This window comes from Setaria viridis, chromosome 8 (genome assembly GCF_005286985.2).
Source record: "Setaria viridis chromosome 8, Setaria_viridis_v4.0, whole genome shotgun sequence".
Classification (NCBI taxonomy): Eukaryota; Viridiplantae; Streptophyta; class Magnoliopsida; order Poales; family Poaceae; genus Setaria; species Setaria viridis.
The window spans coordinates 39,571,684-39,642,209 of record NC_048270.2 but is presented as its reverse complement, the minus strand read 5'-3'; the positions used below and the strand labels follow the sequence as shown (position 1 = coordinate 39,642,209).

The 70,526-nt window shown below is 46.4% G+C and overlaps 4 protein-coding genes, 2 long non-coding RNA genes and 2 pseudogenes across 6 annotated transcripts; 4 read left to right on the top strand and 4 right to left on the bottom strand.

The window, feature by feature from the left end:
- Positions 1-13,030: 13,030 nt before the first annotated feature.
- On the bottom strand, positions 13,031-15,590 carry LOC117833618 (putative disease resistance protein RGA1; annotated as a pseudogene).
- Positions 15,591-17,255: 1,665 nt separating this feature from the next.
- Positions 17,256-20,644, top strand: LOC117833909 (uncharacterized). The gene is made up of 2 exons (XR_004635592.2): positions 17,256-17,863; positions 19,482-20,644. It is a non-coding gene; the product is annotated as an uncharacterized lncRNA (long non-coding RNA).
- Positions 20,645-35,229: 14,585 nt separating this feature from the next.
- On the bottom strand, positions 35,230-35,973 carry LOC117834657 (uncharacterized). The gene has a single exon (XM_034714188.1). The coding sequence runs from the start codon at positions 35,971-35,973 to the stop codon at positions 35,230-35,232; it is 744 nt and encodes a 247-aa protein (XP_034570079.1).
- Positions 35,974-39,757: 3,784 nt separating this feature from the next.
- On the top strand, positions 39,758-51,622 carry LOC117834656 (mitogen-activated protein kinase kinase kinase NPK1-like). Its single transcript, XM_034714186.1, has 2 exons — positions 39,758-39,851; positions 51,357-51,622. The coding sequence occupies exons 1-2, from the start codon at positions 39,758-39,760 to the stop codon at positions 51,620-51,622; spliced, it is 360 nt and encodes a 119-aa protein (XP_034570077.1).
- A 2,580-nt stretch (positions 51,623-54,202) lies between these two features.
- LOC117866405 (Bowman-Birk type trypsin inhibitor) lies at positions 54,203-54,611 on the top strand. The gene is made up of 2 exons (XM_034750603.2): positions 54,203-54,275; positions 54,346-54,611. Exons 1-2 carry the CDS (start codon positions 54,203-54,205, stop codon positions 54,609-54,611), a joined length of 339 nt encoding a protein of 112 aa, XP_034606494.1.
- A 2,334-nt stretch (positions 54,612-56,945) lies between these two features.
- LOC117834073 (uncharacterized) lies at positions 56,946-58,073 on the bottom strand. Its single transcript, XR_004635684.2, has 3 exons — positions 57,759-58,073; positions 57,370-57,519; positions 56,946-57,274 (listed from the first exon to the last, which is right to left on the bottom strand). It is a non-coding gene; the product is annotated as an uncharacterized lncRNA (long non-coding RNA).
- A 1,939-nt stretch (positions 58,074-60,012) lies between these two features.
- On the bottom strand, positions 60,013-61,851 carry LOC117833933 (cytochrome P450 76M5). The gene is made up of 2 exons (XM_034713522.1): positions 60,907-61,851; positions 60,013-60,772 (listed from the first exon to the last, which is right to left on the bottom strand). Exons 1-2 carry the CDS (start codon positions 61,813-61,815, stop codon positions 60,158-60,160), a joined length of 1,524 nt encoding a protein of 507 aa, XP_034569413.1. The 5' UTR covers positions 61,816-61,851; the 3' UTR covers positions 60,013-60,157.
- Positions 61,852-64,733: 2,882 nt separating this feature from the next.
- On the top strand, positions 64,734-66,064 carry LOC117834655 (uncharacterized; annotated as a pseudogene).
- The last annotated feature ends 4,462 nt before the right edge of the window (positions 66,065-70,526 follow it).

Genomic DNA, 70,526 nt, shown 5'->3' with positions numbered 1-70,526 from the left:
TGCCTTGGGTAGAGGACCTGGATATGGCTACGTTTTGCGCATCTTCCTTGCGTGTGGGCCCTTCCCCTTGTGGTCGGCGGACCTGAGTGGCCTTGTGATATAGTAAAAGCCTGAGGCTTAAATGCAGCCCGCCAGTAGGCAGTTGCTTGTAGTCTTTGTGTAGTCCGAGTACTTGTACTCGTATGTAACCCGATGTATCCTTGTTTCAGTAAAGAAATATTGATACGGAGATTTTGTACCAGGGCAGTGATCCTTGTTGAGTTGGTAACTCTTGTCAAAGCTGAGGTATCTTGAAGTCGGTAGTCGGGAAGTTAGCCCGAGTAGTAATCATGAGTTATTGCCTTGGAGTAATTACTCGGATGCCACTATGGGTAATAGCAACAGAGATGTTCTATATTCCAGGAGTTTGGTACTTGTTCTCCAGAGAGCTCTTGGAGTCTGTAAGATCCCGGTCCCGTAACCTTTGATACGATGTAAGGACCTTCCCATGGTGAATTGAGTTTATGCAACCATGACGTGTCTTGGATACGCTTAAGGACCATATCGCCCGAGTTGAAAGATCTCTCCTTGACGTTGCGGTTGTGGTAACGCCTTAAACCGTCAAGGTATCTGGCAGATTGCACTAGCGCTGCGCATCTTGTTTCTTCTAGACTGTCTATATCTGTTCACCGTGTTTCTGTTGCCAGTTCTTCGTCGTATTGTTCAACGGATGGTGATTGCCACATGATGTCAGCGGGTAATATGGCTTCCAAGCCATATACCAGGAAATAAGGTGATAGCCCCGTAGTCTTGCACGGTTGGGTACGGAGACCCCACAAAGCATTTGGTAACTCTTTGAGCCATTTTCCACCTCTGGTGTTGCCAACGTCATGTAGTCTTTTCTTCAGGGCGTCGAGTATCATGCCATTAGCACGCTCGACTTGTTCGTTGGCTCGCGGGTGAGCAACCGAGACGTAGCGGACGTCGATGCTGCTGTTCTTGCAATATTCCCAAAAGTCGTGGTTATTGAAGTTTCACCCTAGGTCTGTGATAATCCTGTTGGGAAAACCGTAGCGGTGTATGATTTCATCCAAGAAGTCGAGGACCCGGTCTGCCTTGGGGCAAGTGACCGGTTTGACCTCGATCCATTTGGTGAATTTGTCGATTGCCACGAGTACTCTGTTGAATCCTCCTGGCGCAGTTGGTAACGGACCTATCATGTCGAGCCCTCAGCAGGCAAACGGCCATGTTGGAGGTATTGTGACTAGCTTGTAGGCCGGTACATGTTGCTATTTTATGAAGAATTAACAACCTTTGCATTTCTGAACTAGTTGTTTGGCGTCAGCCAGAGCCATTGGCTAGTAGAAGCCTGCTCTGAAAGCCTTGCCAACTAGTGTCCTAGAAGAGGCGTGGTTGCCATAGATTCCTCTGTGAATCTCTTCTAGGATTTCTTGGCCATCTTCTCTGGTGACGCACTTCATGAGTACTCCAGACGATGCACCTTTCCTTTAGAGCTTGTCTCCGACTAGAACGTAATTTTTTACTCGTCGGGAGGTTTGGTTAGCTTTATTTTTGTCGGATGGTGGCTGGTGATCTTTGATGTAGTCGATGAAGGGTGTCCTCCAGTCGACTTCTATCATCATGATTTCTCGAGAGACGTCAGCAGTCGGGATTGCTGGCGGTGTGACTTGGTCGGATATGGATGACTTGCGCAGTTCGTGTACAAAGATTCCTGCTGGAACCTCTGCGCGAGTAGAGCCTATTTTGGATAAGACGTCAGCGGCAACGTTGTTGTCGCGGACGATGTGATGAAATTCCAAGCCAGAGAACTTGGTTTCCAGTTTGCGGACTTCTTTGCAATAAGCGTCCATGTTTTCCTTGTTCCGGTCCCACTCGTCATTGACCTGGTTTATAACGACTAGAGAGTCGCCGTACACCAGTAGTCGTTTGATGCCGAGGGAGATTGCGAGGCGAAGGCCGTGTAGCAGTGCTTCGTACTCGGCTTCGTTATTAGATGCTTCCCAGTGTATTTGCAGCACGTACTTGAGCTGGTCTCCCCTGGGGGAGATGAGTAATACGCCTGCGCTGGCTCCTTCAAGTTTGAGGGATCCGTCGAAGTACATTATCCAATGTTCTGGTCGATCGACTGGTGTTGGAACTTGATTTTCAGTCCATTCAGCTATGAAGTTGACCAAAGCCTGGGACTTGATGGCTGTCCTTGGCTTGAAGTTCAACGTGAGAGCTCCGAGTTCAACTGCCCATTTGGAGATTCTACCCGTGGCATCTCTGTTGTGGAGAATTTCGCCGAGCGGGAAGTCGGAGATGACTGTGATGTTGTGCTCATGGAAGTAATGGCGCAGCTTCCGGGAGGTGAGCAAAATAGCGTATAAGAGCTTTTGTATCGGTGAATACCGAGTTTTAGAGTCCGAGAGTACTTCGCTGACGAAGTAGACAGGTCGTTGGACCTTGTAAGCGTGGCCCGGTTCAGACCATTCGACTACTATTGCCGTGCTGACGACATGAGTAGTTAGTAGCTGAGATGTATAGGAGCAAGTCTTCGTTCGGAGAAGGAGCGGTGAGTATAGGAGGCTTTGACAAAAAGTCTTTGAGTTGTGTTAGTGCCTCATCTGCCTCTTCCGTCCATTTGAACTTGTCCTGGCGTTTGAGAAGCTTGAAGAAGGGTAGTCCCCGTTCTCCAAGTCTCGAGATAAACCGGTTGAGGGCGGCCATGCAGCCTGTGAGTTTCTGCACATCCTTAATGCTGGCTGGTGCCTGCATGTTTGTGATGGCAGATATTTTTTCCGGGTTGGCCTCAATGCCGCGATGGCTAATGATGAACCCGAGTAGCTAACCGGAAGGTACTCCAAAGATGCACTTAGTAGGATTGAGTTTCCATCGAAAAGCGCGGAGACTAGAGAAAGTTTCCTCCAAGTCAGCAATGAGTTCCTCCCGGTTTCTTGTTTTGACGACAACGTCGTCGACATAAGCTTCGACATTGCGGTGAAGTTGCCTTTCGAAGCACATCTGTATGGCCCTTTGATAAGTTGCTCCTGCATTTTTTAGTCCGAAGGACATTGTTTTGTAGCAGAAAGCTCCGAAGGGCGTGATGAACGCTGTTTTGGCTTGATCTTCCTCTTTGAGGCTTATCTGGTGATAGTCGGAGTAGCAGTCGAGAAAGCATAGCAAAGCGCACCCAGCGGTGGAGTCAACCACATGATTGATCCTGGGTAGCCCGAAAGGGTCTTTTGATAAGTGTTTGTTGAGGTCGGTGTAGTCAACACACATTCTCCATTCATTGTTTTTCTTACGAACAAGCACAGGATTGGCGAGCCAGTCAGGATGAAAGACTTCTTTGATGAACCCTGCCGCGAGTAGCTTGGCTAACTCTTTTTTGATTGCTTCTCGTCTGTCCTGAGCGAACCGACGTAGTCGTTGCCATTTTGAAGTAGCTTTGGGATCGACATTGAGAGAATGCTCAATCAGTTCCTTGGGCACACCTGGCATGTCAGCCGGTTTCCAAGCGAAGATATCGTGGTTAGCCCGAAGGAAGCTGACGAGCACGAATTCCTATTTAGGATCTAGCCCTGTTCCGATCAGGGCTGTCTTGGAAGAATCACCTGTCTGGAGGTCAACTAATTTGAAGTCTTGCTCAGTGGCGGGTTTCACCTTTGTGGACCCCGACTTGTTTTCCGAGATCTCTAGTTCGGTTGGATTGAGCTTCTTTGAAGCTGTGAAGACTTGTTGTATGGGACTGGGTGCTTGAGTAGTCGCAGCAATTTCCACAGCTTCAGTGTCACATTCGTAGGATCACCGTAGATCTCCTCGTAGCGTGAGCTCCCCCTTGGGGCCTGGCATTTTGAGTACCAGGTAGACATAATGTGGTATGGCCATGAACTTGGCGAGTGCTGGCCGTCCGAGTATAGCATGGTAAGATGTCTCGAAGTCTGCGACTTCGAATCTGATGTACTCGGTACGGTAATGTTCTTTAGTGCCGAAGGTGACTGGAAGGACAACTTGTCCTAGTGGTATAGCCGCGTTTCCAGGCACGATGCCGTAGAAAGGTAAATCCGTTGGGGTAAGCATTTCAGTAACGTCGAGGCACATCTTCCTTAATGTCTTGGCGAAGATAATGTTGAGGCCGCTTCCGCCGTCAATGAGTACTTTGGTTAACTTTGATCCTGCCACAACTGGATCCAGGACTAGTGGGAAACGGCCTGGTTCTGAAAATTTTGTCCATTGATCTTTTCTGCTGAAAGAAATTGGAACTTCTGACCATTTTAACGGTGTAGGGTCTGTTGGTTCGATGGCCATGATCTCCCTGAGTACGAGTTTGTTGGCTCGCTTGGATGCAGTGCCTGGGATACCGCTGAAAATGACGTTGACAGTTTTTGAAGCTGTCTGGAAGTCGCCTTCCTCATCTTCGTCGTTGCGAGCTTTATTCTTACCCTTATCTCTATTCTTGGTGTACTCTTCAGGGGGTGGTGGTGCGGGTAAGTCTTGCATGACTCGGCGCATGCTGTAGCAGTCTATCGCCGAGTGCTTGCTAGTCGGATGCCATGGGCACTGCTTTTTTAGTAGCTCAGTGAAGGTTGGCCCTTCATCATTTCTGCGGTGTCCCTTTTTCCCGGAGTTGGTCATGGCGGCAACAGTGTTGTTGGGCTTCCTTTTGCGATTGTGGTTACTCGAATAGGTGTTCCGGGCATCGTTATGCCGAGTTCTATCTGGGTCATTGTTGTGGTTGTTGTCGCGTCCGCGGTTACGGTGGGAGCCGAACCGTTCTCGCTCTTTGTCTTCTTCATCCGCCCACTGTTGCACCATGACTTTGAGTTCTTTGACATCAGCTGGTCGTCGGCGACCGAAGTCTTGGTATGCTCGTCGATCATAGAGTCCATTCTGGAAGCACTCAATGACGTCTGTTTTGGAGATGTCGACTATGGTAGCCTTCTTTTCGAAGAACCGTCGCAGATAGTCGCATAGGGTCTCGCCTTCTTTTTGCTTAATTTGACTTAAGTCGATCTTGTTGCCTGGTCTAGCCATGGAGCCGGCGAAGTTGTTGGTAAAAGCCTTTGTCAAGTCTGCCCAAGAGTCAATGGACTTGGGTTTGAGTGACTCAAGCCAGGTCAGTGGTGCGGGTTCCATGCATATGGGGAAATGGATAACTTTGGTGTCGTTATTGCCCCCGGCTGCTTGGACGGCTAGCGAGTAACATCGTAGCCATTGAATTGGGTCTTGCTTGCCATCATACTTGCTGATTCCGGTTGGCTTGAACTTGTCGGGTAATTTTGTTTTCATTACCCGGTTTGTGAGAGCAGGAAAATGGTTGTAGCTGTCGACTTCCCATTCGCGCCGACTGTTGAGAATTTCTCGCAAATCACTGAAGTTGGACATTTCGTGTTTCTTCCGAGTAGGGCGGATGCTTTTAACCGAGTTGGTGCAGCTGACCTCACCAACATCCTTATGTTGAGCAGGGGCCTTATGCTTGCTTGGACCTTGGCTGTGTTGCCGAGGTTGGTTGATTGCGTTATCGTTTCGTGGGGCGGTGTTATTGTCTGCAGCTCCCCTGCTACCTTCTTGATGAGATGTGATACGAGGAACAGACGGGATTGGTGATTCTTTGTCGAGTATCTTGTAAGCTTGCTCCGCGAGTTGTGCGATCAGTCCGTTGCCACACTGCACGAGTTGAGCTGTGGCTGCGTTATCCTTATCCTGAGGCATCAATGTTGTTAAAAGGTCGATTGAGGCGATAGCCGCGAGTGGAGTATTGTGCTCCTGAGCCTGGACTGCGTTGAAAGCCCTTTCAAGATTTGTAATGGGAATATTTGTAGCCATCAACTGTCGTCGCTCGGCTCGAGTAGCATTGCGCGCCCTTCTTTGGTTGCGCTGCTCGGAGGTTTCATTGTGAGGGGCGTCAGCTGTAGACTCATCTTCGGAGATGTTGTCGATTTGTGCTAATCGCCTGGGGGTTCTATTCTGGCTAGTACTCGGGTTGTTATTCTGAGTAATAACAAGTATCTCCCTGTCTGGGTAGTAGCTTCCGGAGCTTGATGTTGCAATCTCTGTGGAACTTTCCTTGCAGTTGGAAGTGAGTGGAACGCCTTCTTGATATGGGAGGTTGTCTATATGGGCGACAAGGCGTGAGTTGTAGTCGCGGTCAAGAAGAGATGGTCGCAATCCCGGCCAGTGGACGAATCTGCCTTGTGATGTCGAAGTTATTACCAATCCTTGGGCTGGACCAGATAATGGTATTTCTGGTGAATAGGACGAGTCGGAGTCGACGTCTTCGTCATGCCCGAGTTCGAATCGGGTTCGAGTAAGAAAACCTTGGTGGACTTTGGTTGCGTTGCGGAGTCCGTGCGGGAACCGCTTTGAGGTCGAAACCGACTTGGACACTGGCTGGGACCGAGTAGTCCAAGGTGAGTCCGACCCTGAGTTCTGGGGTCGGCTGAGGCCGACCCTTTGGGGGAGTAGCTCCGCTTCGCCCGACCCCAAGGGGTGAAACTCCGCCTCGCCCGACCCTGAGTCCTTGGGTCAGGTGCGCCCGACCCCTGAGCAGAGGGTCGGAGTAGTCCGAGGCGAAGTCAAATCCGACGCGTAGTCGAACTCGAACTCGTTGATTTCGAAATCTTGGTTTTTTCCGATCAGATCTTCTGGTTTCTTCTCCTGGTCGTCGACGATCTGGCGTCAGAACGAATCCGAGCCGTCGGCGATGCAAAGCTAGGATCCGAAAATGAAGGTGGCGCCGGCTTCGATGAGGAAAACGGGCCTGATGATGACCTTTGCCATTGAGTTCGCGCTGAGAAACTCGACGAGGTCCCCTACCTAGCGCGCCAGCTGTCGGTGTTTTGAACCAGCAACCCGCCTATGGGGTACCCTAGGTGGTCTTTTATGCGGTAAGGGTCGTCGAGAATCAAGGAATCAATGGTGACGTAAGAAACACGATTTAGACAGGTTCGGGCCGCTAGATCGCGTAATACCCTACATCCTGTGTGTTGGTTTGTATTTGATGAACTGGAGTTGTCCTCGTGTGTTGAGGTCTATCCCGGTTGGGTGTTGAGAGGGGTCCCTGCCCGTCCTTATATACACGGGAGGGCAGGGTTACAAGTCTGAGTCCTAGTCGGGTACTATTATAGAGTTCTACTCGGTAATGGCCCGAGTAGTTTTCCATAAACATACTTGACTAGTCCGAGTAGGATACGCCCATCCTGTTCTGATCTTGTCCGAGTACGTCCCTTGGTGGGCCGTCCAAGGCCTACTCGTGGACCTGGGGTGTATGCCTGACAGTAGACACTTGGTTTCAACAAACTTTAAACATGACTTGTGATGCATATGTGGGTGTTTGCAATGATCTCTTGTTGAGAATGGATTTTCCTAGTATGAGGTCTTGATGGACTAGTCTATTCTTGCTTGGGTGATTCTTAACTAGGTGAATGCTCATGTGGTGATCTTTTTATACATTGCTAAAACTTGATACTTGCTTCACCTCCACTGTTGTAACTTGATATCATCTTGTTGGCGATGCTATTGTTTCTTATGATCTATCAAGCTTTATCTCCCTAGTAGCCTTTGAGAGTGCATTGTGATAGATTTGAGAAGCTTGTTAGGTTCTACATTTCCATGGCATGCACTTTGTGCTTTCATGCTTTTCTTGATGGTTGCATTGTCAACAAGGGGGAGAGAAATCTACACAAACTCTTTCATCTATCAAGGGGGAGACTTTGCATGTATGCATGATTTTAGGGGGAGTGTGTATGTTCAGGGGGAGTATTTATGAGTTGTTATACTCTTGTTATGCTCTTATGCTCTTGTACCGGTCGCGTTGAGCTGTTTACCTCTTCTTGAGGAGCCGGTTTTTGATTTGAGTTTGGATTTTCATGTGATTGGTGTTGAGCCTGTTTTCTGCCTCTTCTTGAGGGATCACATGATTTTGTCTCAGTTGTGTAGAGCCGTTGCTCTTATTTTAGGGGACTGAGATTTTTCTATTTTGAGTTTCTTGTCTTTCTGTTTCAATACTATGAATTTGTGTGGTGTTGTCAATGCACTCATCAAGGGGAAGATTGAGGACCAATGGTGGTCACCCTTGGATGATGAGTGATTGACAACGTTGTGTTGGTTTGATGTTGCTCTTGGCTTGTGATGTGCAGGTGTAGGATGCGACGTGGCGGTCGACAGCGTGCGGTGAAGGTCAAGCGAAAGGTTCATGCTGATGGACCAAAGGCGGTGAAGGATGAACGCGAGTAGGTTTGGACCGATGGACCCGAGGAGTCCGGGCGAAGTCACGGGCGGTCCACATGGTGCACGGAATGGCGAGAGGGCATGACAGGATGGAGACGGTGTCGGTCGAGTCAAGCGGGAGGCTTGGCGGAGGCCGGACACGCGTCGATATCGAGGAGGTTGCATGGCGGCCAAGCGAAGATGGACGGTTTGGGTGGTTTGGGCCTCAAAACCACCGCGCAGGCAGGTTTCCCGGTTTGGGCCTCAAAACCGGGGGCGAGCCCGGTGCGGCCGGGGCTTCGAGAAGGAGGGCACGTGGCGTCATCGCGAAGCTTGCGTCGAGGCGAAGCAAAGTCGTGAAGGCGGCGTGTCCGTCCGATGCGCGGATAAAAACTTGGATCAAAATACCCCTGCGTGGGTAGTTAACTTAGTTGTAGCTGTAGGGGTAGTATAGTCTTTCGTCCTGGACTATAAATAGGGTTGGGGGCTGGTTATTTCAGTACCTCTTTGCTTAGCAACTCATTATCTTTTGGCTTAGAGGCTAGTCATGTGCTTAAAGTGAGAGGAGAGAGGGAGATTAGAGAGTGATTACTCTTTTCTCTTGATTTCTTTATCTTTAGTGGGTGGATGAAGGGAGGAGGCTAGTTCCTCATCTGGTATAGAAGATGTTCTCATGATTTAGCTTTATTTGTTATCTCAAATTGTGCTAAATCTTTGATTCCTGAGTGTTTTTCTTTTTCCCTATTTTCGGAACTATTTTTGGGGAATTTTCGTTCATCACGTTTGAGCCCGAATATCGTGAGATTGGTTGAACGGAAATGTTGCTAAGACCTTGGAGAGCATATTTGATATGATCCCCTTTTAAATCTCTCACGGATCCGGCTTGGATTTCTAATTTCTTCCAAATCGTGTTCTTGAGTTAGGGTTTCGGTTTTCTCCAAGATTAGTGATGTATACTTGAGTTCTTTCAGGATTTGCTTTATAGATCTATTTGCCCTTGGGGTATTGCATCCTTATCTCAAGTTTCATCTCGATCTGTGAAGTATGGGAGGAGATCTTATGATTTGAAGTCTCGGCTGTTCTTCTTGTTCTTCTTGTGTTCTTGTTCTGTTCATCTCTGTTCATTCGCAGGAATGTTCCACCGGGAAGGGGCAGGCAGCAGGCGCTCACGTGCGTGGAGCGAGCAGCCTGGTCAGCGGTCCAGCTCGCGTGTGAAAGGTGGCCCAGCTGTGCTCAGGTGCTTGAGGCCCAGCGTATGCCAAGCAGGCCCGGGCGAGGTGGCAGCAGCACGCGGCCCAGTTCAAGCCTGCTTGCTGCTCAGGCCGGCCACCAGGCCAAGTGGGCCAGCGCAGGTCACCAGGAGCACCAGACCGCAAGAAAAAAATCCACTAGCAGACCATGCGAACGTCCAGCACAGTGAGCACCTCCTTTTGGGTCGTTAGTTGATTCATGCCATTGCTAATTAATCTTTGTTATTTTGTTTAGCGTTTTAATCTCTAGTGTCTCTTGCTAATCAGTGCTATTTGCGTTATTTTTTTTATCACTCTTTGCTAGTCATGCCTAGCACTTAAATTAATCTTTGATTATGCATGCTTAGTTAGATAATTAGCTAGTAGTAATCTTGGTTAACCGGGTGTTGAGAAAACTTGTTGGAGTCAATTCATATCTTGCTTCCGCTATGTTTTGTGCATCTCTTATCGTTCCTAGGGTGAGCTTGTCACGAGTTGACTTGCGTCATCTTGACGATTAAACACACGGTGTGCTTTGGGGTTGCGTTTGGGACATAGGCCTTGTTCTCGTTGAGAATTTTTATAGGCTCCCATTCACCCCCCTTTGGTCGCTCTTTCGGTCCTTCAATCTCGCACAACAGATTGGAGGAATCGGAGAAAGGGAGCATCGCACAACAGAAAGGGAGCGACGCCACCTCATCAACCTCACCTAAAACCCTCGCCTCCCTCCACCGGTTCCCCTCCTCGCCTCCACCGGTACCCCGTCCTGGAGATTAACATTGTAATATAAGGGAATCTCTACTATATCCTTCCTATTAAATTTTCGCACTCTATAATTGTTTATGCGCGACTGTTAATACTAAACTTGACATGTCTAAATTATTACCCTACTTCCTCTGATGGTTTTATTTATATCTAATCATAGTTTTTTCCATGCAGCTAATTGTAGGCTGCAGGCTATTAATGTAATTTCTAAGTGCTTCGTGCCTTCTTACTCAAAGTCCTATACACTTATAGGTTGAATTTTGTACGTGACAGCTACTGATCCAGGAACTATCGCAAGGTTACACGGAGTCGGATTCTTAGAAATAAAAATCTGATTTGTTTCAGTCTTGCATTGCGCTGCTCCTCCATGCCTTCAATCACGTTCTCCACCATGAAGATGAACGGCCCGAGATCACTAAGTCGGTCATGGTTTGCTCCACCACCAGCAGGAATTAACACGACCAACAGATGTCCTGCAGCAGATTAAGCAGCTAATTTAGTCTCACCACAATGCACGAACTCTCAGCTGAAAGTTTGAGGAAACAGTAAATGAACGAACCAGTACTATTCAGTGCTGCAGGTAATTAGTGACTTTTTACCTCCATCCAAATTTGGTGACCAAATTCTTCAGTCTGGACTGGGCTGTTGTTTTGATGATCCGAATTGAATTCCTTCTCGAGTGGGAAAAAAAAAAGGAAACGAAAAGACGCCTTCTATGCGCAACGAGCAGAAACAAATTCGGCAGCCTAAATTACTTCATCAGGCCATACTGGATGCATGCCTTTGCCGTTAGAGATCGTCATGATTGGTGCACGAGGTTGCAGTGGGTCCCGGCGGCTATATCATCCATCATCATCATCTGTTTCTGCTTCATCGGCTCACGTGGCAAACTGAAGGACTCAGATTTTTTTTTAAACAAAGCATGAGCACTGCTACTTCATTTAACGAGATAGAAGCTTAAAGTTACGTATAGATCGATATTACATAAATTAAGTAGGTCTCTAAGATAACTCATAACCAAAATAAAGATACACTACCTCAAATCTGGGGTACCACACCATGATGCATCATCACCTCCTCTTGAAGCAAATCAAAAAATTGAATTGCCCTTAGGGATTTTCCTTCAAAAACTCGACGATTGTGTTCCTTCCATATGCTCCACGTTGTCATGATCATGTATGTAGCCATTGATCTTCTTTGCTTTTTGCTGAAAGCTTGTAAGGATCGAGTCCACCACGCTTCCATTTCATCCTCATCAGTTGCAGGCATGCAGATAGCTCCTACGTCCAATTGCTTACTAGGACCCAAATTTCTTTGGCATAACAGCAGTTCAGGCAAAGGTGGATAGCTGTTTCATTTTCCTGATCACATAGGGGCAGATCATGTGAGAGTCCCAGTTTATGGCCATCATCTTGTCAGTTGTCATGATCTTGCTCTAAATTAACAGCCATGCAAAGAACTTGTACTGCTTAGCTTCAGTGTAGGCCCTCCAAATGTCGCTTGGTTCAAAGGTGGTAAAGGATCCTCTGAATTGTGCCTCATATACTGATTTTGAAGTGTAAGATCCACATGCGGTCCACATCCTGCACCAAATCCCAAAGGATTATGAATTCTGCCATTTTCTCCATAGTTTGCATTCTCTATAGACCTCTAGTCCAATTATGATCAACCATGTCCTCCCTGATAGTTCTGTGCTTTCTCCATGCATGCCAGTTTATATAATGTTGGTGCTATATCTCGAGGAGCCTTTCCAGAGTGATGTCATATTCTCCACGGCTTTGAGGAGGAGGAGGAAGAGGTCCAGAGGCCTCGAGGGAAGGCTAGAGGGAAGGGTAAAGCGGCGAGGCCCCCGAGCTCCGAGGATATTGATGGAGAAGTCGTGATGATGGTGGGAGGAGGCAAGAAGCATGGCCGGTATTGGATTGGCGATAGCGTAATCGACACGACCTCTACTCTCACTCTCTCCCAGATCCGAGCAAGGAGCATGGACTCGAGCCCAGCGATACGGCCATGACCAACCACTGCACAGTACCAGATGGAGGCTCTCCAGGTTCTTTCTATTCCATTCATCGTTAGTTGGTTGTTACGTACTTTAGCTTTGCATTGTAGCATTGCGATGAAATATTGTAGGCCGAGTTGGAAGCAACAAAGAAGCAACAACAGGAGATGACGGTGACGATGGAGCAGATGGTTCAGCAAAGGGTACAGGCCGAGACTAGGAGGGTGGAGAAAGAAAATCGGTTGAGGAACAAATGTTCCACTACATGCAGAATTTTGCTTCAAGTATGGGTCAACCATTGCCACCGCCACCGATGCTATTCCCTCCACCTCAGCCACCCACAACTACTCCTGTGAGTCACTTGACACATTATGCTTAACATTGAATAGTTTAACTTAGACAACTTTAGATGTTAGCTCAAAATGTCTTATCCTGCGTGCAGAATCATTCGGCAGCTTCGAATACTCAAGGTCAAGACCCGGATTTGTCGCAGTTCTCCCCACGGCCTCCATGGTTTTAGGCTTTGCATTTGTGGCTTAATTATTAGAAACTTAGTTGTGACTTGAACTTGGACTTATGGCTTGTTTGATGCTTACAATGGATTATGACTAAGACGTTTATGAATAATGTCTGTATTGGAGGTTGTGAATTATGTCTGTGATGTAAGATATATGCCTGTGATATCTGTTGAGAGGGGTCTTTTATACATCACAAAACAATAAAAATAGGGGTGATTTGGTTAGTTTGTCGAGTGTAACACTCGGCAAAGAGGGGCTTCGCCGAGTGTTTTGGCATTAACACTCGGCAAAGAGGCCATTTCCTGTGATTCTAGCATTTATTTGCCGGGTGTAGATGGTTTGCCGAGAACTTGGCCAACATCTACGTATTCACCGAGTGTTTTGGCTACAACACTAGGCGAAGTCCACGTATTCACCGAGTGTTTCTGCTATAACACTCAGCAAACAAGCAAGCTGCTGGCCGGTGGCGCCTCTTCGCCGAGTGTGGCACTTGGCGAACTTAGAGTTAGTTGCCGAGTGTCCGAGCCTTGGCACTCGACAACATATATGGAGGTTGCCGAGTGTCGGCCGTTTGACACTCGGCAACTTCGCCGTTACCATGGCTGCCATTACCCTCGTTTTCGCCGAGGGTTCAAAGTCACCAAGTGTTTTTTGCCTCTCGGCAAAGGCCTTCGCGAATGTTTTTAGGCCTTCGTCGAGTGCCTGTGGCACTCGGCAAATCTACTGTTTCCCGTAGTGCCTCCTCGAGTACAGGAAAGGTTAATTCATCTTCTTTTCCTTCTGTTGCGACCCCATCTCTCCAAGCTCTCCAAATCATGTAACCAGAGTTGCTTCAGTGCTGGAAATGGCGTAGACACCATATGGCTGCATAGGCTTCGCAATTTGTCCAACTTTTTCAAATACAGAACTTCAAGGGCTTTGGAACGGCAGAATTGAGGGAATTCCTCACACAGCGTACAACCAAGCAGATGGAGCCCAGTCAAGTGCTGCAACAGACTAAGATCTGTTATCCATGACGGTAAATTGGTGCCTTTGTAGGACTTTATTCTTAGCATCTCCAGCTGATGATGAGGTTTAAGGGCATCTAACACCCCATTATGAGAATCTGGTTTCTCACAGGCATCATCATTCCACTCGAGAGATAAGTGTGTGAGTTTCTCTTTATTTTCAAGACTGGCTGCTTTTGCAAGCACTTCTGTTACATTTTGCAGACCACTTAACTCTAACTCTCCAGCAATGTTTAAGTTTTGAAGTTCTCCGATAGTACTACTTCCCAATCCATCACCAATAACAAAATATGTTAAAGTCTGCAGAGAAGTGATCTGTCCAAGTCCTGGAGGCATGCACGTCAATGATTTGCATCCATTGGTATAGAGGCATGCACGTTTGTAGATTATACATAATGCTTATACCTTCAGGAAGTTTCTCGAAATCATGTGACGACAGATTAAGATACCTTAGGTGTTGTATGTGTCTTGTAAGCTGTTCCTGTCCGAAACAATATGTACGTGCTGGAAGGTGTAATGCTCGCAGTGAAGTATACTTTGATATATCAAGGGGAACACCAAAATAATCTGTAAAAAACAACGTATGGAGCATTGCAGTTTGTTTCTTCAATAGATGATCCAGTAGACTTGTAACCTGTTCTTTCCAGAAAACAGGACTAACACCATATATTGACGCTCGGCTTACCAACTATAGTGACACATTCTTTCCCCAGAACAGATAGAGCAATGTCATGCATGAGATGATGTATCTTGCATATGGTTGACTTACGAAGACTTCTAAAATAGCCAATTGGAAGTGTTTGCCTGGCAGATGTTGCTTGCAATGGTACTAACATCGAAATCATCTGACACGTAGCACCACCTCTGAAGCTCAAAGTGCTTCTCGATTGCAGGATCATTGTAAATGAGTTGCACAAAGGTGGTCTTGCCCATCCCACCCATCCCAACAATTGGAAGAACCATGAGATCCATGTTGCTAGCTTGATCAAGGAGCATCCCCATGATTTTCTTCTTTTCCCAATCTCTAGATCTGCTAACAATATCTCTGTCGAAGTCAATGATTACGGAATCTGTCTGTCGCCACTGCCTTGATGGCTGTGCTTGCTACATGTTTCTGAAACCAAATGTATTCATCTCGGTGACCAGAGCCTCGATGGTCTGCACAATCCTGCGTAGCTTCTTGCCCATCCTGTAACGGAATACAATGGGATTACCAGCGGGGACTAGGAGTTTTGCTACCTCCGCTCCAAGCTTGCTGTGGTGGCCCTTCTTCTTGGCTTCGGCGTCCAAGCTTGCTGTGGTGGCCCTTCTTCTTGGCTTCTCGCCGAAGCGCCTCGTACTTAAACTAATCAAAGACATCGTTGGCCTCATAGGCCGCTGCCTTGAGGTCTTTGAGCCAAACTGCTACTTCAGGTCGGGAGGCTCCTTTCTCCTCTGCATCCTGGATGATGTGCAGGATTGCTGGCAGCCTGCGCTCCAGGGTCTTGCGCTGCTCCTCCATTCCTTCCATCACCTTGTATTGGTCCAGCAGGTAGCTGGATGCCTTCTCCTTCACCATGGAGATCAGTGGCCCGATCACTAACTCGGCCATGGTTGCTTCTCCGCCGGCAGGAACACAAGTATACAACCAACAGGAACCCAGCTGATATGTCCTCATCCGATACGGCTGTGCGCCCGCAGCTCGATCTCCTGCATGCAACCAGCATAATCTTACTATTATTAATTGGAGGCTCCTTTTGAAGCCTCGAGGTGAAGCCACCTAGGATTCCTAGGTGGACACTCTAGAAAAAGAGAGAAATTTTAGAATTCTCACAAAAAAACAAAACATCCGACCATCAATCGATAGATTCAAATCATCATAGCCATTAGATCTATTATGTTTTCTAAAAAAGTACCCATGCCATTATGAAAATAGCCTAAAGTAACCCCCTAAATCTATATATAAGTTACCCTCTAATCTTTATCAAAATTACCCACTTATACCATTAGAAACAATATTTAAAATAACCCCCTAATTTGCAACTGAATTGTACACCACTATTACTTAAAGAATTTAAAGTAACTCCTTAAATTTGCATCTATATTACTCACACATGCTATTATTAAAAATAACATGACGTAACCCTACGTTTGAATCAAATAACTTTAATTAAAAATATACAGCAATATATGATTCTATATCCTCTGTATCTTGCACTGTTGGTATATGATATAATAATTAAGATCTATACGCATGATGTGTGTCACCATTTATAAAGATATAAAGTGATGTGAATATAGATTTCTATGTTAAAATTGTGTCTCAAACTTAGGGTTCATTAAACAAATTCAAGCGCATATCTGCGATGCAAAGTGAAAAGTTAAATATTATAAATGTGGATAAAAATATTATAGAGTAATTACTAACTAAAATCTATCACAATTGGATGAAGATATTAAGTATATATCTATATAAGTATTGTGTTCGAATATTTAACAAACGAGAGGTAGCTTATGGTGATAATTTTGTAGCAATATAGTATCATTTTTTTCCATTGGAGGCTCCGCATTAGTTCCCATGAGACAAACTAGAAAAAAGAGACAATTCTCATAAAAAATAAAAACATCAAACACCAATCCTGTCGACTCTAATAATCATAGCCATTGATTTATTATATTTTCTAAAAAGTTACCCACCGCTATCATTGTGAAAATATTAAAAAATGAGCTCTAAACCTATATTTAAATTACTGAGCTCAGCTATTATAAAAAATAATCTAAAGTAACCCAATAATATTCATAAAATTTACTAATTCATATCATTATAAAGTATAACTTAAAATATCATTCTAAAATTTTATCTATGTTACCCACGTCGCTATTAAAAATAACCTAAAGCGAACACCTAAATCTTAATCTAATTATCTTCATGTGCATCATACGTCAAAAAGTAAATTAATATATGAATCTAAATTACCTATTTATCTCATTATTAATATAAAAATACTAAGTTAAAGTATATACACATGATGAGTCCCACCATTTAGACCATTTATACATGTATGTGAGGAATCGATGAAAAATATTGATTTGTATGATAAACATAATGTCTAGAGAATTGTAGCTGCGATACAAAATTAAAAAAGTATGAATATGGATGAAAAAGTGCATAGAGTAATTATTAATTAAAAATCAATCACAACTAGACAAAGATAGGTACATATCTATATAAGTATTATGTTGAAGTATTGAAAAAATAAGAGAGTAGTAGGTAAACAATTTTGATTATTAGCTAGGAGTTTAATTTCTAAATAATTTTTAAATACAATATCTTTTAATAACATTAGCATGTGCAGGAGCACGAGTTGGTGGACTAGTAAGCAGCTAATTTAGTCTCACCACAAGGCACAAACTCTAAGCAGAAATTAAGTTTGAACAAAGAAATAAGTGAACGAACCAGTACTATTCGTTTCTACAAATTGCTTCAGGTAATTAACTTCTGCACCAGCTGCGTTCCAACGGTTATGATAGAGGGACGGATCATAACATCACTCACGAACCCATCAACGGTGACTAGCTTCCAATCTGTCTCTTGATCAATTCGATTGATCTTTCTTCTGATTGCAACAAGTAGTTCGGTGAAGGGAGGATGAGCAGCAGCAGGGAGAGGAAGGATAAACGATGCCTTTGAGATGCGAAATCACATGGCTCCCATAACCAATTGTCGGGCTGTCAGGTCACAGTCATTAGGTGCAGCATTGATGCATAACGGGGGACGCCCTCCTGCACATGGTGGTGGTCCTACTTCCACATGGCCAAATTGAAGTCGAGATGGGGATCGCCCTCCTGCACCTGTACGTCTCCATTACGCTTGTGTCTGCTGTAAGGAGAGAAGGAGAGAAGAAGGGGCTCAATGCGAGGAAGGATGGATGTGGTGCTATGCAGTTAACTATCCATGCTAGCTGGAAGTTAACTTATTTAGATATCCACAAATCTGAGCGTGTCCTGGTCCTTATTAGCAATCCTTTAATTTTTTTAGATCTTTTGGCAGAAGGAAGGTGTAGAGTCAGTAGTTCGGGATGCAGTTGTTAGTCAGGTGCTTCAAAACAACACCAAAAATCGTTTGGGTTCTGAACTGTACACTGCATCGCTGCGTTCACTTGGAAACTATGTGTGGTCAGTCATTTCTCCTCTTTTTTTCTCCTCTTTCTCTTATGTTTTTCTCCCTCATGCCTAAAAAATATACACTGAAAACTACATAGGCACCGATAAAATGCTCATGTGCTATAGAAAGAGAAAGAGTATTGCTGTAATTTGTTCGTCCTGTGCTTATTAATTTGTTTCTGGCATCGTCTCTAACTTCTTTATGCGCACTGGTCTAAAAACAAAGTCCTTTATGCGCACCCATTATCCACAACGGAAAAAAAATCATCTGTAACACCCTAAAATTGAGGTTTCAAATTTAATAAAAATTTAAATTAAATTAAGGGCAGGTTTGAATTTGTAGGCATTTTAAAAGCGTATTTTCAAAATTAATCAAACCGTAGGAGGTTTTTGTGCATTCATGCCGGAGCATAAAGTTTTGTATTGTTTGAGTGCATTTGAATTTAAATTTCAAAATATAAACTCTTTCTAAAATCTCAAACCCCATCCCCTTTTCTTCCTCTCTCCGGGCCGAAAACTCTCTCTCCCTCAATTTCGGCCCAGCCTCCTCAGCTTGCTGCACCCGGCCCGCTCCACCTTTTCCCCCGGCCCGCGAAGCGTTCATCGGCCCAGCTAGCCGCGACGGCCCGTTCCCCGCCCGCGGACGCTGGCAGGTGGGGCCCACATCGTCTTCCTCCTCTGGCCGAGTCCGGTCGGACTCCGCTCCGCCGCCGCAACGGATTCCGCCTCCTCCGCTTCGTTTCTTCCGGGCGAAATCTTATCCCCGCCTCGATTCAAACCCGTGCCCCTCTATCTATTCACGCGTTCCTCTCCGCCCTATAAATATGTCGCGCCGTCCGGGGTCGCCACGAACCCTAGCCGAGCGTTGCACCGCCGCCATCTCCAAGCTTTCCGCGCCGCCGCCTGCCAAACTCGCCGCCGTCGCCGTCTTTCGCCGCTGGAGTTCCGCCGGAGGTGAGCACGCCGCCGCAGCTCTTCGCCCGCGCAACGTCGCCCGCTCCTACCTCCCCCGCGCAGGCCAGCTCCGCCTTCCCCCTCCTCGTTGCGGCGCTGCGCCGCCGGTCAGCACGAGAAACCAGCACGCTGCCCTGTCCGCCCTCACCGACGGCCACCGGCCTCCGATCTCAGACCGACGGCCGCATCGATAGCCGCTGTTGGATCTAATCTCGGCCGTCCATCTTTGATTGAACGGCTGGAGATCGTCGCCCTAGGTTAGTGCGCCCGCACCCGAGCCTTTTTTCAAAAGGGCCCCTAATTTTCTCACAAATCAACCCACGGTCCTAGTCAAGTCAAAAATATTTACAAAATCGCCCTCACATTTTTCTCGCAGGCCCCTCTATTTTCTCAAAATCTCACCCGCAGTCCGTAACGTAGTTTTTGCACGTTAGACCCCCTGTTTTTGCACGTTAGACTCCTAGAAGTTTAGTTTTCTCGCAGATATGCCCCTGTATTTTATTTTTAGCATATCTTTTGCATCCTAGCTCCGTTTTTAGCGTTCTTTATGTCCACGCGATCATTGTAATGGGTAGATTTCTTTTAAAAACATATTTTCTCTGTTTATTATGTTTTGGTGTACTATTTCTTATTTATTGCTTGTGTCTGCTTGTATGTGCTCGTGTGACACGTATAGAAGGTTTGCAGTTCGAGGAAGTTGAAGATTAAGCCTACGAGGAGTACGAGCAGCACGAGCAAGGCCAGGAAGGAAAGTCGTATCCTTGATCACTACTTTCAGTCCTATACACCTTTACTTTCTCGTACTCAACAATTATGCTATGCACATGTTATGATTAATTTGATGGGTCCCAATTAAGGATGACTAGTTTTCATTTACCTTTGCCTTGATCAACTGGGTTTATATTCTTGTCGGATAGCTTATGCTTGTCGCTTTACGTGGGAATTGCTGGTTTAATTGGCATAAATGTTTAATATTGCTTTATTTTCGCTATACCTTTCTTTTAATACAAGGACATCATGTTTAATTGGAACATGGAGCGACCACCCAGGAAAATAGTACAACCACAAGAACTAGTTAGCTTTGGTCTCAGCAAATTAATTAGAAACTCTAGTCTGGGATAATATTACTCGTTAAGAGGTAAGAGGGACGACGGTAGATAGGGTGTGATGGCTTACTACTAATCTGAAAACCTTAGCGGGTTACTACTTACTAGCGAATATTTGTAAAGGTCTCGTAGCATCCCTACGCGTTCACACGTCGGAAGTGTGGTATGATGCCTAGCTAGCATCACATGGTTGGATCTAAAGTTCTTTGAACGTTTATGCGACTTGTGGATAAAGATGTGCGACCTCTACAGTGTGTAAAGCCGATCGATCAGCCGTGCTCACGGTCAAGAGCGGCTTGAACCCTCACATGATACCTTCATCAAAATATGGACTTAAATTGTTGTTATTTTATTCATGTTATTGCTTTATTCTTATTCATGCTTAATTTTGGGTGGTATAAACTTATATTTAGTAATTGCTAATAAAATTTGATCAACTTAATTAAATGTTGATGTTGTTAGCCTTAGTCACTCCTTTGATTGGCCTTACACTATTCCCCATGACTTGTTGAGTACCAACCATAAGTGTACTCACCATTGCAATACCCGTTGTTCAGACCAAGACAATCTGGTGGAGTACCTAGATGACTTTAAGGAGTTCTAGGCGTTCGTTCTTCAGTCGACTGCTCTTGGTGTCGTCGTCGTCGTCTTCAGTTTCCGTTGCGTGTTTAATTAAGATTATGTTTATTTAAGACTATCGGTTGTGTAATAAATAGTTTAACACTCTCTATATTTGTTTTAACACTATCTTTGATATTCGCTATTGTCTGCATGTGTGTAACTTGATCTTAGCGCACATATATTTAATGCACTTGATTTTTGAACATCATCTTGCCAAACCTATGCGATGGGCTGATGGTGTATGTGTTTTTGTGTGTACTCCCGCTGCAGCTGCGTCCATCTTTTCGGCAATACAACAGGACAGAAATGGGCAGAGACGAGGGGTCCATGTCTGATACATAGTCCTACCCCTCCTCGAATGGATGCGACGACGTACAACGTCCTCTCTCTCCCGAACGCATTGCAATATTCTTCGAGTCATTTCCTGCCATTATAAAAAATGGTAAATTCGCACAAGTCATTAAAAAGATGACCTCCCACGAGTGCCATCGTGTTAAACTTTGTTTTCTCTGCAAGCCATTCCGTCCAAATGTAGCGCTAACAGAGCCTGACAGAGGGGGAAAAAGACTGGCGTGCCCTCAGTTCTTTTTGGCGCCAACATGGTGGAGCTTTGGCGCTAAAAATGCTCCCGGTGGCTCCTATAAACCCCTCCCCCACTGAGATCTCTCCACACTCTTCACTCAGCTCCCACCCAGTGCTCTCTCTTTTCTTGCTAGCATGTCTGAAGCTTCAGGCTCGTTTGTAAGGCGGGTCCTTTGCCCCAACTGCGGTGTGCTTGCCAATAGGTTCACATCGATGACCAGTAGCAACATGCGCCGTGTCTTCCACAATTGTCCTTACTTTTCAGTTTGTGTTGTTAACTTGCTCTTTATTTGGCTCTAGAATGTTTGTTTCGGCTACTTTGTCCATAATGTACTGTTGCTTTGGTTTTCAGGCTGGAGGTTGTCAGTACTATCAGTGGGAGGATGAAATGGGAGATAGTAGTGTGTAGACAGTGGCTCGTACAACACCTTTGTCTCCTATTCCTCTTCACGCAGTGCCAGAACCAGCTCCCACTTCAATGCTTCTCATCCAGGAAGGTGGTCAGGATGGAAGGGTAGTGCAAGACAGGGTTATGCAGCAACTGAAATGGATTGAGAAACTGGTCTTTGTTTCCATCTTCCTTGCCTTGTATGCAATAATGAAAAAGTAGGGTTCTATGTGTGTGTGTGTGTGTCACTGTGTTTGTATGCCAATGAATCAATGAATGAATGAGTCAATGATGGATGGATGATGAGAGTCCAGAAATATAAAATTGTTCACCAACATGGTTCAGATTCAGATTGTTCCCCAACATCTCCATTACATCATGAGTTGCTTCTTACTTCTGGTATTTCCTGCTGAACTGGAAGGGTTAGTTGCAGTGGCCGACCCTTCTTTTCTTGGTGTTAGCTTCTTCTTAATTGCAACTTTCCTCCTTGGTGTACGAATTGTAGCAGAGAAGCTTCATGTGGCTGAGGTTGAACTGCCACATCTTCATGCCAATGGGCAAGGTGCACAACTTGAAGCGGAATAGGCTCGTTGGATCCAGTTCCAGATCTTGTGGTAGATGAAACATGAAGTAATAAGGGACTGTAGGCATTGCCAAAAAGATAAAGAAATGTAGAAGTTGCAAACCTGGTAGATTTGGAGACAGAGGTTGAAGAAGAAGGAACATCCACGTGACATCTCTTTCTTTTCTTGTGTACAGCATTCTCCACTGCTTCATTGGGAGGGAACACCATCCTTGAGGCCACAACAATGCTTGTCTCTGTGTTAGCTTTAGCTACTTTTTTCTGCCTCTTCTTAGGTAGACCCCTGCATGCAAATAAATGTTACATTACAACAATGCAATTCATACCATATATGAATAAATGTAACTGAGAGAAGTGCACCTGTCAACCTCTATTGCAGCTATGTCTGCTGGACTCCCATTCTTGCAAGTGTACAAGTGGTGCCCTAACTCATGGCATATTGGACACTCATGTCTCTTTGATTTCTTCCTTCTACCTCCTTCAAGTGCCCCTTTGTACCTGTTCTTTCTTCTACCAGTTGTGGACTTAAGCAAGAGAGGATGCATGAAGAATCCATGTGTCGCATCAGGCCACATTGACTTGTTGGGAATGGATGGGATGGAACCTTCATATGCAGCTTTGAATTTGGCCACAGAATAGCATTCATCCACATGGTCTTCTAGCTTTTCACCAGGTATAGAAGTTATGTAAGCAATTGCATGCTTGCATGGTATTCCTAACTGTAACGCCCGTGGAATTTACCAAATTAAATCACTCGTTAAAAACTCATTTCAAAATTTTTTTCCCGACCGTCGAGCTCCCAAGAAATCATTTCCTTTCCGCCGGACCCACCGTCCCGGCACCCGACGTCGTCAACCCTCTTTTTCCGTTCCCCGCAAATTTCGCCGTGTGCCGGATGGAAGACCGTCGCGCGTGCCCGCGACCATTTCCGCAATCGCCGCCATCTATTTCTTTTTCCTTCTTTTTCCTTCTTTCCTTTTCTTTCATTTTCCTTCACTTTCTTTTCTTCCTTTTTTTTTCCTCGCACCAACAGCTCCTTGCTTTCTTTTCCTACGTACTGCATGCATGCATGCATGCACCGTTTCTTTTTTTATTTTCTCTTCCTCCTGGAACTTGGTGCTGGCCGCATGCACTGCTTCTGGCTCCGCACACATGCGCTTGGTCCTTTTTCTCTCTCCCCCCTGCTGCATGCTCCAGTACATGTCGCATGCTCCGGTGCATGTCCCCTAGTGCCTGGCTTTTCTTGGCGCGCGTGCACTTCCCTGGGCCCGTGCCTGGCCCCCAGCGCTGGCCCCCTGCACCTCTACTGTTCGCATAGCTGCTGCACGCCACCTCCTGCCGCCCCCGTCCCACCTGCACAACGCACGCACCCCAGCACACTGCTACCTAGCGCTCAGCTCCTCTCTCGCACGCGTCCATGCTTATCCATGCACGCACGCGCTGCGCCCGGCCACTCCCGCGCCGGAGCGCGCTCGCTCCTCCGCACCAGTCCGCCCGGCCGCGCCCACGAGCCCGCCTGCGCACCGCACGCCCGGCCTTTGGCACCTAGCGCCTGGCCGCACGCGCCGCGTCGCCGGCCACCGGTCGCCGCCGTCCCACCGCACGTCACGCCGGCCATCACCGGCCATCCACTCTGGCACGCCACCGGCCGGAAGTCCGGCCACCACCATCACTTCCGACCTCTGCCCGCCCCTCCCGTCGCCTATAAAAGGGGCCGAGGCTGGCCGCCCCTGCCACCACCTCGCCTCGCCTCCTAGCTCGCCTCCCCCCTTCTCCACCGACCCTGTGCGCCGCCACCAGAGCTCTGCCCGCCGCCCTTTTTCCCCACGCCGGCCCCCTCACTTCCCATCGCCGAATCCCCAAGGTGAGGGTCAAAATGGAGTCCCCTCGGTCTCCTCTACCTCCCCCGCCACTTGGTCTCGCCGCCGGCGAGCTTGACTGGCCGGCCCATCGTCGGGTTGCCTCCTACCTCCCTGTACCCGTGCTCCAGGAAGAAGAAGGGGAGAATCCCCTTCAATTTCGATCTAACCCCCTCCTTTCCTCTAATTACAAACCAGCCCTCCCACCTCTCTCAAAGAAGTTTCGCGAATACGCCCTTCCACCTTCCAGAAAAAAATTATAAATAGGTGCCTGGTTCTCGTGGTTTAGTCCTAAACCTCATCTTACAGCCCCTAATACTCCGTTAACCCGTCATTTCATGCGCCAAACTTTCTCCGATCGATCCCAAATTCGACCACGGCCTCCTCTCATATATTTCCGCCGAGGCATATCCAAATTTCATGAAAATACCCTTCCTACCTATTTTCCGTTCACATTTCCTGTTCGGAGCTCAACGGGTAAAATCTTTTTCCTTTTTATTTATTGTGTGCTCGTTTGTGTGTGCCGTAGATCGCGGAGTACCCGAGGAGGAGCACGAGGAGGAGTTCGACCGCGAGCCCGAGCCCGAAGACCAGTACCGCGAGCAGGAGCTCCCGGAAGGCTTTGAGAACGGCAAGTCCAATCTCACCCTTTGATGCATATTTAATACCCAGTTTTTTTTTCAGACACCACCTATTGGCCTGTTTTATAAAATGCATATTGTTTTATTGCAAGACATGGTTGGATAGCCACCCCTTGGTTGTTATGATTATTCCTTGTTGTCCCATATTTATCTCTAAATATGAATTGCTCTGTTTAGATGATAAATACTGCTAGAATGCTTAGGAACTCGTTACCTAAATTCAATCATGACTACATCTATTTATTCGGAAAATAAATGTGTGAGTGTGTTCAACTGAGGAGTTGGGTTTTTCGGGTGTAAAGAAAGGTGGTGGATGAGATGGATGGGCGTTTCTTGTGTGGAATGCCGGATTGTTGAGCTCGTACCTTAGTGGTTGAGCAGAGTTGGGAGATATCCATCTTGTCATGACTAAGGACCGAGTTGATGTGTCATCTTGCCTAATTCAACCATCGTGCAACCACTCGGCCGTTGTATGGGCAACGGCTTAGCATAAACCCCACTAGCTAAACTGCTAGGCTTCAGGTGTGCTGGGAAGCGACGGGAGCCCATGGAAAAGGACTAAGCTCTGGGTGACTTAGGTCCCGGTTTCGGCCCCGTGGATGGGTCGTTAACTCCTTGGGTGCTTCCGTGTTGACTAGTCAGTGTTGGCTAAGGTGGGTAATGGCTTTGTTAGGATCCGCACCGTCACTAAGGTGATCGTGATGCGGTACCCTACTTGTGGGAAAAGTGTACAACCTCTGCAGAGTTAAAACCTATCCGGGTAGCCGTGTCCACGGCATTGGACGGCTTGGTCACATAACTAGCATTTGGAGATGGTTGGTTTTTATGGTGTGTGTTGGATTTTGGAAGTGTCCGGCAGTTGTGCCATGCGCTACGGCGGACGGGGAGTCCGGTAGCGATAAAATTTGGATCCTTTGTGTAGGATCAACCCCACTTAATGTTTCGGTTACCAAAGAAAATGTATTATGAAAATTCTTTGAAATAAAACCCTGCATGTGTCAAAAATCTAGCTTTATTGCAAATCAACCTTAACCATATCCTTGTTGAAACCCATGCATATTCTTGCTGTATCCCCTCCGTGGATGGGGTTGGACTTGTGGAGTACTTTTGTACTCACCCCTGTTTTGTTGCTTCAGAGGAGGATCCGGACTTCGTCGCCGAGGATCTCGAGTAGGAGGTTGCATCTGCCCCCAACGCTGCCTGCGGTGTTGGCCCTTTTGCAGGATGCTTCCGCTGACGCTTAGTTCCGATTGCAGCCCGGAGTCCGACTGGACTGCAACTTGAATTTGTATTGTTATCGCTTTAGTTTTACTTTGGGTGTGGCTTGCCTGCCCGCTCCTTCGGGAGCTGTATGGTTTCTGAACTATCTGTTGAATAAATGTGTTATCAGCCTCCTAGGACTGATAATTGGATCACATTTAGTCTCTACTTATGTGGGGACGCTTCAGGTGGTATCAGAGCCGTCGTTGGCCGTAGGACGTAACCATTAGGACCGGAAAAGCCCTTTTGACCAAATTAAATGATTTACAAAATTTCTTGCTTCCTCTGCTCAATTACAAAACTGATTTACACCCCGATTCTTTCCAGATGGCCGAAGAAGGTTGGATCAACAGCCATTGCCTGGAGGAGCCCGGTTTTCCCAGGTTGTTGTTCGCCTGCATGGACCGCCTCGGGATTTACGAGCGTCCGGAGTACTCTAGCCGGGAGTATGAAGACCGTGGGACCCTCCGATGCGAGATGACCATCTACGTGGGCAGGAGCAGCCGCTTCCCCGACGTCTAGCCTTGGAATGTGTCTGCCACTGGTTTCCAGCGGAAAGACACTTACCAGGTGGCAGCTCGGAAAGCCCTGCGCTACCTGTGCCAAATTTATGAGAGGCACATCGGTCGCACACCGATGAGGTTTTACCCGCCTGTCAAGAAGAACCGCCCGGTTTGGCTGGCCCGGGTGAGGACTTTGGAAGGACGTGGACAGCGCGAGGATGACCCCACCGTGCTCCATATGGCTGCCTATCTCCTCACTTTGGATGAACTCTGCGACGAGCAGGCCGCCCATCTGAAGCAGCAGATCCGCAGAGCCGAGGACGCCGAGGTTATGGTGAGGAGACTCCAGGTGAGATTGGCAGCAGCTGAGGCACGAGCCGCGGCCACCCAAAGCAATGAGGCCCTCGCCATCGAGGCCCTCAAAGAGGCCGAGGACCAGCACGCGCGGGCATTGAAGGAAGTCCACCACTCGAACCGCACAAGAAGGAAAATGCGGGTCGTGGAGGACGACGAGGCCCCAGTATTGGATGGAGTCCCTGTTGCCCAGGGGTCCGGGAAGCGGAAGAGCCCTGATGCCCCACCAGCACCACCGCCTTTGGAAAGGGACTCTGAGGTGGCCAATGGAGAAGCCTCGAAACCCCCTCCCGCAGGTGGGACCCTAAGGGACGAGGTGCTGGCCCTCCTTATTCCGCCAGAAGACTACTCCGCGCAGTGTGCAGATTCGTCCCGCGAATAGAGTGCCCCACCTAGAGTTGTACACCAGAAGCTATCCTGAGTCTAGACTTGTACCCCCCCAGTTGTGTTGTTGTACCGGTCGTGTAGTGCGTGTTTTGGCCCTACCCCATGTGTTGTAACCGCCCCGGCAAAATAATAAAATCATTTGTTCTTGTTGTTTGTTAGTCTGTGTGCTTGTCGACAGGAGGTGGATTCTGTCTCTTCGAAAATCCGAATTAATTAACTAAACATCACCTTAATATCCAAATCCAAGTCTCATGAAAGTTCACTCAATCTGCAGATGCCTCCCAAGCGTGCCACCAGGACCTCCCCGAGTCAAGCACGTGCCACCCCTAGTGCAGAAAGACAGCTGGAAAGACAGGAACCCCCACCAGCGGTGCACCATGAGGAGCAAGAAGTGAATCAGCCCGAGGGCAGGGGGGAAAGTCAAGTGGGAGCACAGCAGCCACCGCCCCCACCAGTCATTGATCTGGTCCAAGTCATGAACAACCAGACCCTTCTGCTGGAAGCTTTGGCCAATGCCATCACTCGCCAAAGGCCCCGCGGACAGGGCATGAATGAGAAACTGACAGACTTCCTCCGGACCAAGCCACCTACTTTTGGCGGGTCCATCAATCCTCTGGACGCAGATGACTGGCTGCGGGTCATCCAGAGGAAGCTAGAGCCATTCGACTGTGAGGGCAGGGACAAGGTTCTCCTGGCTGCTCATCAACTCACTGGGACTGCTCTAGCTTGGTGGGAGAACTACTGCACTGCCGCCCAGGATGCCTCCACTATCACCTGGGATGAGTTTGTGACAGAGTTCCGCCGCTATCACATTCCTGCGGCTACCATGAAGCGCAAGGCGGATGAGCTCCGTGAACTGCGCCAAGGCAACAAGTCCGTGGAAGAGTACACCTATCAGTTCATGGACTTGGCCCGCTATGCTCCAGAAGAAGTAGACAAGGATGAGAAGAAGCAAGACATGTTCAAGAAGGGTTTGAGCGCAGAACTGAGGACCCTGCTTACTCCTCAGATCTACCCTGATTTCAATACTCTGATGAACATGGCCATCTTGACTGAGAGGGCCAAGGCAGATGAAAGGAGGGACAACAAGCGCAGATTCCTGAACAGCAAGACCCACCAGCAGGACAGGTTCCAGAAACCAAGAAGCTTTGGTCACCCCATGCCCAGATCCCAAGCTCCCATGCAGTACCAGACCCAGTCTCAAGCCTCCGGTTCCCATCAGCCCAATGCCTCGTTCAGAAGCCAGAACCCTGCCAAGGCCCCTCAGAACAGTGCCAGTCAAGTCACCAACAACGGCAGGGTATGCTTCAACTGCCGTGAGCCAGGGCATTTCATTGCCAACTGCCCCTACGCCAACAAGCCAGCTGCATCAGCCTTCTCCAACGCAGTGACTGGGCCAAGGGCAGCAGTTTCAGGAGCCAACCGTGTTCCCGTCGGTAGCAACAACAACCCCAGCAACAACAACAACAGCCACCAGATGAGGCAACCCCAGCAGTCGTTCGGACGAGCCCGCGTCAACCACATCAGCGCGCAAGAGGCTCAAGAAGCTCAGGGCGTGGTACTCGGTGAGTTTCTAGTCAGCTCAGTCTTGGCAACAATACTCTTCGATTCTGGAGCATCACATTCATTTATATCATCAGGCTTTGAGGATAAGCACCACATACCTACAATACTACTAAAGGTACCCCTAATAACCCGGACGCCTGGAGCCGACATCCAGTGTCGACTAGGTTGTTCCCGGGTAAGGATCAATTTAAGTGGGGTAGAATTCCTAGCAGACTTGGTAGTACTTGAGTCTAAGGGGATAGATGTGATCCTTGGAATGGATTGGTTAAGCCTACATGATGGCCACATAGGATGTGCCGATAAGGTGGTACGCCTGGTTAATCAGGACGGTGTACAAGTGACCTGTCACACTCGGGGAAGTGGACCTGACCCAATGGTTTTTAGCATGGAAGCCAAGGCCATAGAAGGAGTTACGGTAGTGAGTGAGTACCCTGATGTCTTTCCTGAAGAACTACCTGGAATGCCCCCATAGAGTTCGTAATCAACCTTATCCCTGGAACCTCTCCTATAGCCAAGAGACCCTATAGAATGGCAGCATCTGAGTTGGCAGAGCTGAAGAAACAGTTAGGTGAACTGCAACAGAGTGGCTTTATCAGACCTAGCTCATCCCCGTGGGGAGCTCCAGTACTCTTTGTCAAGAAGAAAGACGGAAGCATGAGGATGTGCGTGGATTATCGCGCACTGAATGAGGTCACCATCAAGAATAAATATCCCCTTCCCAGAATAGATGACCTATTTGACTAGTTGAAAGGAGCCAAATATTTCTCAAAAATAGATTTGAGATCAGGGTACCATCAGCTCAAGATCAAGGAAAGTGATATCCCGAAGACAGCTTTTGTCACCCGCTATGGCCAGTTTGAATTTACAGTGATGTCCTTTGGACTGACCAATGCCCCTGCTTATTTCATGAACCTCATGAACAAGGTGTTCATGGAAGAGTTAGATAAGTTTGTTGTGGTCTTTATCGATGACATACTTATTTACTCCAAGAGTGTCCAAGAGCATGAGCAGCATCTACGAGTAGTGTTGGAGAAATTGAGAGCCCACCGACTCTATGCTAAATTCAGCAAATGTGAATTTTGGCTCGAGAAAGTGGCATTTCTTGGTCATATTTTGACCGCAGAAGGAGTAGCAGTCGATCCTGAGAAAGTTGAAGCCGTCTCCAACTGGCAGCAACCCACCAATGTTGGTGAAATCAGGAGTTTTCTTGGTTTAGCTGGGTATTATCGGAGGTTTATTGAAGGATTCTCTAAGATAGCCCGACCCATGACAGAGCTACTTAGGAAGGACAAGAAATTTAATTGGACAGAGTCATGTGAGAGGAGTTTTCAAGAACTGAAGAGAAGATTGACGACCGCCCCAGTATTAACCCTACCGGATATCCAGCGGGACTTCGTCATTTATTGTGATGCTTCCCGACAAGGGTTAGGGTGTGTCCTGATGCAGGATGGGAAGGTAGTGGCATATGCTTCCCGCCAACTTAAGCCCCATGAACAAAATTACCCCACCCATGATTTGGAATTTGCAGCCGTAGTGCATGCCCTCAAGATCTGGAGGCACTACCTAATCGGGAACAAATGTGAGATCTACACAGACCACAAGAGCCTAAAATATATCTTCACCCAACCAGATCTGAATTTAAGGCAAAGAAGATGGTTAGAATTGGTCAAGGATTATAATCTGGAAATTCACTACCACCCCGGTAAGGCTAATGTGGTCGCGGATGCCTTGAGCAGAAAATCCTATGGACAGATCGGACCTAAGGACACCCACTTGCAAGAGGAAATGGCCCGATTAAATGTACACATTATCCCTCAGAACACCAGCCGCAAGCTAAGTGTTCAGCCCACATTGGAGGAAAGAATCCGAGAGGCCCAAGGTTCGGATCAGGACTTGGTGAGGATTCGCAAGCAAACCGGAGAGAATAAAGCCCCAGACTTCAGAGTGGATGTAAAAGGGACCTTGTGGTACAAGGATAGGATTTGTGTGCCCAAGGAAGGTGATTTCCGGCAAACCATCATGGATGAGGCCCATAACTCAGCATATTCCATCCACCCGGGATCCACCAAGATGTATATGGACCTAAAACAGAAATACTGGTGGAATGGAATGAAGGCGGACATAGCCCAGTTCGTCACTCATTGCAATATTTGCCAACGGGTTAAGGCCGAACATCAGAAGCCAGCCGGTTTACTGCAACCACTACCCATTCCAGTTTGGAAATGGGACGAGATTGGCATGGATTTTGTAGTGGGTTTGCCCAAGACTCAAAAAGGGAATGACTCCATATGGGTGATAGTGGACCGACTCACTAAAGTTGCCCTCTACTTACCCGTACGGACCACCTATGGTGGAGAAAGGCTAGCTCGACTCTATGTGGACAACATAGTGAAGCTGCATGGTGTGCCTAGAAGAATTGTTTCGGATAGAGGGACCCAATTTACCTCGAGATTCTGGAAAAGTCTGCATAAAGCTATGGGCACCAAACTGGATTTTAGTTCAGCCTATCACCCCCAGACCGATGGCCAAACAGAAAGAGTAAATCAGATCATGGAAGACATGTTAAGGGCATGTGTCCTTACTTATGGCAAGGACTAGGAACAGAGTTTACCCTATGCAGAGTTCTCATATAACAACAGTTACCAAGCCAGCTTAGGCATGTCACCGTTTAAGGCTCTCTATGGAAGAAAGTGCAGGACCCCGTTGATGTGGTCGGAAGTAGGAGAGCGCACCCTAGTGGGACCCACCTTTATCAAAGAAGCAGAAGAACGAGTGGCTGAGATACGAGAGAAGTTGAAAGCAGCACAGTCTAGGCAGAAAAGTTACTCAGATAAAAGAAGACGAGAGTTGATTTTCAATGAAGGGGATTTCGTGTACCTTAAGGTCTCTCCGATTCGAGGTACCCGAAGGTTCCAAATGCAAGGAAAATTAGCCCCCCGGTATATTGGACCATACCAGGTGTTAAAAAGAGTTGGAGCTGTAGCATACCGCATTCAACTACCCGAGGAAATGTCAGATATACACCCAGTATTCCATGTGTCCCAGCTAAGAAAATGCCTGAGGGTGCAAGAAGAGCAAGTATCGGTGGAAGCCATAGATTTACAAAAAGATCTACGATATCAGGAGGTACCCGTCAAGATTCTGGACACCGTCACCAGAAGAACAAGAAATTCAGTAGTGCGGATTTGCAGGGTCCAATGGAGTAGGCATGGTGAAGAAGAAGCTACTTGGGAACGCGAGGATGCGTTAAAGAAGGAGTTTCCCCATCTATTAAGAGTTCAGCCGAATCTCGAGGACGAGATTCAATTTAAGTGGGGTAGGTTTGTAACGCCCGTGGAATTTACCAAATTAAATCACTCGTTAAAAACTCATTTCAAATTTTTTTTTCCCGACCGTCGAGCTCCCGAGAAATCATTTCCTTTCCGCCGGACCCGCCGTCCCGGCACCTGACGTCGTCAACCCTCTTTTTCCGTTCCCCGCAAATTTCGCCGTGTGCCGGATGGAAGACCGTCGCGCGTGCCCGCGACCATTTCCGCAATCGCCACCATCTATTTCTTTTTCCTTCTTTTCCTTCTTTCATTTTCTTTCATTTTCCTTCACTTTCTTTTCTTCCTTTTTTTTTCCTCGCACCAACAGCTCCTTGCTTTCTTTTCCTACGTACTGCATGCATGCATGCACCGTTTCTTTTTTTATTTTCTCTTCCTCCTGGAACTTGGTGCTGGCCGCATGCACTGCTTCTGGCTCCGCACACATGCGCCTGGTCCTTTTTCTCTCTCCCCCCTGCTGCATGCTCCAGTACATGTCGCATGCTCCGGTGCATGTCCCCTAGTGCCTGGCTTTTCTTGGTGCGCGTGCACTTCCCTGGGCCCATGCCTGGCCCCCAGCGCTGGCCCCCTGCACCTCTACTGTTCGCATAGCTGCTGCATGCCACCTCCTGCCGCCCCCGGTCCCACCTGCACAACGCACGCACCACAGCACACTGCTACCTAGCGCTCAGCTCCTCTCTCGCACGCGTCCATGCTTATCCATGCACGCACGCGCTGCGCCCGGCCACTCCCGCGCCGGAGCGCGCTCGCTCCTCCGCACCAGTCCGCCCGGCCGCGCCCGCGAGCCCGCCTGCGCACCGCACGCCCGGCCTTTGGCACCTAGCGCCTGGCCGCACGCGCCGCGTCGCCGGCCGCCGGTCGCCGCCGTCCCACCGCACGTCACGCCGGCCATCACCTCGGTGGACTCCCTGTGCTCCTCGTCGACCGAGCCACCACGCCATCCACGAGGATGTCCACTCCGGCACGCCACCGGCCGGAAGTCTGGCCACCATCATCACTTCCGACCTCCGCCCGCCCCTCCCGTTGCCTATAAAAGGGGCCGAGGCCGGCCGCCCCTGCCACCACCTCGCCTCGCCTCCTAGCTCGCCTCCCCCCTTCTCCACCGACCCTGTGCGCCGCCGCCAGAGCTCTGCCCGCCGCCCTTTTTCCCCACGCCGGCCCCCTCGCTTCCCATCGCCGAATCCCCAAGGTGAGGGTCAAAATGGAGTCCCCTCGGTCTTCTCTACCTCCCCCGCCGCTTGGTCTCGCCGCCGGCGAGCTTGACTGGCCGGCCCACCGTCGGGTTGCCTCCTTCCTCCCTGTACCCGTGCTCCAGGAAGAAGAAGGGGAGAATCCCCTTCAATTTCGATCTAACCCCCTCCTTTCCTCTAATTACAAACCAGCCCTCCCACCTCTCTCAAAGAAGTTTCGCGAATACGCCCTTCCACCTTCCAGAAAAAAATTATAAATAGGTCCCTGGTTCTCGTGGTTTAGTCCTAAACCTCATCTTACAGCCCCTAATACTCCGTTAACCCGTCATTTCATGCACCAAACTTTCTCCGATCGATCCCAAATTCGACCACGGCTTCCTCTCATATATTTCCGCCGAGGCATATCCAAATTTCATGAAAATACCCTTCCTACCTATTTTCCGTTCACATTTCCTGTTCGGAGCTCAACGGGTAAAATCTTTTTCCTTTTTATTTATTGTGTGCTCGTTTGTGTGTGCCGTAGATCGCGGAGTACCCGAGGAGGAGCACGAGGAGGAGTTCGACCGCGAGCCCGAGCTCGAAGACCAGTACCGCGAGCAGGAGCTCCCGGAAGGCTTTGAGAATGGCAAGTCCAATCTCACCCTTTGATGCATATTTAATACCCAGTTTTTTTTCAGACACCACCTATTGGCCTGTTTTATAAAATGCATATTGTTTTATTGCAAGACATGGTTGGATAGCCACCCCTTGGTTGTTATGATTATTCCTTGTTGTCCCATATTTATCTCTAAATATGAATTGCTCTGTTTAGATGATAAATACTGCTAGAATGCTTAGGAACTCGTTACCTAAATTCAATCATGACTACATCTGTTTATTCGGAAAATAAATGTGTGAGTGTGTTCAACTGAGGAGTTGGGTTTTTGGGTGTAAAGAAAGGTGGTGGATGAGATGGATGGGCGTTTCTTGTGTGGAATGCCGGATTGTTGAGCTCGTACCTTAGTGGTTGAGCAGAGTTGGGAGATATCCATCTTGTCATGACTAAGGACCGAGTTGATGTGTCATCTTGCCTAATTCAACCATCATGCAACCACTCAACCGTTGTATGGGCAACGGCTTAGCATAAACCCCACTAGCTAAACTGCTAGGCTTCAGGTGTGCTGGGAAGCGACGGGAGCCTATGGAAAAGGACTAAGCTCTGGGTGACTTAGGTCCCGGTTTCAGCCCCGTGGATGGGTCGTTAACCCCTTGGGTGCTTCCGTGTTGACTAGTCAGTGTTGGCTAAGGTGGGTAATGGCTTTGTTAGGATCCGCACCGTCACTAAGGTGATCATGATGCGGTACCCTACTTGTGGGAAAAGTGTACAACCTCTGCAGAGTTAAAACCTATCCGGGTAGCCGTTTCCACGGCATTGGATGAGTTACGGCTTGGTCACATAACTAGCATTTGGAGATGGTTGGTTTTTATGGTGTGTGTTGGATTTTGGAAGTGTCCGGCAGTTGTGCCGTGCGCTACGGCGGACGGGGAGTCCGGTAGCGATAAAAGTTGGATCCTTTGTGTAGGATCAACCCCACTTAATGTTTCGGTTACCAAAGAAAATGTATTGTGAAAATTCTTTGAAATAAAACCCTGCATGTGTCAAAAATCTAGCTTTATTGCAAATCAACCTTAACCATATCCTTGTTGAAACCCATGCATATTCTTGCTGTATCCCCTCCGTGGATGGGGTTGGACTTGTGGAGTACTTTTGTACTCACCCCTGTTTTGTTGCTTCAGAGGAGGATCCGGACTTCGTCGCCGAGGATCTCGAGTAGGAGGTTGCGTCTGCCCCCAACGCTGCCTGCGGTGTTGGCCCTTTTGCAGGATGCTTCCGCTGACGCTTAGTTCTGATTGCAGCCCGGAGTCCGACTGGACTGCAACTTGGATTTGTATTGTTATCGCTTTAGTTTTACTTTGGGTGTGGCTTGCCTGCCCGCTCCTTCGGGAGCTGTACGGTTTCTGAACTATCTGTTGAATAAATGTGTTATCAGCCTCCTAGGACTGATAATTGGATCACATTTAGTCTCTACTTATGTGGGCACGCTTCAATAACCTTTGCCAAGCCCTGCAGGAACATGTCCTGTTCCTTAAGTCCACAACAAATCTGAACCCAATCCCTCCCTTAGCACAAACTTCAGCAACTCCTTCATTTTCTGTGATGACCTCAATGTCTAGCTTGAAGGTGTCTTCCCTCAGCTGCTGCATAACATGAGGTAAAATCTTTCCCACAAACTGTTTAGCCACCTTTTTTCTAGTATTCCATTTAATCAACAGCTTCTGCCTTATTGCATCCATCAAATCATCGACATGCTTGGTCTTCTCTGCCTTTATCCATTTATTGAAGCACTCTGCCAAATTATTGGTTACATAATCCACCTTGCAAACTGTACCAAACTGACTTTTGGTCCATAACTTGTTGTGATTCTCTTGCAGGTACTTCATAGCCTTAGGTTTGGCAGCAGCCATGGCCTGGTAGTGTTTCTCAAACATGTACTTGCTCCAAGAGTAGGAAGATGGCCACAAGTGCTCATAAAAAATCTTACCACTGAACCTTTTCTTAAAACTTTGAGCTAAATGCCACATGCACTCTCTATGTTCAGCATTTGGAAAGACCTCACTAACACCATGCATTACTGCCTGCCCACAGTCTGTGGAGAATGTCAAACCAGGTGGGGTCCCTATTGCTTCCTTCAACCTCTTCATAAACCAATCCCAATTTTCATTTGTTTCAGAATCAATGACACCTATTGCTACTGGGTACATCCAGTTGTGGGCATCACCTGCACAAGCTATGCACAACTGACCTCTGAACTTTCCACACAAGAAAGTGCTATCTACTGCCAAATATGGCCTACAACCTCTAAGGAAACCATCAACGCATGGTTTCAGGGCTAAAAAAACATGTTAAACCTAATTTTCTTGTTAATGGTGTGGTGATCAATGACAACAAGTGAACCAGGACATGATGCTTCTAGTTGGGCCTTCAATCTATACAGGTTATCAAAACTTTTATTCTATGGCCCATAAATTTTATCCAATGCAAGATTCTTACCATGCCACACCCTCCTATATGGTATCAAAATTTTGTGCTCATCCTTCAGCCTCCTTTGGAGTTCAGAAGCACCAACTGATGCATCTTCTTTCAACCAGTCAATAACTTGTTCACAGACCCAAAACTGTGTGACCCCTTTACATACCCCAGACCTCCTTATGCTTTCACATGTATGGGGAAATGGATTCTTCTTCACTTGCAAATGACATAAAAATGACATACTTATACCTAAGCACAACTGACAGATAAAAAAAGCATACACATTTTGATGTAGCACTAACAGTTTACCTTAATTGTTTCAGCATCCTTCATGATTGAGGCATGAATTCTCCACCTGCAACCCTTAGTTCTCCCACAGCATGTGACTTTGTATCTTCCTGTGTCACTCTTTTCAATGTCCTAATGAAACTCATGTTTCACAGCATGTGAAGCTAAAGCCATCTTAAATGCATACATGTCTCTATACACACTGCCTACTATCATAGGAGGATCCTTCTTGTCATAGTCAGCATCAGGCATATGGTCAGGCTCATTATCTTTAACAATATCATCTACATCCTCCATTTCATAATTTTCATCGTCAGACACAGATTCATCATCACTGTTTGTTTCACAGTATGTTTCTGCATCAGATCCATTCCTTTCTATGTTGCAACCTTGACTCTGAGGTATTGGAGGTGGTGGTTGTTGAGGACCAAGGTCTATATACAGCCCTTCCTCATCAACACCGACATGCTCATTGGATGGGTTTGGGTTAGCCAAGTATTCATCATCTTCAGTTTCACTCTGGGTATGGCTTGGTTGTGGAATGCTAGGACAAGGCATTGAAGGGGTGAAGGGTGTATCAACAGACTTGGAATAACAACTAAAATCCCAAGGAGGTATTTCAAGAGGCTCAGTACTAGGGCTGTGGTAACTTAAAGTGAGGAAGCAACACTTGGAAGCTTTATGTTTTGCAAACATGTCAAGCAAATCATGGTCATTGCAAACTTGGATGTTCATCTGTGTCTCAATGCAGAAGTAAAACAATCTCACAACATCCCCATAAGCATAAGGATACTTATTCTCAACTTCAGCAACCAGATCTACGAAGTTGGTACGATCAGCATCGACGACTTTGTCCAAGATAAACCATCGACAACGAGTATGGCGAGCAGTTATCCGAATTTCTAGGTTGTAGCTACTAGCAGGGTCCATCCTACAGATGAACAACAACGAGCTCACATCCATCTGTCTAACTAAAATCACACTATATCGACCACGATTACTACACCTAACTGACATGATGCAATTGAAGTGGGATACTCACCCGTCAGGAAGCCAAGGAGGTCGGTCGCCCGAGCACGCCCCCTTGTTCGCGGCCATTGCGTTGCCAATCCGGCAGATCCACGGTCTTCAGGCCTCCTCTTCCGGGGGATTGGGGGCTCTTCAATCCGCGCCGCAGCCGCAAGGGAGGGGGGTGGGGGCTCTTCTCTTTGTGCCGCAGCCGCAAGGACAGGGGGCTTGGGTGCTCTTCTCTCCACGCTGCAGTAGCTAGGGTTTTGGGGAAGAGGAGTCGAGCCAGATAGGGAGAGATAGTGAGCCAGTGAGAGGAAGACAGTGAGTACTCAAGGGTATTTGGGTCTTTTCCTCTGCCCGGTCCCACTTGTCAGGGCTCCCAAACGGTGACAAAGTAACAAAATGTGGAAGGAATGGCTTGGAGAGAAAACAAAGTTTAGCACGATGGCACTTGTGGGAGTTTATCTTTTTAATGGCTTGTGCGAATTTACCGTCTTTCATAATGGCACACATGGAAATGACTCATATTCTTCTACGAGACAGAATTGCACAGATGGAGTTTAGTTCGCGAGACGAATTTATTAAACCTTATTAGTTCATGATTTGACAATGTGATGCCACTAATTAGAAGTATTAAACATAGTCTAATTACAAAATTAATTGCACAGATGGAGTTTAATTCATGAGACGAATTTATTAAGCCTAATTAGTTCATGATTTGACAATGTGATGCTTCAGTAACCATTTGCTAATGATGGATTAATTAAGCTTAATAGATTCGTCTCGCGGATTAGCATAGGATTCTACAATTAGTTTTTTTAATTAACTCATGTTTAGTCCTCCTAATTAGTATCCGAATATCCGATGTAACCCCGTTAAAGTTTAGCACTTCGTATCCAAACCTCTTTATTCCTTTCACACGAAGATGAACTCCCATCACGGCCAATCTGCTGTGGTCTATATGGATTCTTGTGGCGTCGTTGCGGTCCAACCAGTCACAACCTGCAGGGAGGGGGAAAAAATCCTTATTCACCTCCCTAAACAACGGAGCAAGTCCGCATTTTTTCTCCGTGACTCGAAAATCGACCGTTCTACCTTCTTGTATTATTAATTAAAACGGAATATCGAACACTGACCTCCCTGACCCAATTCCATCCCGGTTTTGTCCAACATGCATGTCGCCCATCATGGTTGGCAACATATTCTCTCTCTTCGCGCGATCGCAAGCCGAGTTAATCCAAGTGGCGCGTGTGGTGGGAATCCAAGCAGCGCGACAGGAAACACGTACTCGACCCATAGTAAAGGGAGGTTAATAGGACATTTTTCCTTTTTGAAAACGCATACCTATTTCTACCCATTTAATAATGATAAAAAATAGGCTATATTTTTTTAGAGCGAATTGCATTGCATGTCCTTAAACTATTTCGGAGTTCTGGGGTGTTTGGTTCCTTAAGCTAAAGTTTAGTCCGTGTCACATCGAATATTCGGAGGCTAATTAGGTGGACTAAATATGAGTTAATTATAAAACTAATTGTATAGATGGAGGCTAAACAGCGAGACGAATCTATTAAGCCTAATTAATCCATCATTAGCAAATGGTTACTGTAGCAGCACATTGTCAAATTATGGACTAATTAGGCTTAACAGATTTGTCTCGCCGTTAAGCCTCCATCTATGCAATGGGTTTTGTAAATAGTCTATTTTTAATACTCCTAATCAATATCTAAACATTCGATGTGACGGGACTAAAAATAAGCAAGTGGGAACCAAACACCCCCTAAGTTCAAGTTTTAAATTGGTCATCCAGATCCACGATATAATAAAAAGTGATTGTGAAGAAGATCCCCACAATCCCTCTCCCCTTACCCACCTGACCCGCCCCCCTCCCACTCTCTCTCTTCCCCTCCCCCTTCAATCACCAAGTCACCAGTTTCAAGTAGAGAAAATTCCCTATTTGGTACTAAAAAAACTACTCGTTCCTTTCTTAGCCCTCAACAAATTTTCGTTCCCTATTTAACACTGAGTTCAACTTTCGTTCCTTATTTGATACTGTAATGGATTTTCCATCCAAGAATCGTTAAATGTCAGACGAAAAGATGATTTTGCCCCTGTGGGCTCCACCACCCTTCTCCCTCCTCTCTGTCGTGACCAACTCCCTCGGAGGCGCTCCGTCACCCAGTGCGTTCGTGCCACACAAAGAGTTCGTCGGTGGTGGCGATGGCGATGGTGTGCTTGGAGAGCGAGATAAGGATCCTGAAGTGGCTGAGCTCGCCGTATGTGGTGGCGTACCTCGGTGACGGCAAGACGGCAAGTACCTCGGTGACGGCAACACGGCAAGCTCCAGGGACCTGCATATGGAGCGTGTGCCCGATGGCATCGCCGCGGAGGCCACAACGTGGATAGGTGGACTTCATAAGTGAAACATCAAAGATAGTGTTCAAAATATACATAAAATAGTAGATAACTTTATTACACTCCGAAATGTAGACATGAAGGTCTACAATCATTCACCGATAAATTTAATACACACACAGTGGTAGCTTCTCCACAAGTTTGACTGGTGAACGCTCGCCTAGAACTCCTCGAAGTCATTGAAGAACTCCACGACATCAGAAGCTTCTGAATAGCGTTTGAGTAAGGGTGAGTACACTTATGGTTGGTACTCAGCAAGTGGGGGAAACAAGCATGGCTAACAAGGGGAGGCTCATAGGCTTTAAGCGGTTAGCATTTTAGTTGGTCAAATTTTAATTAGCAAGCACCTAATTTCCCCACAAGTCACGTAAAATTTCGAAAGAACTTTAAACCCAACCATGCTATGCTAGCCAAGAACAATAGCACACTTCCGAGGTGTGATTGCATAGGGACGCTACGAGGCCTTTACAAAGATCCCCTAGTAAGTGGTAACTTGCTAAGGTTTCCAGATCGGTAGTAAAGCATAAGCCCCTCTCAAGACTGCGAGGCTTCCATAGAGCAGATCAGTCTGAGATGCGGGTTATACCCCATCAACTGCCGTCCCTCTTTCCCTTTTGGTAAGATTACCCCAGACTAGAGTCTCTAATTAATTAGCCAAGACCAGAGCCATGATAGTTCTTGTGGTTACACTGTTTTCCTGGGTGGTTCTCCATGTTTCGAGAGAGTGATCTTGTATTAGCACAGGTATAGCATAAATAAAGGTCATGATTAATATTCTCAAAATTATTACCATCCCAAAATTAAGCAATTTTACCCAACAAGATTAAAATCGGTGTTCAAAGATCAGGATTAAAAACTAGGTAAGTCTTTAATATGTATTCCCGTCAAATTATACATATACAGGAAAATAGTAAAGTGATTTAGCATGCTATTATTGGGACGAAAAAGAATATGCAGGGGGAGATGACCACTTGCATTCCTCGGCAAACTAAGGGAACTCTTCCTTGAACAGTTGCTGCTCCTAAGTCTCCTCGAACGGCACGTCATTTACATGATCACACAAAGCAAAACAAACAATAAATAAAATCGTACACTAAACAAGAAAAATGAATTAAAACAAACTCCTAAAACTAACGATCATGCAGAGATACTCGCGTGATCGCGAGAATCGCTGAAATCGGAGTTAAAACAACGAAGGTATGGAGTAAACAAGTTTTAGGGGCTAAAATGGAATTAACTATATACTTCAGGGGCTAGCAAGGAAGTTTCACAAGACTCAGTGAACAGTGCTAAGAAAAGTATAGGGTTAGATCTACAAGAATGTAGAGCTCGAGTTAAAAAGGAAGGTTATAAGAATTGCAGGGGGTTCTTTGCAAGCTTTACTAGACACATGAATCTAGAAAGAGAATATTAGAGAGTTCAGCGACTAGATTGCAAAATAGCCTTATCCTCCTCCTCCTTCCTTTCTCCCGCACGCGCACAGGCACATGACCGGCAGCTCGCCGACAAGCTCAGGCACGGCGGTGAGCAATGCGGGTGGCGCAGGCGACATATGTGAGCGAGGGGAAAGCGAGGGAGGCCTTACCAGCGGCGGTGGCGGGCGAGAAAGGCCTGTGTTTGACCCAGAGGTGGAGGAATTTGGGCAGTGGCGGTGCTGTGAGATGCGGTGGCGCTCTAGTGCGGGCGGCGGTGGCGGTGGCGAGAATGGGCGAAGGGAGCCGGGGAGAGGGAGCAGGCGCTACTTATAGGCCATGAGGAGTTGAGACGGCGCCCGCTGAGAGGAAACGAGCTCCGGTAGCCATTAATGGTGGGTGGAAAATGGGGTGCTGGTTACTGGAGTTAGGAGAGAGGGCGCTAGCGGCGCGTGCGCGTGGGAAGGCGATGTGGTGCAAGCACGCAGAGGGGCACAGGAGCTCGAGTGGCGACAGGAGGCAAGCAGGCACTGGAGTTGCGGTACAACTGGAGGTTGAGGACGCGCCTGACAGGCGGGCCATGCCTGTCGGTGGGAGGAGAGGGGGAGTTGGGCTGGGGAGGTGCTTGAGGGGCCGGCGGATCAGCTTGGGTTGGCGCAAAGAAATGAGGAGGTGGGCCGGCTGGAGAAGGAAAGAGAGAGCGGGCCCGGAGGGAAAGAAAGAGGAAAGGTGGGCCGACCTGCTGAGTTGGACAAAAAGAGATAAAGAAGATTGATAATATTTTTGATTTAAAATTTTGCAAATGCAAACAAAAAACCGAAGCAAACGAAGAACCCTAACAAGCACTTGTCTCTAAACAATTATTTCAATTGTTCTTTAATTTATTAAAGGCCATAATTTCATAATAGTATTTTATTTAGTCATTGGAAAAGAAAGAGTTAGACCACATGTTTTTTAAATTGTGTTTATGATGGATTTTTTGAGTGTTACAAATCCTACCCCTTAAAGAGAATCTCGTCCTCAAGTTTCAGAGAGATTGGAAAACAACCGAGGGAATTCTTCGATAAGGTCATCTTCTCTTTCCCAAATAGCTTCATCTTCTGAGTGATGACTCCACTATACTTTGCACATTCTCGTTACCTTGCTCTGAGTGACCCTCTGAGATATTTCTAGTATTTTGGCAGGGTACTCTGAATAAGTCAAATCATCCTTCACATTGAGTTCTTCCAGTGGTAATTGTTCTTCCGGTACTCTTAGACACTTCTTCAACTGAGATACATGGAACATATCATGAACATCTAATAGCTGAGCAGGTAAGTCTAACTGATATGCCACTTCTCCTTTTCTTTCCAAAATTTGAAAAGGACCAATGTAACGAGGTGATAGCTTCCCTTTAATCTTGAATCGACAAAGACCACTAATAGGTGATACCTTGAGATACACGTAATCTCGAACATCACATGTCAATTCTCTCCTCCGAGTATCAGCATAACTCTTCTGTCGTGACTATGCAGTCTTGAGATTATATCAAATTATCTGAACTTGTCTTTCGGCTTCCTTAAGAATTTCCGGTCCAAAGACTTGGCTTTCTCCATTCTGACTCCAGTACAATGGTGTTCTGCACTTTCTTCCGTATAACACTTCAAACGGGGCCATCTTAAGACTGGCTTGATAACTGTTGTTATAAGTGAATTCTACGTATAGTAAACTTATATCCCAACTACCTCTATTCTTTAAAGCACAAGCTCTTAACATATCTTCTAAGATTTGATTGATTCTTTTAGTCTGACCATCCATTTGTGAATGATACACAGAACTGAAATTAAGCTTTGTATCCATTGATTCATGTAGCTTCTGCTAGAAACGTGACATGAATTGAGTACCTTGATTAGAAACTATCTTCTTTGGAACTGTTGGGGAATCGCCCAAAACAGCCCCCCTCGAGGTCGTCTCTCTGTCGAAAGATGCGACAAGATTCGGTGAACTTTACAGCTTCGGCACAAACCGAAACCGGAAGCAAAGGCAAGGTGGGTTAACCTTTATTTTCTATGCGCCAGGGCTCATCGGACTTCGCAGCTTCACGCCAAGGGCTCAGCTTCGATCGGGGCCATGATTACTCAGCTTCGGGACAAACCAAAATCGAAGGCGGAGGTAAGATGAGCTAACCTTTGTTTTTCTGACTCATTGCCCGTCCGTTGTCTTCGGCGCCCGTAGTAGCAGCATCAACCTCGCTGGGGGACTTATGGGCCCAAAGTCAGTATAACACGAGAGACTGAAGCCAACTTGCTGCAGGGGCATCATTGAGGAGTGGCGGACGAATCAGGGCATGGACACAAAGCTAAGGGGGAAGGCGACGTGATCGACAAGACGACGCCAATTACGATACCTTGTGAGAGCGTGATTTACGGGATTGTCGGGAGGACAAAAAACGTGACTTCATGAGATGACAAATGTGTACAGAATATACTGAGGATGTAGTGGGTGAGAGAGGGTAAAATTGTAAATTGTAGGGATCCTCCGGACAATATAAAAGGGGGTCCTCCCCACATGTAACGAGATTCAGACACTTCATTTAATAGAGAGCAATTCATTTACTAGCTATTGTGTTGTTTCTTAACCTCGCAAGAGATTGGAACGCAATAGGAACACCATGTAGACATACAATCCTTGACATATACAACTCTGCAAATTTGGCTCCACTATAGGTTATTTTAACCGAAATGAAATGAGCAACCTTAGTCAATCTTTTCACAACAACCCATATGGAATCATAGTCGTCGCGAGTGTGGGGTAACCTAACAATAAAATCCATTCCGATCTCTTCCCATTTCCACTCAGGTACTTTCAATGGCTGAAGTAAACCTGCTGGTCTTTGGTGCTCTGCTTTCACTCGCTGACATACATCACACAAAGCAACGTGGGTTGCTACTTCTCTTTTCAAACCATACCACCAATATTTTTCCTTCAAATCCTGATACATCTAGTACTACCAGGGTGAATAGAATAAGCTGAATCATGTGCTTCCTTCAATATGCATTCACGAAGATGGTCAATCTCTGGTACATAGATCCTTTTCCCGAACCAAACCATTCCTTGATAATCTTTAGTGAAGTTTGGGGCCTTTCCTAAATCAATTTGGATCTTGATTACCTTGATTTTAGCATCCGTCAATTGCCCTTTTCTTATCTCTCGTTCCAGTGTAGGTTCAATTTCCATGGTCATAGATTCAGTATGGGCAACGATTCCCAAGTTGAGTCGCTCCATTTCCCAACATAACTCTTGAGATATCAATAGTACTATAGTCACATTAGCTTGACCTTTTCAACTTAGGACGTCTGCTATGACATTTGCTTTGCCGGGATGATACTGAATATCCAAGTCATAGTCCTTGATCAACTCTAACCATCTGTGTTGCCTTAAATTAAGACCCCTCTGAGTGAATATGTACTTTAGGCTTTTGTAGTCAGTGAAGATCTGACACTTGTTCCTGATCATGTAATGTCTCCAAATCATTAATACATGCACAACGACAGCTAGTTCCAAGTCATGACTTGGATAATTTTGCTCGTGGTTTCTCAACTGTCTTGAGGCATAACCTACTACTCTACCTTCTTGCATTAGTACACATCCAAGACCTAGACGTGAAGCATCACAATAAACATCGAAGCCTTTGTGTATATCAGACATTATCAGTACAGGGGTTGTAGTCAACTTCTTCTTCAACTCTTCAAAACTCACTTGACACTAGTCATCCCATTTAAACTCTTTTCCCTTTTCTAACAATGAAGTGAGGGGTTTGACAATCTTCAAGAAACCTTCAATAAACATGCGGTAATAACCTGCTAATCCAAGAAAACTTCTGATTTCAGACAAATTCTTGGGCGGATTCCAATTCAGCACATCTTGAACTTTGCTTGAGTCTACTGTGATTCCTCCATCGGTGATAACATGTCCAAGGAAGAAAACTTCTTTCAACCAAAACTCACACTTACTCAATTTGGCATATAATTGATTCTCTAGAAGCTTCTGTAACACTAATCTTAAGTTCTCCTCATGCTCTTCTTCATTTCGAGAAAATACCAATATATCATTGATGAACACTACCACAAACTTATCTAGGTACTCCATAAACACCTTGTTCATCAAGTACATGAAATATGCTAGAGTGTTGGTCAATCCAAAAGACATCACAGTGTACTCATATAGGCTGTATCTGGATGTAAACGCCATTTTAGGTATATCTTCTGCTAGGATCTTCAACTGGTGATAGCTTGATTGCAGATCGATTTTGAAAAAGACTTTTGCACCTCTCATCTGATCAAATAGATCTTCAATCCTAGGGAGTGGATATTTATTCTTAATGGTCACATCATTAAGAGCTCTATAATCCATGTACATTCTTCTGGTGCCATCCTTTTTATCAACAAAAAGTATAGGTGCTCCCCAAGGTGAAGAACTAGGACGGATAAAACCTTTACTTAATAATTCTTCTATTTGTTTCTTTAACTCAACCAAATCCTTAACATCTATTCTTTAAGGTCTTAGATATTGGTGAAGTGCCAGGTAAAAGATCAATGGAGAACTCAATATCTCAGTCAAGCGGCATACTTGGTAAATCCTCGGGAAAGACGTTGGGGTATTCACATACAACCTTGATATCCTTCAAAGATTTTCCTTTTATTTGATTGACTATACCCTTTTCTTCAGATGAGGTAGTATCCACAAACTCAATTATGTCCCCTGAGGGCTAGTTAAAAAGCACCGACTTCTTGGCATATAGGATAATTCCATCACATACTCCTAACCAGTTCATTCCAAGAATCACATTAATACCTTTGGAGTTTAGGACCACTAGGTGGGCTATGAAATCTACCCCCATGATTTTCACATTGACTTGTAAGCATATTTGACTTGTTCTTATATCACCACCTAGTGAGCTAACTAGCAAAGTTTTCTTCATAGGTTGCATAGGTATGTTATACTTTGCCACAAATTGATTGGTTATAAATGAGTGTGATGCTCCAGAATTAAATAAAACTGATGCAGATTCAGAATTGATGAGGAACATACCGAAAACAACATCTGGAGCTTCCTGGGCTATCTCAATTCTCACGTGGTTCGCCCTACCATGCATGAAGTTCTGCTAGCCATGTTTTCCTGAGAGTTTGGATTTGCATTACGCGCTTGCAACTATTGCTGACCAGACTTCTAACCATTGGTCTTCTGAGGGGTCTACATTTCGTGCTTGGTGCAGTTATTGGCATAATGTCCCACTTCATCACACTTGAAGCATCCATTGGGTCGAACTGGGGTAACTGGATTGTTACACATGGGTGCTCCTGTGGTATTGTTTGCTCAGTTTTGCTGTGGGTTTCAGGTGTGCTGTGCCTATTGATTGAATTGCTGTGGTTGTTGAGTGGTACTTTGGAATTGCTGATTCTGTTGATAGCTTTCACCTTGTCCTCCTGAACGAAATTGTGATCCCTGTGATGAGTTGAAGCAAGGGCAGGTGTTGCTGCTAGATTGACCTTGTGACTGAAACTTCCACTTTTGTTCCCCGAGCTCCTTACGTTTGTTCTCCAAACCAATGGCTTTGTCTAGTAGTGTATAAAAATTAGGGAACGTGTGACTCTGCAGTTGATAGTTAAGTGGCCCTATCAGTCCATCCAGGAAACTTTCATGTCTCTTCTCATTGGTGTCCACCTCATTTGGCGTGTAACAAGACAATTGTGTGAACTTGTCCTGATACTCACTGACTATCATGTTGCCTTGCTTTAAAGCTAGAAACTCCTTCTACTTGAGCTTCATCACACTAGCTGGAATGTGGTGTGTGCGAAAGTTGTTCGTGAACTCTTCCCAAGTAATAGCATTAACATTGGCGTGGGCAGTAGTATAGGCATCCCACTAGTCGGCTGCATCTCCTTCTAAGTGTCCTGCAGCATACAAGACCTTCTCATGATCGTTGCACTGTGTAATATCCAGCTTCTTACTGATGACCTTCAGCTAGTCATCAGCGTCCAATGAATCCACTGAGTGAGAGTAAGGAGGAGGGTGGTGGCTCATGAATTCCCTGTGCTTATCTCTTGGTGCCTGAGGTGCTTGTGGTGGTTGCTGATTCTGCTAAGCTTGTAGATTCTAAATAGTAGCAATGAGGTTCTATAGTAGTTGCATCTGAGTAGCCAAAAATTGTTCCATTGTCAAACTTGGTGGTGGAGGTGGTGCTTGATTCTGCTAATTAATTATGTGAGCACGCCTCTGACTTGGAATGTCTTGTCCTCCTCCTGACTTGGTGTTTACCATCTGAGTGTTAGACGAATAAATCTCAGATAAGAATGATGATTTGATAAGGCAGATATAGGGGCAAAGAACCAAGATTTAGACCCAATAAACTATTAACTTTATTTTATGTAATGATGCATTTGTGGCCATCACTCCACAAAATATCCTAGAAAATACAAAGGTCCAAATCAAACATGTTTTCAACCAGCAAACATTATTACATCGCACGTCCTCGCAGTAACGGTTCTAACAAAAAGACTCTGGAAGGCAACCTAAAAAGACAACCTAGTCTAAAAGACCGGTGATGGAGCCAGACACGCCATAGTGAAGCCTCTTGCGGGGTGGTGAAACGGTGGGGCAGTGGAACTCGGCTGCCTCCTCAGGTGGCTCCTATTTGGCAAGCTGTGCCTCAAGCTACGCAATCCTAGCGTGAGCATCTTGCAGCTCATCATTGATCTTGGCAAGCTCTGCAGTAGCTCCGTCGAGGTTGGTGTTGAGAGCAGCGATGACTCGAGCAAGGATGTTGATGCAATCTTCTCCTGCTTCTCCCAACTATACAGTTGTGTCCTCAGTGCCACTAGCTCGGCGAGGCAGGTGATGGTAGATGGTGTTTCTCAACTCCTGGAGATGGGTGAAGCAGAGGGCAGACAGAGCTCTCCTGGCGGTGTCGCTGATGGCTAAGGCATAGGTGGCGTGGGCCGTAGTGGAGTCGTGTGCCGAGCAAATCCTCAATACTCTGGAAGTTGCCAACCGTTCCCTGATGTGGACTTGACTGGCATAGTAGTCGTCCATGGTGGAGTGGAAGACATGGTGAGTGACGTAGAGGGGCTTCATAGTGCTTCCCAAACTCTATAGTACTTCCCAGAGCAGTTTGGGAAAGTATCCAGACTCATCCTCTGAAGTGTGGTAGTCACAAGCTGGTGTCACATTCTGTGGTCCACCATTTTGATTTCCATCTCCGTCACCACTATTGTTATCATGGTCATTGTTGCTACTGTGGTCGTTGTTTTTGTTGTAGTCGTCGTCGTTATCTTCTTTATCCTCATTATCGCTGTCATCCCCGGAGTCGTCCGGGTCTCCACCATCGACAGCAGGTGCTGGAGCAAGATCGGCTGGTGCTGGAGCGTCCGATGCAGGGGTAGCTAATGCGTGTCTGTCTGAAGCTGAGGCAGCTTGTAGACCTCCTCCAAATCTTCTTCAACCACCTCCACATGCTGAATCGGAGCAGCTGGCTGAGCAGGGGCAAGGCCAACCAAGTACCCTCCAATGCTTTTGTGAGTGGTCAACTTGGTCCTAGCCATCTGACAAAGAAACAAGAGATACTCAAAACAAAGACAAAAAGAGACAAGTTTTTGTGACAAAGAACAAAAATAAAATAGATTTTTATGAGGAAAATAAGATATTTTTGAGCAGACATGGCTTGCTAAGAAGATGAGTCCTTATTTAGACCATTTCTATCTAGGCTTGCATCCTACTGTCAACACAGCTGTGATACCACTTCTATCACACCCCATTTTTTGGACAAAACCGAATGCATAGCAAGCACCTAATTTTTAGGTGTAAGTTTATACCAACCCACTTAAGCATAAAGCATTAAAAAACCCAATGATAAAGGAACCATGATTTATTCTCATCTTTAAGTTCAATTATCATGTGAGGGTCCAAGCCGCTCTTAACCATGAGTACGGTTGATATATCAGTTTTACACTTTGCAGATGTTGCACATCTTTACCCACAAGTAGCATAATAGTTCAAAAGAACTTTAAACTCAACCATGTTATGCTGGCCAAGCACAATACCACACTTCTGAGGTGTGATTGCATAGGGACGCTATGAGGCCTTTACAAAAATCCCCTAGTAAGTGGTAACCCGCTAAGATTTTCGGATTGGTGGTAGAGCATAAGCCCCTCTCAAGACTGCGAAGCTTCCATAGAGCAGATCAGTTTGAGAAGCGGGTTGTACCCATCAACCGCCGCCCCTCTTGCCCTTTCGGTAAGATTACCCCAGACTAGAGTCTCTAATTAATTAGCCAAGATAAGAGCCATGATAGTACTTGTGGTTGCACTATTTTTCTGGGTGGTTCTCCATGTTCCGATTAAATCAAGTGATCTTGTATTAACACAGGCCGGTATAACATTAATAAAGGTCATGATTAATATTCTCAAAATTATTACCGTCCCAAAATTAAGCAACTAAGAAATTCTACCCAACATGATTAAAACCAATGTTCAAGGATCAGGATTAAAAACTAGGTAAGTCCTTAATAGGTATTCTCATCAAATTATACACATACAAGAAAATAGTAAAGTGATTTAGCATGCTATTATTGGGACAAAAAAAAAATATGCAGGGGGAAGATGACCAGTTGCCTTCCTCGAAAAATTGAGGGAACTCTTCCTCGAACGACTGCTACTCCTAAGTCTCCTTGAATGACACGTCGTCTACACGATCACACAAGCAAAACAAATAATAAATAAAATAGTACACCAAATATGAAAAAAGACTTAAAACAAACTACTAAAACTAACAGTCATGTAGAGACGGTCGCGTGAGGGTGAGAATCGCTGAAATCAGAGTTGAAATGATGAAGATATGTAGTAAACAAGTTTTAGGGGCTTAAACGGTATTGATTGTAGAGCTCAGGTTAAAAAGAAAGGTTCTAAGAATTGCAGGGGATTCTTTGCAAGCTTTACTAGACACATGAATCAAGCAAGAGAATATCAGAGAGTTTAGGGACTAGATTGTCCTTCTTCCTTTCTCCCGCACGCGCATAGGCACATGACCGGTGGCTAGCCGGCGAGCTCAGGCGCGGCGGTGAGAAAAGCGGGTGGCGCAGGCGACGGAGGTGAGTGAAGGGAAAGCAAGGGAGGCCATACCTGCGGCGGTGGCGGGCGAGAAAGGCCGGCGTTTGACCCGGTGGCAAAGGAATTTGGACGGTGGCGGTGCTGTGAGATGCGGTGGCGCTCTGGTGCGGGTAGCGGTGGTGGTGGCGAGAATGGGCGAATGGAGCCAGGGAGAGGGAGCAGGCGCTACTTATAGGCCGTGAGGAGGAGTTGAGACGGCGCTCGGGTAGATGAAACGAGCTCCGGCGGCCATTAATCGCGAGTGGAAAATGGGACGCCTGTAACTGGAGTTAGGAGAGGAGAGGGCACTAGCAGCGCGCGCGTATGGGAAGGCGATGTAGTTCCAGCAAGTGGACGGACGCAGGAGCTGGAGTGGCGATGGGAGGCAAACAGGCGCTGCTGGCAGTGCTGGAGTTGCGGTGCAGCTGGAGGTTGAGGACGCGCCTAACAGGTGGGCCCCACCTATCGGTGGGAGGAGAGGGGGAGTTGGGCTGGGGAGATGCCTGATGGGCCGGCGGATTCAGCTTGGGCCTGCGCAAAGAAATGAGGAGGTGGGCCGGCTGGAGAAGGAAAAAGAGAGTGGGCCGGGAGGGAAAGAAAGTGGAAAGGTGGGCCGGCCTGCTGAGGTTTATAAAAAGAGAGAAAGAAGATTGATAAGATTTTTGATTTAAAATTTTGCAAACGCAAACAAAAATGGAAGCAAACGAAGAACCCTAACAAGCACTTGTCTCTAAAAAGTTATTTCAAGTGTTCTTTAATTTATTAAAGACCATAATTTAATATTAGTATTTTATTTAGTTCTTAGAAAAGAAAGAGCTAGACCACATGTTGCTTATATTGGGTTTATGATGGAATTTTTGGGTGTTACAGTAAGCACGGTGTGTGGGCTCAGGAGGGTGGCCACCGCGCTGTGGTACCTGCACGGCAAGGCCGGCGTGGTGCACAAGAATGTCAAGGGCCAGAACGTGCTCCTCGGCTGCTGCGACACCAAAGGCTACGGCGTGAAGCTCGCCGATTTTGGCGCGACAAGGCTGGTATCTGAGATGGCGCCCCGCGGTCTCACACAAGAATTCTCCAAATTCCAATCTCCCTCCCAGGCTAGTTCAAGCCCAAACACAAACTACTTAGAGCTGTGAATTCCATGTCTCGCGACTGCCACCAGCCACCGAACCTCGTCAACGGCCAAATTCTCACCACCTCCGCCAAAACCCAATCCCTCGCACCCGAAGCTCCCTCACCTTGCGCTCGACCTCCCCGACCTGCTTGTTGGCTAGGACGAGCTCAACCCCACCAGGAATCAGCCTTTCCTCGGCCACTCGAGCCGTCAGCTCGCCATGACCCCCCTCCCTTGGAGCTCCACCGTCTCGACCATCCTCGACGCGAATAACCACACAAATAGAACTGTAGTGAGCTTCTGGTGCCTAAGCTCTCACCTGGACATGAGGACGGATGGAGCAGTGGGGGAGGTACAATAGAGCGGATGAAGAAGGTGAGTAGATCGGAGAAGGGTGGTGGAGTTCACAGGGGCAAAATCATCTTTTCATCGGGCATTTAATGGTTTTCGTATGGAAAATCCAACAGAGTGTTATATAAAGAATGAAAATTGAACTCATGTCAAACGGGAAGGAAAATTTGTTTAGTGTCACGATTAGTTTTTTTAGTGTCGAATAGTGAATTCTGTCGGTGCATGGCCACCGGTCCTGCCCTCGTGGAGTAGTGCGCGGCCACTAGTCCTGCCCTCATGGTTCACGCGCACCAGGCAAGGAGACAAGCTATGTTGTACTTCCTCCATCCCAAATTATAAGTCATTTCAAGAATCTTGAAGAGTTAAAGTATCTCAAGTTTGACCAAATTTATATGATAATATAATAACATTTATGATGTCAACTAAGTATCATTAGATTCTTCATCAATTATATTTTCATAGTATACCTATTTGATGTTATGAATCTTTATAATTTTCTCTATAATTTTGATCAAACTTGAGATGCTTTGACTCTTTAAGATTCTTGCAATGACTTATAATTTGGAATGGAGGGAGTAGTCAGTATAGATCATTGGGATTGTCAGGCACCATGCATCCCTCATAGACAAGCGTACAACACTGTTATTGCTAGCTCAATTATCCAGTGCCGCACATGTTGCAGACTTTTTTTCCTTGTGTTGCGCGTGGTGCATGTATATAGGACCAATCATTCAGAAGCCGCCAGTGGAGACAGCTAGCTCACACAACGAGCAGTCACTTTCAGTCAATTCCTTATGAGCTGAGCATCCAGAAAACCTTTGGCTCATGGTGCATGCTTAGCAGCAGCCCAGGACAAGCTGATGATCGTGCCAGCAGTACTCACATGCCTCACCACAGAAAAAGACACTAAGAAAACATTGATTTGTGTTCACACAGCTAAATTAGCGTGCTGGCGGGTTTGATTGCCACCCGAACACAAGTACTCGTCAGCACAGTAGCCTCTGTGCTGGCGGGCAACGCAAGTACCCATTTAAGACCGCGGGTATCTTCTTCCTAGTCAATCTTCCATTTGGAGCTTGAGCGAGAGGAGCTCGGTAAACACTCCAAAAACATCAAATATAAGGGGGAATATTTTTCACGATATTTTGCATGTAACCATTTTAGCAGTGAACCAACATGGATTAAAAAATATTAACACAATTTTGAGATATTGTAACAGTATGTTTTTCCCAAATGAATATCCAAGTCATGATCACCCTATAACTCATGAGGTGTTTCAACCTATAGGGACATGTGAACTAACTAGTCAAAATATCTGTGTTATGTATGAAATTATATTTTTTACATTCACTAAATAATATTTATGTTCATTTGTAAAAGTTTGAAACAACTTTGAAATCATTTATCAAATATTTAAATTGGTTGAAATTTCTTGAAACCACTGTGTTGGCGGGTGCTAACTGGACCTTACCGGTGGTGGACGGTGCAATGTCACGGTCGGAGTAACACTGGGGCTGACCTGACCGGCAGGTGGCGGGATGGGGCGAGCGCATTGGATGCACAAGTGACGGTGCAGGCGTGCCGCACAAACTGCTAAGCGGTCCGGAGGCACAAGGCCGGACACGCTAGGAGGAAGAAGTTGTTGGGCACTTGGGCCTGAGGTGAGGGAGTGGGCTAGGGGAGATAGGGCGTCGAGTTGGAGGAGTGGGGAGGCAGGGACGTCGAGCCGGAAGAGCTGCGGGTGATGGCCATGGTCATGAGAGGCGGGGGCGGCGTTCTGCAGGAGCTGAGGAAAGGAAGATAAGGATAGAAGGAAGAGGAAATAAGAAAGGAAGAAAAATAAATGGTGAAGGAAAAAAATGAGAAAGGAATAAAAATGACCGGGGAAGAAAAAGAAATTGAAAGAAAAGAGAAAAGAAAGGAAATGAATAAGGGTATTTTGGATATTTGACCTCTTCCATCTATTTTAAAAGATCACGAGAAGTCGTTTTATCAAACGTTTCTCCAACATACAAGCTAGATCCAGAAAAAGCTACTTCACCACAGAATCTAGAGCAAAAGCCATTGTTCAGAGCAAGAGCCGTGCCAAGCTAGCCTTAATAACTTGCAGGCACACAGCTGTCATGGCACCCCCTCCTCTTATAATAAGGCCTCTAGCCTCATACAGATAACCATCACCCATCAGTAGGAAGGAAGTCCAACCACAACAAACTTGGCAACACCCTGTTCCTACATACCAAGAGAAACAAGCATGAGACCTCAGGTGTTGCTCGTCACACTGGCTGTCCTCGCCGTCCTCGCAGCTCTGCCACTCATCAGCAAAGGTGAGAAATTAACAGTTTGACACTCAACTCAACTCAACTGGATGCGTTGACTAATCTTTGGTGGCCGCAGGGAGTGGGGAGGAGGGAGGAGCGGCGGCGGTCGCCGACGCCGCCGCGAACGCGAGCTCCTGGCCGTGCTGCAACCAATGCGGCTTCTGCAACAGGAAGAATCCACCAGATTGCAATTGCCTGGACATCTCGTACCAGGGTTGCCACCCAGCGTGCATGAACTGCGTCAAGTACACCAGCACCACCGAGCCGCCTGTCTACCGGTGCGTCGACATCCTCACTAACTTCTGCAAGCGCCGCTGCACACCGACCGCGGCGGCCATCTGAATGAATGAATCCCGGCGACTTCTTTGATGATCAGTTCTGTTCCTGCTTGCTTTGAAAAAAAGAAATAAGTGTTGCTGCTTTATGCTTGATGGCACATCGATCGTATCCTACTGTTTCTGTAATAAAGAGCTGTACGTGCTCAAGCAAAGCTCTGTTGGTGGGGTTTCAATTTCATCGCCATTTCCTTTGGTGTTTCGCCCCCTTTGCAAGAGTACTGTTTGTGTTGCTTAGTGGTACATAGCTTCTTGTTATGTGTTATTTTCATGCCGTGGGTAATACAGTTGTTGTGTTGTCACTAGTGGAAAACTCGTGTTGACGCTAGAAAGTGGCAGGTCTGGGTAGGTCTGGTCAGACCGGTCTTCCAACCGGTCAGACCAGTTTGAAAAAGTTCTCAAAAAGTAAATTGGACTTCACCGTGGCGTAGCTCTCGTCGAGATGATCAAAATACATATATGGAACGTCCAATTTGGATTTCAAACGCGAGAGTTATGCCCTCAAAAAGATCAGCACCCCGTGCAGAGAGGTCAGACTGGCTGACCCCACTGGTTAGACTGGTTGGATCAAATTGCTCCAAATGAAGATTGGACTATCATTGCGTAGATTTTGTCGAGTAGACCAAGATTCATATATAGAACGTCCGACTTCGAGTTCGGATGAGGGAGATACGACATTCGCAAGATATGCACTCGGGTAGACTGGTTGCCCAGGCTGGTCTAACCTGTCTATCTCTGTGTAATCCGAGTAGGAGTTTTAATTGAGCACGATTTGTATTAGGGTTTTGACTCCCTCGTAGGTAAGACCTTCCCTTTCTATAAATATAAAGGGATTCGGCCGATTGAGGGCATCCAACCCAATCGACGAAAACCAATCTACTATTATTGTCTTTTCCTTTATTCTTTTGTGCTATCTTTTCTAACCTACTACTTGTTGTTCTTCCTTCATCTCGACGACGTTTGAAGGTGCTCTAAGTGGCCTAACAACCAGTCAGACTGTAACCGGTCAGACCGGCCTGCGTCGAGGTGCTGCAGTAAGCCCATCCACGCGCCACACGATCGCGTGCGTTCGTGTGTTGGCCAAAAAAAACGTCAACATATTGATTAGCGGCAATAGATGTGTTTCACATGCAACTAGAGAAAAAAAAATTGAAATGGCAGTTCAAAAAAAACTAAATCGACGTCAATTCGATGCAAAAAAACGTATCAACCACTAGCCTCCAAACTCGCTCAATTCCTCGATCACTCCTAAATAAATTGGGGGCAGGATTGCAAGAAGTTGAGCAGCGGAGCTGGCGGCTCGGCAAGTTCGGTTGCGGAGAGGCGCTGGACGCTGCCTTTTATAGTCGGAGATGGTACGGGCTGTGTAGCGGCTCAAACGCACGGCATCAGTGGCCGCGCTGTGGCCGAGCGGCACGCAGCTTGCGGTCGTCGGCTTGCAGCGTGGTGGGGAGGTGGAGCGTAGCGACAGGCAGTCAGAGTGTCTGACGGGCTCGCATAGCTTGCAGGCAGCGTGTCGCCTCACAGAAGAAGAGTGGCGGAAAGAAATAACTAAAGACGGAAAGAAATAACTAAAGACAATCCGAATAAGCTTCGCCGTATACCAACAATCACCAAATGAACCAGGTCATGGCAATTGAATGCTCCCAAAACTACCAAAACCAAAACCAATATCATAACAACCAACACCAAAACCAGAACCATCACAGCAATACCAGCTCCAGCAATAGCCAAAGAGGCGGTAACAATGGAAAAGGAGGTGGCCGAGGCAACTCAACCACTGTATTCCCGAAATATACTTTACAAAACGGTCATTAGGGTATTACGCTTTCAGTGCTGTCTGACAATCCCGCAATTTGCGCTCTCACACGGTCCCGCGAATCACACTCCCGTTGTCGTTCACGTCCTCAGGTAGGTTGACTTCGTCGCCGAAGCTTAGACGCAGTCGACTTTTCACGTAGCCAATTGGTTGCCAAAGCGAGGAGATTCGCCTTCCATCATGCACACAGCCAGACGAAGTAAAGTTAAACGGGGGAAGCTTCGTCCACCGGGTTAGTACGAAGCTTCGGCTCCGAAGCTAGCACGTTGCAGTGACTTTGACCGAAGCTAGAGGTTTTGGAACGCTAGCTGAGCGAGTTGAGACTGAGGCACGGTTGAGGGTGACGGGCCATTTGGCGGATCCCAACAGACTGCTGCTACTGTGACGCGCAAGAGCGACGAGGCGAGCAAGTGGCCACGACCGCAGGGGTGGACGGTGGCGCGTAGTGGGGTGGGCTGCACCATGGGCGGAGCCGCGGAGCTCGCAAATTTTTGGGTCTAGGCCCACTTAGAAAAGGACATATTTCGCCGCAATATTTCAGAATCTATTTAATTTCAAGAAACAGCGTCAGAGCTGGGAAGAAAACATGCTAAACAACACCACAGAGAGCTGTCCAGTTTTGCGGTCCAACTTTGCCTATGCAGATGCATCTGTTTTACTAGACGGGCAAGGTAATAATATTCGAACAGCAAGTTTAGGAGGTGGTTTTGGACTTCAAATCATCTGTATACGTATGTCGCCTGCAAGTCCTTGGAATAGGATTCAATAGTTATGGGTGAGCTCGCTGTTCTCTGTCTAGCAGCAAAGATAGCTTCTGTTATGCAGGTACGTCTCCTTGGAATAGGATCTGACTGCAATCACAAACAAGTTCAAAAAGGTTTAGAAGAAAAAATGCAGGTGGATATTTGCAATCGCCGACTTTTTCAAAAAGGTTAAAAATTCTCACCGAGGATCGAGGATCAGTGGCGGAGCGTGAAGCAAATTGTAGGGGGGAAATTGGTTGGCTTGAACCAGAGGTTGCTCGACAGTCCACAATTGGTTCATCTCTTTTGCTTTTGAAAAATGAATCAATAGGCTTCTCTTTACCCATTTGTACCTACCAAATTGCAGAATTGTATTTAGATATAAAACCACCAAATCGTATGAACTGTGCAATTTGGGGATTAGGGCCAAATAAACTAGCGAAACATCTCAATTTTCTCAAAAGAAATAACAATAGATCTCAATTGACAACAAATTACCAGCTAATTAGGAAATAGTAGCCTGCATGCTCTACGGATCTAATGTGTTAAGAACTTAGAAGATAAACAAAAGAAGGAAGAAAAGCAACCATACCTTCAGGATGAAAGTTCTAGCCAGGCCGCCAGGCGCCAGCCCTGGCGAGTGGCGATGGCCGACGATGACTCGACCTCAACGAGTCAACTGCGAAGGAAGCGGAGGACCCCAGGCATCGGCGGCGGATCTAGCTCGCCGGTCGCAGCATCCGTCTTGCGAAGGGGTGACCACTGAGGTCGTTGTCTCGTATGCTAGTTGCTGGAATTGGCTCGTTGTTTTTTTTCTATTGTTTTCACCATTGGTTTGTGCCTTTGTGGTTAATGCCTCGTGGACTTTCTTGCTTGTGGGTTGAATTACGTGTCAAGAAGCCACGGACTGCACTTGGACCGGCACTTTGCACTTTTCTCTTCTGAGTTTTTTTACCACGCAAGGGGGGCCATGGTCCTCTATGGCCCCAACGACGCTCTGCCAGTGCTGAGGATGACGAGGACAGTGACAGCATGTAAGCTGCGAAAAGATAGCTGCGACTTTCCTTAATTTCAATTATCATGAAACAAAAACATTATCTTATATGTTTCAACAGGGTATCTTTTTTCTAGAAAAGGATTAACGTGAAAGGGACTCCAATCCGGTGACGGTAAGATATACTGTTCCGTTCGTAAAACTAGTCCATCAACCCGTGCTCTCGCACGGGCTAATATTTTTAGAAGCTATTGTATTTGAAAATTATTTAGAAATTAAACTCCTAGCTAATAATCAAAATTAATTATCTACTACTTTCTTATTTTTTTCAATATGTCAACATAATACTTATATAGATATGTACCTATCTTTGTCCAGTTGTGATTGATTTTTAATTAATAATTACTCTATGCACTTTTTCACTCATATTCATACTTTTTTCATTTCGTATCGCACCTCCAATCCTCCATACATTATATTTAGCATACAAATCAATATTTTTCATCGATTCCTCACATACATGTATAAATGGTCTAAATGGTGACACTCATCATGTGTATATATTTTAACTTAGTATTTTTATATTAACAATGACATAAATAGGCAATTTAGAATCATATATTAGTTTAGTTTTTGACATTTATGTATGATGCACATGAAAATAATTAGATTAAGACTTAGGTGTTTACTTTAGGCTATTTTTAATAACAACATACATGGGTAACATGGATAAAATTTAGAATGACATTTTAAGTTATGTTTTATAATGATATGTATTATTAAATTGGATAAAGATTATGGTGTTACTTTAGATTGTTTTTTATAATAGCTTATCTCGGTAGATATATGTTTAGAGCTTATTTTTAAATATTTTCACAATGATAGTGGTGGGTAACGTTTTAGAAAATATAATAGATCAATAGCTATGGTTATTAGAGTTTATAGGATTGGTGTTTGATGTTTTTGATTTTTATGAGAATTTGTCTCTTTTTTCTAGCTTATCTCGTGGGAACTAAACGGAGTCTTAATGGAAAAAAATGAGACTACATTGCTACAAAAATATTACCATAAACTACCTCTCGTTTGTTAAATATTCGGACACAATACTTATATAGATATATACTTATTATCTCCATCTAATTGTGATAGATTTTAGTTAGTAATTACTCTATAATATTTTCATCCACATTTATAATCTTTAACTTTTCACTTTGCATCACAGTTATGCGCTTGAATTTATTTAATGAACCCTAAGTTTGAGATACAATTTTAACATAGAAATCTATATTCTCGTCACTTCCTCTATATCTTTATAAATGGTGACAGTGTGACACACATCATGCGTGTAGACCTTAATTATTATATCGTATACCAATAGTGCAAGATATAAACGATTTAGAATGATATATTGTTGTATATTTTTAATTAAGGTTATTTGATTCAAACATAGTGTTATCATGTTATTTATAATAATGGTATGTGTGGGTAATATAGATACAAATTTAATGGGTTACTTTAAGTTTTTTAAGTAATAGTGATGGGCAATTTAGTTGTAAATTAGGGGGTTATTTTAAATATTGTTTATAATGGCATAATTGGGTAATTTTGATGAAGATTAGGGGGTTACTTTAGGCTATTTTCATAATGGCATAGGTGGGTAATTTTTTAGAAAATATAATAGATCTAATGGCTATGATGATTTGAATCTACTGGTCGGATGTTTTGCTTTTTTGTGAGAATTTCTCTTTTTTTCTAGAGTGTCCACCTAGAAATCCTAGGTGGCTTCACGTGGAGGCATCGAAAGAGCCTCCAATTAGTAATAGTAAGACAAGGGTACACATGGGAGTAGAGCTGCGTGCAACTTGGTTCAATCTGAGAGCAAACTCAGGTCATGATTGCCATAGCTGAGTTCTTGACATTTATTTTAAACACACGTTCTGACATTTATCTAAAACCACTTGAGAGCAAACTCAGGTCATGATCCACGGCGGAGCATGTCACACCGTGGACACTGGCACCGCAATGAGGGGCTTAGCGAGCTCCAGAACCATGCTGTAGCGATCCCTGAGGTCCACATCCTCAGGCACGATCCCATCAGGTAGGCTCCAGTCGATCTTGTGCAACATCGAGGCTAGCAAAAGTGGAATCAACTGCGCAGCGAAGTCCAGTCCTGGGCACATCCTTCGCCCTGCCCCAAAAGGCCTATATGTGAAGTCTTCTGATCCCCGGAAGTCCAGTGATGGGCTGCCCAGAAATCTTTCAGGCACAAACTCTCCCGCCTGAGGCCACACCGTTGGGTCTGTCCCAATGGCCCATAAGTTAATCAGAATGTTGGTACCAATTGGTACGGAGAATCCGCCAAGTGACATGCCGTCCGTGGACACCATTCGTGGTAGCAGCGGTGCTGATGGTTGCAGTCGTAGTATCTCCTTCACCACAGCATGGATGTAGGGGAGCTTGTCCAAGTCGCTCTCCTGGACAAACTCCTTGGTCCCAAGGCTCGCCGCAAGCTCAGCACGCAGCTTCTTCATCTTTTCTGGATGCTTAAGTAGGAGTGCCATTGCCCATTCCACGATGATCCTACTTGTGTTGCTCGCGGCAAGAAAGATATCCTATTGATAGGTTAAGAACAGAAATGCATATAAAAAAATGTAAGTTAATTAGTATATCAGTTACCCAAGAAAATGTACAGAAAGCAGAAAGACAGCAATTATATTTATGTTCAGAGATCATATGTATAGCCGACCGTGAAGAACTTGGTGATCTCTGAACGCGTGAGCTTCGACTTGGCATGCTGCGAGAGGATGAAGTCCAACAAATCGTGGTGGTTCTCACTGCTGCCTAACCGACGTTCGACGAACTCTTCATCAAAGAACTTGTATAGTTTAGCCAAACCTCTGGAGATTCGGCGGCGTGAGCCAAGGAGGTCAAGTGACGCGAAGAAGGGAAAAGCGTCAGAAACGTTGGGCTTAGTCCAGTCCTCGAGGACCTCCACCAGGAGGTCCTTGAACAATTGGCCCCCCTTCACGCGCAAGTGCGTCACGTCCTTGGTGAAGAGGATGTTGGACATAACATCGAGCACTGTGCCTTGGACGGCCTCTCCAATTTTGATTGGCATGCCAGAGCAGAACCTTAAGTGCTCGCTGAGCCGACAGGCATGGCGATCCCGAATGGGGCGGGTTGTGTCAAGGCCCCGGGCACTTGAGAGGCTGGTACCCAATGTGATGCGGTGCTGCTTCCACAAATGGCTATAGGTTGGGAGGAAGAACATTGACTCCGAGCAATGGCCTAAGGCGCGTGTATTGTCCGGCACGAACCGGGCAGCGAGCGCGGCATCGTTGTTGATGAGAGCTTCACGTGCTGCTTCAGGGGATGACACTACCACGAAATTGCCTGCCATGCCTGGCCGAAAGGACACTATGGACCCATAGGTTTTGGCGAGGCTCGTGAGTATGCGGTGTGGGTTGTGGCCGAACGGCCCGATGAAGCTGAAGGCATTCCCGACGATGGGGAGAGCGACCGGGCCAGGGGGCAGTGGAAGAGATGCACCGGAAAATCTCTTTCGCTTGTGTTCATCTAGGGCACAGATGACATGAACGGTGATCACTACCGTCACTACCATACAAACCAGCAACATTGGGAGCACCATGACCATAAGAGAATACCCGTGAGTTTATGAATGAATATATGCTAGCAGGGATGGGGATCCAAAGCGTGCATGAGGGTTCTTTATATATGCTACTTACACTAATACCTGTCAAGAGCGAGAGTCACTGTACGGCCATACGGATGAAGATTACTTTTTTTTTCTCCAAGTCACACTATAGATTTAAACGCACATGATCGCCATGTGTCTAGCTAATGATAAATTGAATCTTTAGAATCAGTATATATATTGGTGTTACCTAATAGAGAACGTATAATCTTGAGGCAAGTTAACAAATAACCTTTACATTGTGTTGTATTTTTAAGTAGTCTCGATGTAATTATATATTTCTATTCTTTTACTTTGTGCATAGAAAAAATATATTATGAGTTGCAGAGTAACCACAACTCGTACAAATATGGACTAGTCGTCTTGTTGTCCTAAAATTTTACTTATGAGGCGGTTATTTCATGAAAAGATTGTTGTTTCAACCACAATCTCTTTCTCTCACTACTCCAGAAAGGATTTGTAGGCGCGTCCCGATTTATTTCTATGGGTGGTCCAAAAGGTCACCCTCTTCTACAAAAGGGGTGGGCTTACCGTAGCTTTCTGGATGTCCCACGTCTGAAGAAGCATTTGTAGAGCCAGATCTTGGTCATTTTCAGTAGCGGGGGTCACCCTATGACATCACTGCTCCAAAAAATGAGAAGTTTAAAAGAAATGGTTAGAAGCTGCAATTACATTCCTTATGGACAAATTTGAATCATACAATTGTGTTTTTTGTGAGACGAATAGAGTATATATAGAAAGCTAATTTTTTAGTAATGCCAACAACCAACGTTTGCAAAGGACAAAACACATACTTGGGACTCTACTTTTAGCCCTGCAGTTACTTGGTGCAGGGAATCCCAACTTGTGCCAAACTCATACCGTGCGAGTTTCCCACGATTAAAGTTTGTGCCAAGATTCAATTCCACATGTGGCATTTAGCAATTTAGTACTACAACCATTTATAAGCTCAGGAGAGTTGTCAAAAGACTTGCATCGTACTGTTGAATTTGTGGCTAGAGACGGCCATTGCGCCAAGAAAGGGAGTGGAAACCATGTGTGATATGTGTCATGTGTGCGTGTATATTCAGAATATCACGAATAAGAATGCTAATTAAATTTAACAAGGCTGCAGTTATTAGATTTCTGGAGATTTTTGGTGGTGGAAATCTGGCCGCGTAGAGAACTCAGTATTAGTCCTGGTAGGTAGGGAGCAAATCTCCCAAAAACCACCAGGGTAGAGAACTCAGTATTAGCTCAGCTGGTAAATAGCCCACCAGGGTTCGAGTCATTGACTCGACACTGGCGCTTCTATTTTTCTAGATTTATTCTAGGATTTAACTGACGTTATTTTTTCAGTGGTAGGCGACATGATCATCGATGGCGAGCTGTCCATGGTGAGTTTGTCAATCTCCATGATCTGCCGGCTTAGTTTTCTAGAGTTGCTCATAAGGGTCAATCTCAAGGACCTATTGGCTTAGTTTTTTAGAGGTGCTGATAAGGGTAGGGTGTATTAATACCTTGAATGTATGTAAGTTTATGTGAGCGTCTGTGTCTGTACACATGCAACCCTACCTTTAAGCACCTTCAAGAGACTGAATCGACAGATCCTCGAGATTGGCGAAGTCACTTCTAGTGCCTCGCTATCGACGAGCACGTTGTCTACCACTGAAAGGATAGTGCCAGTTAAATTCTAGAATTAATCAGGAAAATACGAGCACCGGTGCCAAGTCAATAACTCAAACCTTGATGGGTGAGTTCCAAAAGGAAACATACAAGCTAAGCTATGCTTAATTCACAACAGCACTGAACACCTTATGCGAAGGAGGATTGTGATGGAGAAAGGAATACATGTGTTGGTATTAGATGACACAGAAACATACCATCATATGAGCACTAGCATGCATGTATCTCGTATGAGCTCACCTTAGAGCATCTCCATCAATCTCTTAATAAATGTTTCTCAATAATTAGTGCATGGGGTTACCCCAATATCCATTTCATTGTTACTGGGAACTACTGGAGATGCTCTTCCAACGCTTGTGCGACAGACACTCCCTTTATTAGGTACCCGTCATGGCCAGCCCACCTCAGGTTGTTTCATTCAGCGTCGGCAAGCCACCTGACACCTCAGTCACTGTGAAATTGAAAGAAAAACTACAATGTGAGGCCTAGAAAAGTACGATAAAAGAAAAAAAGATATAGAGGGAAAAGATTAGGTTTATTTTGAATCATTGTATGCACACTACTACACAACAGGCCTTCACCGCTGACCCCAAAACCCTGCATCACGGGTGGTTTGGGGGCCTGGCACATAAATGCCGGTGGTGATGAGGTTGCCTATCATAGCCGGACCATGGACGGATAGTGATGCGAGTTCATCACCGCCGGTTGCTGTCCCATGGGCTGTGAAGAGGACCATCAGCACTGACGGTCTAGTACAAGAGCTAGCGGTGATGAAGGAAATCTTCCCGGCCAAGTTTATACACTATTGGAAAAATGACGTGTAGTATTGGTCAGTAACCCCCCTTAGTACCGGAACCGCAATCGGTACTAGAGGTGTCCCTTTAGTACCGGTTGAAACGTATTTTCTCACTCAAACACCACAGTGATTGGCCTTGAACTTGCAACTCAGAGAATAGAAAGGCTGCAGCAAGCGATCAAAGGCAGCGATAACACTCGGAATAAGCCATGCTGAGTCTAAACCCCCTTTGCGCAAAAGGACAAGGGGGGTGACGTTTTTCAGAGTCAAAAATTCATTTTGTCCTTTCGCACGAAGGCCCTAGCCTCAGCCAAAGCTCTCACAATAGAATACAAAGACTGACGTTTTTTCAAAAAAGGCACCCTATTTCCCTATTTTCTCAACCTCGCAAAATTTCATGGTTGAAACAACTAAGGGTGCCTTTGGTTAGACTTTCCAACCTACTTTTGCTTTTGCAAAAACCAAAAGCCAACCAAAGAGCCTAAAAGCTATACGTGCTTTTGCCCAAAACCTGTTTTTGCTCTAGCACAAAATCAAAAGCACCTCCCCCCTGCTTTTAGCTGCTTTTGGGCCAAAAATTACCCACCTACTGCTTGTTATGGAGGATAACGGTTCATTTTCCCCTTCTATTCCCGTCCACTCCCCATCACCCGCACCAGTCCCCCCCACCCGACCATCACCTCAGCGGCCCGCTGCCCGCCGCCTGGTGCTCCTCCTCCTCAAGACTTCCCCGACCGCGCTGCCCAACCCCAATGGCGGAGGCGCTGCTGCTCGCGTGCCACCTTGCGCTTATATTCTCCCTCCTCGCGACCTCCCAGTCCCACCTCCTCATTGCCGTCGTCTCCTACCTCTCCCCGTCCTCCCTCCACCACCGCCTCCTCCACCTGCTTCGCCACCCGCTCCTCTGCCTCCTCCCGCTACTCCTCGTGCTCCTGTTCGCCTTCCTCCCACTGGCCTCCACGACACTCCTCCCGCTGCTGCTCCTCCCACCGCTGCTCCCATTCCTCCCACTCCCATTCCTCCCGCCCCACCTCTCGCTCCTCCTCTCCCTGTCATTCCACCTCCTCGCCCGTGCCGCAGGCCTCCTTGCCGTCTCGCTCCCGGCCTCCGACCTCCAGCAGCACACACTTGTCATCGCGCGTCTCCTCCTCCTCGCCGCTGCCATGGCATCCCTCTCCTCATCACTCTCTGCCTCCGCGCCAAAGGGCACCATGGCGGCGGCGGCCTACTTCATCACCGAGGTGCGGCTTGCCTGCGCGGGCGCCGTGGGTGGGCTCTTGGCGCCACAGACCGGCCTCAACCTCTATGTCGACGCATGCGTGCCCGCGGGGTGCCACCTCCTCCTAGATGCCGGTGGTGCTACGGTGCCCGCCACGTGGTGCGAGGTGGAGGAGGCGAGGCGCAGGCCATCGCCGTCATGGACCTCACCCTGATTGTGGACTGCATCGTCGTGGATGCCGTTGCGGCCCTGGTGCTACTCGGGGTGCTGTGGGGTGGACTAGCCAGCGGGAGGAAGAAGAAGGGTTAGACCCGCTCGTCAGTGAGAGAGGGAGAGAGTTGAGTGGGGTGGACTGTGGATGACATGCAGGGTCCACTCAAAAATTTATTCAAAAGCCACATCTGCTCAAACCAAATGGCCTTATACTTTTCCCACAGCTGCTTTCTCACAGCTGCTTTTCTACAGCCCACAGCTCACAGCAGCTTTTTGAAAAGCCACAGCCCAACCAAACACATCCTAAGGGTTGCGATTTCAACCAAACTGTTTTTTTAAGTCAACATAACTCGAAAACAAGTTTTGTATTGACTTATCTTGTGGTTTGTCAATACTCACTTAACCTCGTTCATGCAAAAGAAAAGGGCGAGGTTGGACGTTTTTTTGGAAAAAGGATAAAAGGGCGGGGGTGACATTTTTTGGCAAACAAAAATCGTTGTCATCCTCTTTCCATGAGAGAATTGCCTCGGGTAAGACCCACGTGCCAAGAAGGGGGTGACGTTTTTAAGCTCCGTTTAAGCTTAGACAACGAGCGTGCAAAGTCAACAAAAACCTACGCATAAAGAAACTAGGGCAGGGGTCACGTTTTAAACAAAAACATTGCTCGTTTCTTTAAGCTACAGCTTTGTTGCCATTTGAGTAGAATAACTCAAACATAAAAACGTTAAGACAAAAAGAAATCCGTGAAGGTACAAACACCAAAAGTAACCAGCTTCGAGCATGTAAGTTCCGGCTGAGCAACAAATATTTACAATCTAGCCCGCAAAAGCAGCCAACTAAGTATCAAGTTTATCAAAACATCCCAAACCACAAAACAAATCTCTAACTAGCTTCGATAATCACTGCCCTCCTTGATCAGCATCATCGTTCTCGCTCCCACCTTCGCCTTTTGCTTCCTATGCCTTGGCCTACGAACACAAGAGGAACAACATCAGGAAATCAACAGAAAAAATGCAAACCTTATGAAATAAAAAGTTATGTGAACCCTAACCTGTGCAAGCCGCTCTTGAGCAACCAGCCTTGTGTACTCTCGCCCGGAGGTAGCCCAAAGCTATTTGAAGAAATTTATCTTCGTGGCTCTCAAATTTTTAGATTTCTCCTCTTCGTCAAGCTCCGAGGCCGAGGGGAACATATAGGTGCGAGCCGCGAGTGTTAAGAAATGAGAGCTGCTGTTCTTTTCAAGGAGTTGAAATGTGCTATCAAGGCAGAAGGAAGCAGCAAAGTTGTTGCTGCCAGTAATAACCTCGGGCAGGCCTTTGAACTTCTCTTCCATCCAATCAAATATTTCTTTTACACTTTCATCACCCAGAAACAAAAGAGGCTCTGCGCCAAACTTTGCAAGAGCAGTTTTGTACCCCTCATAGATCTCAGCGAACTTTTCCTTGAGAGCCCGCTCTGCTTCCACAACAAAGGTCTTTTGCTCTTTGAGATCCTGACCAAGAGTATGAATCATTTTTTCCTGCTCTGTGATAGTCTGTGCGTCTTTTTCTGTGGCGCTTCGGAGTTTCTCCAAAACACCAAGATTGTCTTCGGGTCTTTCTCCAGCTTCTCAACTTGCTGCACGAGCTCGCTGTAGGTATTTGTTAGCAGCACGTTGTTCTTTTTAAGGTCAGAGTTAGAATCGGTGAGCTCGTTCTTCAAGGCATATAAAACCTTGCTTTCCTCCTCAAGCTTTGCAACTCTAGCCTCTAGCTGCATCATCTTCGTGCTCTCGGCTAGCATGCTCTTTTCCTTAGCCGCAGCCTTCTCCATAGCATCTTCCCAAGGATGATGGACTGCAAAATTGAAACACCAAAATGAAAAGCCTCGTAAAAAAAGAGAGATAAGAAACAAATAGCAAGCGTCGAACAAAATACCTTGTATCCGATGGTAGCTGATATCCTAGCTAAGTCCTTTTGCTCGAAACGCCTAACTGATTTTTCATACTCTGTCAAAAGAAAGGCACGTAAAAGCATAGCAAAGTAGAAATTAAGTACAGACAAAACAAACTAAGGAGCAAGCGCTTACTCTCAGGATTAAAAGACTTTTCCTCATAATCAACCTCAAAAGGCGCAGTGGATTTCCCAAGACCTCGAGTAGGGATAACCTCGCCTTCCTCCCTTTCTCCCTGCCCACCAACCTCACCGACAACCCCCTCAGACATCTTGAAAACCTCCTTGGCTGCTCTATCTACACCACGCATCCCATCCTTAGCTCCCCACAACAAGGGTAGGTTGTAGCGATTATCATCCTCACCTAAACCCGGCACATGAACAGCAATGAGCTCCTGTCTAAGGTTGGTGCCGTAGGCCTCGTTGTAACGTTCTAGAGAGGGTGACAGTTCAGAATCTGCAGAATAAGGTTTTACCCCAAATATTAGAGGAGGTTGCCTGTATATCTCCCCAGGTGCACCAGTGGTTTTTTCCAGCTCCATCAGAAATCTAAATGACGTATCACCACAATCAAAAAATCTCATCCTAGGCAAATGTACAACGACATGTTTACCTGGCTTTGTCACCTTCGAAGTAGACGCCTTAATCTCCTTAGCAATGGTATCCACGATCTTCTCCTTCAAAGGTTTGGCCTCGTGCTGTAGAGGGGGTGCAGTAACCTTTGTCTCAGTCTCCTTTGAAGGAACACTAGCCTCGGGGACCAATATAGGGAACATAGACAAGTCCACATCCAAAACAATATCATCATCATCATCAAAGGCTTTGCCGACATGAGACTTCCTCGTAGACTTCTTTTCTTTCATACCGGCCAGCGCGCCGGCAGCCTCGAGGTCGGACTTGGTCGCAACTCGGACGGCTTTAGAGACAGGGGCGCGGAGGATTTTGCAGCCTCGCTTGAGGAACTTTGTCCAATTTTTTCTTCTTCTGAGCTTTGAGGCTCGAGGTCTTTAATTTTGCTTTCGCACTTCGAGCACGACCCTCGATTGGCTGTCATCCTTCTTTGAAGTCACTGCCGCGGCCTTAGGAGCGGTGCTCTCAGCCTTCATCTTTTTCCACCTGCCACTGCCGCCAACCTATTCCGAGCCTGTCACGCCAGCCTCTCGTGCCCATTTCAAGGACTTGCGAGGTTTGGGATGAGGCTTAACATCGACCCCAAGTTCCTCAAACACACGGTTGACCCGAAGCTCGTGTGGAATGATCTTTTGAGCTAATGTCAGCTCAGTCTCAGTAATCGGGCCAATTATATCAACAGCATGCCTCTCAACATCCTCTGCAAAAAGACCGGGTTGGCATCCACAGGCAGCTCCACTCCAAAGAAAGGGTAGAGGAGCGGGCTAGTACTCCACGGAACCTGTTTTGGCACAATCTCCAATGGACTCCACCCATCAGAAAGGGGCCAAATGTTGGCTGCCAAAAACTCTTCAACAAGATCCAGCCGGGGATCGACTTCGAGTCCGGGAGGAAAGCGCCCTTGCAATCCTTGACTGCCTTGGACCTTGTAAATGCAGGGGTAGTAGCAATGTCCATAGGGCCCAGGGGTGCATAGAAGGATAGAAAGGTTGGTTGATACCAGACGCATTGGCCGTGTCAATCTTGATATAGAACTAGTAGCTTAGCCAATTGTCTTCCCACCTATTCTTCTGGGCATAAGAAAGCTCAATCCTCTTGATTCCTTGCTTATCGTCGGCCTTGTACAAATCCTTGTCCTCTGCAGCCTTGTTGCGAAGCCCAGCTTGTTTAGTGAACTCTTCTGATGTCATGGGCCTAGCGGTTTGCATAATACGAGCCAGCTGCAAGGCATCGAAACATCATCTCCAAAATGAAAACCAAGGGAAAATCTCACACTATCAGAGAGACACAAGTAACATTGTTACCTTCGAGATCCTCGAGACCAAGGACAACAACATATAATGCATGAATCTTAAAGCACGGAAGCAGCGAGCAAAAGCAGGAGCGCAAGTGTTTCAGCCACGAGGGTAAAAACGAAAGCGACCCCACCCCCCTCTTTTATAGGCATGGTAAAAGGCGTAAATGGCACCTGTAACCACGAGCTAGATACGAAGGGTCACCCAATAGGAAATCGACACGTAAGAACAAAAAGGTAATTGTTGGCTCATTTCTAACCGATGCTCGAGAGTGACGTTTTCTGGGAGCAGATCCTTAAGTCGTGGGTTCGGTAGTCAGTGTCGAGCCTTGCCCATGAGGGGCTACTGTTGGGGATCGCCCAAAAAGATGGTCACCCTCGAGGTCATTACATTTAGCGTCAACAGCTTAGCCCCTCAAAAAAATTAACCTCGGGTGAGGGCCCCTAACCCTGGGTGGTTAATCTGGCGTGGAAAGTAATCATAGCCTCGCTATCCTGAATCTTACCTCGAAGCCTGGAGGCAATCGCAGATCGCCAGACACTAACCAAGCTTGAACTCGAGCAGTCGAAGCTAACCTTGAGTGCCGAGTTATTTAGTGTCTCATGCAGGATCATTGAATCAGGTCAAGGAGCAGGGCGTGAGGCTAGCGTCTCTTAGGTGCGAATCTATGGCGATCATGACTCCCGAAGCTAAGATGGCTTCGGTCACGAGGTCAGGAAGCGTGGAGGCGTTGGAAATGTGAAGGCGTGATTTGTGGAACCATGTGAGAGCGTGAATCATGGAGCTGACTAAAGGCGTGAGAAGCGTGATCCAAGGAGGAGACCAAGTTATACAAGTTAGCTCCATGTAAAGCATATTGTAGGATTGTAGTGGGTGAGTGAGGGTAATTGCGGAATGCAAAA

What these genes read in the sequence shown, in the direction of transcription:
- LOC117833933 (XM_034713522.1), bottom strand. Translation starts at nt 61,815, where the DNA reads ATGGTCATGGTGCTCCCAATGTTGCTGGTTTGTATGGTAGTGACGGTA. An exon ending in AGATCACCAAGTTCTTCACG is followed by an intron (nt 60,773 to 60,906) that starts GTCGGCTATACA and finishes ACCTATCAATAG; the next exon opens with GATATCTTTCTTGCCGCGAG.
- LOC117834656 (XM_034714186.1), top strand. Translation starts at nt 39,758, where the DNA reads ATGGCGATGGTGTGCTTGGAGAGCGAGATAAGGATCCTGAAGTGGCTG. An exon ending in CGGTGACGGCAAGACGGCAA is followed by an intron (nt 39,852 to 51,356) that starts GTACCTCGGTGA and finishes TGGGTGTTACAG; the next exon opens with TAAGCACGGTGTGTGGGCTC.
- LOC117866405 (XM_034750603.2), top strand. Translation starts at nt 54,203, where the DNA reads ATGAGACCTCAGGTGTTGCTCGTCACACTGGCTGTCCTCGCCGTCCTC. An exon ending in TCTGCCACTCATCAGCAAAG is followed by an intron (nt 54,276 to 54,345) that starts GTGAGAAATTAA and finishes TGGTGGCCGCAG; the next exon opens with GGAGTGGGGAGGAGGGAGGA.
- LOC117834657 (XM_034714188.1), bottom strand. Translation starts at nt 35,973, where the DNA reads ATGTACCCAGTAGCAATAGGTGTCATTGATTCTGAAACAAATGAAAAT.